Below are 72089 nucleotides of genomic sequence, written 5' to 3'. Positions count from 1 at the left end.
ATCCACCTGAAGCAGCAGCCTCCAGTGTCTATCTTGAGAGCAAAGCGCGTTCTCGTTCATTTCTGAAGCGAGACAGCAAAACGAATCACTGCACATTTAAAAACAAGTTGTCCTCTCCGACTCTTGACTGGAGCATAAAACCAGATCATGACAGGTGAAAATGTGGACGATACAGCGAATGCACCCTCTGAGAAATGCTCAGGGCTCAGATTTGTCAGAGCGCGCTTTAGCTCGGTGATGGATTGTGAGTGAAAGAGCTGAGCTTTCGTTTGGCTTTCGGGAGGAGCTGCCAGCTTCAGCACTTCTATAAGCTCTTAAAAAATGAGCTGCTTTATGGTAATTGCTGCAAAAGTGTTGGGGGGGGGGGTGATAAATAACACAAGTGAATTGTTGCAAGTGTTTTGGCCATGGCTGGTATTTACTCTGCATGTACTGACTTGTGAAACGGCTCTTAAGTGAGTTGTGGCTGTAGTAATGAGCACGACAGATGATTTTCCGCCGTCACTTTTTACATTTGTGTCTTATGCAGACCTAATTATAGTGAGTTTTAAATTTAGATAATTATTGCTCTTTTTATCTAACCTCTAAGTGGCAAAGGACACACGCGGAACAGTCATTTTCACAGCAAGCGGTTTTATTTCTGCTGATTAAAAGAGAGAGCAGAGGAATCAGGTGCAAATTTGCATACAAAGAGACAAAACTGAGAATGTTCCTTTAGATGTTTTTGTTTCAAAAAGATTTTCTTCATCTTTCTCACTGGCTTTATTCCAATGTGAATCAATAAAACAGCTACCCGCAGAGAAAATAGTTGGATAAAAATTCTATTAAAAAATCAACTAACTTCTGCTCTCACTTAGATCTGTGCAATAATGTTCTTGACCTAGAAGAGGCGACATTTTTAAGTTGAGCAGTTTTGACTTGCATGACTTAGTTTTGTTAAGTTATGCTGTTTTTTGTTCGTGTTAATCAGTGACGCACTAACCAGTCATCCAGAAACTGGAATCAGATCATTTTCCTTTCAAGTCTCTGATCGGAGCATCAAGCTCTATTGTCCCTAGTGATATTCATGTCATCTGAATAGAGGAAATCTAGAAGTGGCTGGAATGTTGATATCAGCCAGGAAAAGTCTGATCAGTGCATCTGTTTGTTCTTCTGGACTTCTACTGTATTGCAGAGTTTTGAGGGGACCTGACCTGTACAGAGAGTTGGTCAACATCGACCTGGTCAGAGCCAAGAAGACGGGAAGTCCAAAAGTCTCCTGTTTTGTATACTATTAGCTACCTGTTCTTGTAAGAATTTCTTTTACCATCAATAAGTGCTCCATTTTCCTGGACGTCGCCTGAAAGCTGACCACAATTTCTCAGAGAATTGGAAAGTTTACTCTCCATCCGTCCACGTTCTGAAATTTGAAGCTTTTTGTTGTCACTCTTGCTTTGTGACCCGCTACTCTGTTGGGTAGATAATACACAAAATCGTCACCAAATTGTTGCAGGATTCTTGGGAGAAGGTGCTCTTGATCACTCTCTTTGTTTTCTGATAGCATTCAAATTGTCCAAATGTCAAGGAAGAGAGGGTTTGACGGGGAAAGATCCTTTGCTGTAATCTTCTGTTGTCTGTCCTTACAATTTCTGCAAAATGTCAGCCTGAACCTCATTCTGCAATTGGAAGATGTCCAAATTGATCCTTATTTTGGACATCTTCTGATACGTGACATGGAACTTTCTTCAGCTGTTTTACAGGTTAAATGTTCCTCATTACTATTTGACAACCGTGTAAGGGCATTTTCTTTGTACATTGTCCCTGTTCTGGCTATATCTCAATCCAACTGAACACCTTTGAGATATGATGGAATAGAAAATCATGGACGTGTAGATGACAAATCTGCATCGACCGTGTCATCGAATCATGCACTATGAACAAAGACCTCAAAAGAATGTCTTAAACCCCTTGTTTGCTTTTAGTCTACAAAGACTCAAATGCAGTTCTGAAAACCCAGAAGTAGCAAAGTGTACCTATTAAGATGGTCTGTGACTCTTTTGTCCTTGCAATGCTTTTGTTTTTGGTTAAATAGGAAGTCACTTTTGGCTGCTCTATCAACTGTCTCCACACAAGACAACATAAATCCTTCTTTGACCCTGGGACAGAAACAAAAGAAGCATTGCTTCTGGCGCTCTCTGTCTGGACACTAAGATCAATCAAAAGTCAGACAGACTCACCTTCATGTGGAATTCTAATCGACAGTGACTCAGGGAATTTGAGGAGCGCTTACAGTACAAAGTGCTGCAGCTTTATACTGAAGAATTGGGCAGTGAGTCACATTGCTTCTGCATGTTCTTATTTTTTCTGCTGCGTGGATTTAAAGTACAATGCAACTCTTTTGCAGAAGGTTATGGAATAACCATGTTAAATATTTTTTTCATCATTTAAAAGAATCTCATTTCATCCCCTCTGGATTGAGGAGCCACGTGAACCGAGGCTGTAACTGAGGCTGCTTTGAGGCAAAATGTGCAGCAGGAGCTCCACATACTGGATTCATTTTGAGAAAAGAAAACTCAGCCTGGGTGAGATTAGAGGGCTCAAAACCTGCACAGAGAACCCAGGGTGCAAGAGAGAAATAAATGCTCAGTGGGTTGATTTTAGACACACTTTGTAACACTGACCTGTTATTGCTTATTCATAGGATTAACAAATCATTTTAATTTCAGCATCAGCAATTTACTTTTGCCTCCTGCGATATAATTTTAATTATTTGTGTTTTGTGAAAGCAAAGCAGTAGTTCTTGACCAACAGCCAGTGACTCCAAACTCTGCTGTTTCTCTGTGCCAGTTGTAAATTTCCTAATTGCCATTGAAGTCTAGCTGCAAAGGTTCCAATACGTAAAAAATGAAAATAAAAAAAAAACATGCTGATTTTGGCCTAGACTAAAAATGACTTCAATAATTAATAGATTAAAATAATTTTTGAAAAGCTTATTTATTTCAGTAACTTGATTCACTAAATGAAGTACATTTTAGATTAACCATGCACAGACCTGATGTTTTCAAGCCTTTGTTTCTTTTATTATGATCATTTTTAGCTTGCAGGTGGTAAAAACACATTTAAGATTAAAGTATTACACCAGACCAATAAAAACATCTGAAGAGAAGGCTTTTCCCTGATTTTATACACATCAGCATAAAACCAAACATATTCACGGACGAAGCCAGTCCAGTACAATATGTGCCACTGATTTCATAAGAAACAAAGCGCCGAAAACGGGAAATTAATTGGTTATAATTGCAACTACTATTACGGTTTTGGCAGCCATGTTGGATTTTGAAGTCAGTGCGGTTGAGGAATCTCCATCTCTAAAGGTTATGGTACATTCTGGCTGGTTGTTGTTGTTTCCTGATGTTTTACACTCTTCCAACTACGAATACACCAAAGATCTTCAAAGATGTATAAATTACATTTTTTTTTAATTCTTAATCTGAACTTGAATCGTTGGTCTTTGAGCTCAGTCAGAACTGATTTCACACTCACAGCCATGCAACATAAATCAGACGCTATCAGAAATCTCATGCAGTCTGACTGCTTCAGAAGCCGCCTCATCCTCCCCCTCTCTCTTAGCTGTATTGTTGAGTTGATATCTCTGATAGCTGTGATGCAATTCTGCCGCAACAACAAGCCATACGGCCTCAGTTAAATTTTACTTAACACAACTGTAGTGATTTGGGTTTTCTGTGTGTTTATTTAGGCTTCTGTGTTCTGCAGAGTCTCCGTGTTGTCCCGTCTACCCCTTGATTGAGTGCAGCTGCTCCTCGTTCCCCCTGATTGTGTCCCTGTGTATTTAATCCCACCTGTGTTCCTTGTAGGGTCCTCGTTTTGTCACGTCTTGTCTGCCGTTTGATTTAGTTATACCAGTTGCTGCCAGGTCGGAGCATTTTTTGTGTCTGCTCATCTGTGCTGCCTGGAATTTGGATTTCATCACCATTAAAATCATCATTTCTTCATTTCAACCTGGGTCCACAGCATCCTCCTCACCACCTCTCACTGCACTTTATGACAACATGGCATGACTCCGAATTTAATAACGCCATGCTTGCACGGTCTGGCATGTTAAAGATCTTTGTGGTTTTCGTAGTCGTTCAGTGTGTGCTGGGCATAATGTGCTCTCAGTTTGATTCTTAAGTTTTGAGCAACTTACAGAGCACTGTTAAGTCTGCTGGCAATGGATGGTATGTAAACCATAGGCATGACCTGGTCATCCACCTAAACTTACCAGTGGGGAAACATGAGAATTATACGGAGGAGGAGCCAATTGGCCCATGGTAGCTCAGGAATAGCTGCAGAGATTTACTGACTGAACCACCATCAGTCAGTTCCTGTAACCTATGTGGAGGTAAAGCAAGAAAAAAGCCAGTCAATAGAAAAGGACAAAATCTTCTGTTTACTGCTTGTTGTAATCCAAGTAGAGGAAATAGCAGACATATGTAAAGAAATAAATTTGAGCAAATTTAGAATAAAATAAATGTTTTGACTTAACCACAAACTGCTTAGTGTGTTTGAAAACTAACTGCAGATCACCCCAGAAACACTGTCCCCACTGTGAAACAAGGTCATGGCAGCATCAGACTGTGGGCATGCTTTTCTTTCGCAGGAACAGTAAAGCTGGTCAGAGTGGATAGAGCAAAACACAGAGCAGTTTTGGAAGAAAACCTGTCTGAGGCTGCAAATGGACCCGAGACTGGGGCTGAAATTTACCTTCCAGCAGGACAAGAACCACAAACAGAGCTATGATAGCCATTTGGATAAAGACATATTCTGTTCATCCACCTAAGTAGACCTTAATCTGAATTTTTTTTTTTCACATCCAGTCTAAATGAGCTTCAGCTATTTTGATGGGAAGTCTCGGTATTCAAAGCTGGAAGCGGTATAGAAAAACTAGGGGCTTTAATTGCAGCAAAAGAAAGTTGTGCAAGCCATTTTAGAGTGCTAAATACTAATGCACACCAGACTTCTCACATCCTTATTTGCAAAACATGTCATAGCAAGTAATTATCTTCCTTCTACTCCATATTAGTGCACTGTTTTCACCAAACATCCCAGTAAAACACACTGAACTCTAGGACCTTGATGTAAATGAATTGAAGGGGAATAGCAAAGGCGTCCTGTGGTGGAGAATTATTGTTTGACTTTTTCCCTTTACTCACTGGTATTATTTTCCTGCTGTCACAGATGATAAGTACAATATTTTAATAGAAGTTGTTAGCATTCAGACTGGCTCTCTGTTGTTTTCTGCAGCAGCACCGTTTCCAGCTAATGAATTTACTTCACTTGTGTCTAGTCCTAAATAAGCAGTGGCAACACCCTTGGGTTAAAACCAAATTGCTGGGGAGATATAGCTGTATAACTACGAAGTTTATTCTGAATCCCTCTATCAGCTCCTCTTCTTCTTCAATCTCTGTCTGCACAGAGCTGTCAGTCTGTTTATTTCCCCTTTATCGTGCCTGGGGTTAAAATCAGATGCACGGAGCAACACATTAAAGTGGCACATCTACCCTGCTTCCCCAGAAGTTAAAATGAAAAACACTTTTGGAATACAAATAAGCACAGATCAAATAAATGGCGCAGGTTTGAGGACCTTATCTTAGTCAGTCAGTCGGTTTGGAGTTGGCACGGTTTACAAAAGCCCAGAGAAACCCCGAGACAGCCCTTTGGCTACATGGCAAACAGGTATGTCTCGCCCGCACACATCACATTAAAGATGCCTCCATTTAAAAAATTTTTTATTTTGATAGCATATAAAAAGACCCTGTCATTTTCCACCTGTTTTTAAAAACATGTTTTCTCATTTCTCTCCTGCTGAAATGCTTGTTGTTAGCATTCAGATTGGTTCTCTGTTGCTAACAACAACAGGAGAACAAATCTGTTCTCGGTTTTGCTGTCAGATTCTTATGACAGGGGGGGTAAGTCAGCTAATCCCTTCTTTCCTGCAGCTGTTGCCCAGAAACAATTGCTGGTATTAGAAGAAGGACCGGTGTTCAAAGCTTCACTTTTCATAATATGAAGCTATTAAAGACTCAGAGTATTAAAGTCACACAAAACACCCCCAGAGAGGTCATATATGGAGCACAGTTTTTTTTTTTTTTTAATCAGACTGCTTCATCAGCAGTATAGTGATTCACAGTGTTTGTGCAGAAGAACCTTAAGGCTATAAGTTCAATAAATATATCCTCCATTTGAGCGTGTTTTGTTGATTCGGTCTCATGACTTTCTACTTTTGCCTCAAAAATAGATTAAATTTACAGTGTTAAAAAAGTCACTGTAGAATTTATAGTAACTTACTAGCAGCACGGTTGTCAGTGTAATTTTTACAATAAAAAAAAATTAGGGTACCCTTATAAAATAGAAGCAACAGTAGCTCAATATAACAACATAAAATATATTTCCGTACACAAACACAAAACTGCAATACAACGTTTTTCTAAAAAGTACTTACCCGGAAAAAGTCATTGTTGGCCCGCCCTCCAGCCTGTGAGCGTTCGCCTCCAGCCGGTAAATATCCCACAATGCAACTGTACATTAAAAATTTACAGTACAGCTGTAAATTTCCGCACGTGATCCAGCGGTCCAATCACGTCTCATATACTTTCCACACGCATTTCAGATCACAGTAAAGAGTCGTATTTTCAAAACCACCTCACTGTAATTTTAAGATGTAGTTTTTAAAGCCATTTGTAACAGTGTATTAAATTGTCAGGTTATCTTTGCATTGTTTCAGCAATAGAACCGTTGAATGTACACACTGAATTTTTATGAGTTAAACATTTGCTTAAGAAATTAAGTTTATAGACAATACTTTAAATTAACATTTCTGTCAGATGCTTACATGTCACATTATTCTAATTACATCTCCATCTCAGCTCGTAGACATTAAGTTCACATTAAAACTAAAATGTCATAAATATCTCAATCTCCTGCAACTCAATGGCTTGTGGGACAGCCTAAAAATCTCGTTTGCTGATTTATTTCCCATAATGCAGAGAGTGTTGCTCTTCTCTGCTTTTAATTGGTCTGCATGTTTTGCCCAATTTGGTGAAAATTATCCACTGTAGTCAGTCCTTACATGATTATTAAAGAAATAAATGAGCCTGTGTGAGCCTTTGACAGATTAATAATGACAAACTTGTGGTGGAAAAATAAAACTAATTAAACTGTTGAAACTGCAGCTTGAAGAATCTTCCCGCTCAAACAAATCCACTAACACCTCATTATGCAAACCAATAGCTTAATCTGCTTGAGTTATTTCGACAGTGTATTATAAGGGCTCTAACTAATTCAGACACAAGCTGCTATTTTAAAGATGCATTTAAAAATATATATTCCAGCATTCTTTGATCTTTGAATTGTCATTGCATCTGTCATTTAAATGTTTTAGTTTGGTCTAAAACTTTTTTTTTATTTCTGAAACGGTACAAGTCTCACAATTTATTTGTGAAGCCCTTTGGTTAATTCCTGCATGTTGCTTTTTCCTCAGTATTGCCTTATCGTAGCTTTTGTTTAAATTTGACTTGGTTGCACTCAGTGAAGTCCAAAGCAGAAATCTAACGAATGAATAATGAAAGATGGGGCTTTCAGTAAGACGTGAGATAATATTTAACTTACACGTGGATTCAGTATCTGAAGAGGCGATTCCAGGAAGGAACATTAGTTTGGTGCTGAGTTATCGTGGATTTTTGCAAGAGAAGGCCAGAGAATTTTCGAAAGAGCAGAGACATGAGAGACGATCTGGGTTTCTGAGACTCAGAGAAACCATAACCTGAGTAAAAAAAAAACAAATATCATGGACCTCAGGAGGGGTTTGAGCTCGATTACTGCGAACAAAACCAGACAATCTGGCAAAGAAGTGCAGCCCATGCTGATCCTCTTTTGACTTGATGAGCAGTTAAGCTGCAGTGGGCGGCAGTGCAGCAGAAAGCTGGCTCTGCCCTCCGAGGACGAGCAGCAGAAGCAGCAGAATCACAAAAGGGAGGGAAAGATCATGATGAGATCAACCTTCCAACCCCCTGGGGGTTAGGGGGAAGGGGAGGTTTCTGAAAAGCTGTAATGATCAACTAAAACCTTCCTCAAAACTTCAGTAATGTATGAAATGCAATATAAAAATCCTGAGGCGAGAGGCTCACCTTTCATCTCGGTTCAAAGGTAAAAGCATGAATATGATTGAGAAACAAACGCCTGCTGTGATCATGGCAATCTCCTCAAAATTCAGTCAATATCATAAAAAAAATCAATGCCATTATGGCTCTAGATGAAAAAGTATTTTATATGCAGAGAATAAAGGCAGGAGGAAATTTATGTCCGGTCTACTGAATAGATTAAGTTCATTGAAGAAGCGAAAGGTTTGAGTCGGCGGTGCCGCTAAAAGACAGGCGGGGAATGCAAAAGTGAGATGAGTCATCTTCTGGAGACCACAAACACATGCAAAGTATCATAATGTAACTGATATTTGTGGTGATATTTAACAGGGGAGGGGGCAGAGCTATTAATAGGTCAATAGCTTTAAACCTCGTTACCACAGTGGAGTTCCCATATGATCAAATTCAGATTTTTATGCAATAGGTTTGTCCGTGCCTTATTATGCCAAAGGAGCTTCTGTATATGTAGCGCAAAAGTATCTTTAGAAAAATGTATTGAAGGCATATTATTTGGTTAATGGGCTCCTGAGTGATATGTGCTCAAATAGCTCAAAGAATAGACTTTAAAATACTGTTGTTAGTTTATAAATCACTGAACGGCTCAGCACCACAATGCATCAAAGATCTGCTGTTGTTGTATCAACCTTCCAAACCTCTCAGGTCTTCTGGTTCTGGTTCTGCTCTGCATCCCCAGAACCAGAACCAAACGAGGAGAAGCAGCTTTCAGCATCTATGCACCACAAATTTGGAACAAACTTCCAGAAAACTGTAAAACAGCTGAAACACTGACTTCTTTTAAATCTCCACTAAAAACCCATCTGTTTAGGATTGTATTTGAAACATAATCGATTACAAATTTATTGATGGAACTTGACTTAATGTCGTGTTTTGATTGTTGATTCTATGTTGCATTGTGTTTCTGTGTTTGATATGATGTGAAGCACTTTGAAATGCCTTGCTGCTGAAATCTGCTATACAAATAAAATTTGATTGATTGATTGATTGATGTGTCTGAGAGGTTTCAGGTATGTTGCTTGAAGTGTGTGCAGTAAACAAAATAATGCATGAATTGCTTTAAAAATGACTGCTGGAGGATATTAGATATTACTCCTCATAATTACTTACATTTTAATTAAGTATATTGGTTTGCATAATTTTTAGTAGTTGTTAATCTGAACATAATTAGCTAGTTTTTGGGTAACAGAGCCATATTTGTATGAACAGTAACCAGTATGTTAACTTAGGAAAAAACTTAGGCAGTATCATAAGAAATGTGATTTGCCAAATTTCTGTACTGCAGCTAAAAATTAAGATTTAATTAGTCTGGCTAAAGTCAAACTTTAATATTTCAGTCACATTTTATGACATAATCCCAAACCAGTTCTTGTTTAGCAGAAATGCCAAACCAGAGGAACAAAATTGAGTTAAAATGTAGCTATTAAAATTCATCTACTTAATAGCTTTGGGAAAATATAAAAGAAAAAAAAAACATGATTTGGACTATTCGTTATTCCGCTGTAATTTAGCTGCTAAATTTAAACAATCTGTAATCAGAATTGTAGATTTACACACACAGTTGAAATTAAAATAGTTTTTTTATTGTATTTTTGCATAATAATTTCCACTGGTATGCCTACGTTTGGACAGGTCAAACATGACTGGGTGTAGACGATGGATGGGTGAAAGTAACACTCCTGAACATTTCACACGGCGTTCCTTCACTGCAGCATAAAATACTGCACTGCTCCGATATAGTCATGTAGTGCTGTGCTTCTTTTTTTGTTGTTTTGATATAGAACAAAGAACAACTCAGCTGATAACAAGTAATGTCCATGAGAGTCTAAAGTTTAATTTAGAAAAAGACTAAACAAAAATGCAAACAGGGAAAATAAATCCGCCCAGCGAAAGATTTGCTTTGCTTCCAGGCAGAATCTATGCCAGGGGTGGGCAACTCCAGGCCTCGAGGGCGGGTCTCCTGCAACTTTTATATGCATCTCTACTTCAACACACCTGAGTCAAATAATGAGGTCATTAGCAGGACTCTGGAGAACTTGACTGCACTTAGGAGGTGATTCAGTTATTGGATTCAAGTGTGTTGGACCAGGGAGACATCTAAGATTTGCAGGACACCGGCCCTCGAGGACCAGGATTGCCCACCCCTGATCTATGCCATAGAGTACGTCTGCCCTGCAAGGAAAGGGTGAAGAGTCAGAAATAATCTGCTGTTTTTATACTGTTACTTTTACAACAGTGGCAGTTTCAAAACGCCAAGGGCACTTGAAATGGCTGCCAGGAGGATAAAAATCTTGAAAACAGTTTCATTATGGATATTGTTACGAGTCCCTTTGTAAGTGGCAGTTACAACTTTCAACATTATGGGTCCATAACAGGAGTCTTCAACTCCAGTCCTCGAGGGCCGGTGTCCTGTAACTTTTAGATGTGGCTCTGCTTCGACACACCTGAGTCAGATAATGAGGTCATTAGCAGCACTCTGGAAAACTTGACTTGCTGAGGAGGTAATTCAGCCACTTGATTCAGGTGTGTTTCCTGGTCTATAATAACCTCTGCCTGAGAGCTACAGTTGTCTGATGTGTTGTGTCATTGAATTAGATTTTGTTTTTACAGTCCAAGGACTGTTTCCGCTTCACACACACGCATATATTTTTCCAGTTGGAGGCAGTTTTTTTTTATGTGTGTTGCTTTATGAGATTGGTTGGGAAATTTATTAGTTTTTTGATATTTCAACACATAGAAGCTGATGTGAGGATATTTTTGGTCGCGCAAAATTATTGATGGAATTATTGACTAAACTGGGCAAAGAGATTTCTGAAGATGCATTTTCTGTCTGACAGGTTAAGACACTAATTAATTTTTTTTGCCATTGTTGACAAGATATGATATGGGACGTACTTTGCCGTTTTCTTACATTGATTTTAATTCCAATGATAAAATACAATTTTTGACAAATGTAACTTAATTATTGGCATTTATGAGCAGTGTCCTCTGTCTGTGTTGATTGTTTTTTCATAAATTGACAACTGCTATAAACTCTTAATTTCACCTGTTTTATGTAATGATTTCATTTTTGTCAAATTCTTAATAAATATTAACCACTTTGTAATAAACTGAATTATCTTTTTTTTTCTGGTGAGGCAGCACAGCAGAGCAATGGCTTACCAACAGTAAAGGAATCCTGGGTCCAAATCCCAAATTTGGATTTTCTCCATGTTCATCTGGGGAGTTTCTCCTGCTACTCTGCTTTTCTGTATCACTCAAATAGCCTGTCTAGAAAACAGTTTTTTTGTTTGTTTGTTTTGGTTTTTGTAGCTGTCACTTGATGGATGGCTGACCTTCCCAACTGTTTTTAATGAATAAAGTCTTAATTGAAATAAAAATAGCTGAAAGTGATGTATGTTTGTAATATAAAAACATAAGATTCATTGGGTTACAAGCAAAATATGCTGTCACCAAATCAAATCTGGCTAACTGGGGCTGAAAGGTCAACACATTAAGGAGGGGAAAAAAGCAACTTCCCTTATTAAGCCCTTATAACACTGCTTTACAGTTTGACTGATGATTACGTCGTTCTGTGTGTCTAAAATCTTCCAATAGGAGCCAAAACTGACACATTTGCGTCGAAGAGACCGTGGAACTATTATGTCATATGCTGGTTTGCCATACTACCAGCCGTCGATTTTAATTGGTCGATAGAATTCTCACAAGTTCTCGTCCCACATCGCGATACTGAATATTCTTCCCAGTGAGAAGCAGCCCTTCAACTGTTTTCAGTCGCTGTTGTGGCTGCGAAGAAGAGTGGTCAGGCTGTGTGTTTGGTTCACCGTGATTCACCCCGAGGCTTAGCGGGACCGCTTCAAATTGACCGACTAACTGAACCAGCCCCCAGGGGCATCTGTGAAGAAACTCCAGGTCTGTACCAGCGCAGTTAATCCCGCAGGTAAGATTGCCGTCGTTATGTCCTGTTGGCTCCCTCTCTCCTCTTCTCCTACAGTCACTCTCGTGCATGCAGTTTAACATCATCAAACCATCATTTAACTTGTCTCCTGCTTTTCCTCCGCTCCGTCGTTACTCACACCATTTTAGTTACGCCGCGTTGAGCAGTTTTACCTCAAACTCCGAGTCCTAAATCACTCAGCGTGGCTTTCGGAGAACCTGAGTGCGGATGCAGGAACTTCACAGCTCTCTGGCGACTCTTGTCTCCGGGATGAAATATCCCCGTTAGCTTGTATGCTAACGATACATCTGCTTAGATTAAAGTAGCCTGGCTGCCTCGGCTCTAGCTAGCTGGCTGGGTCGCCTGGCAGCTCCGCACAGTAATATCAGTTTCCCAGTGTTGAACAGGCGGTGATGAGGTGGCATCTTAACTTTTACCCCTGGTTTGGCTAACGGTCCGCGGTCTACAGGAAGGTCTCTGTGTACTAACAGCTCGGTGTTGAGTTTATTCCACCTAGAAACCATTGAAACAGAATATAGCTACTTTGGTTGATGTTACTCTTCAGTATCTCAGTCCATCGCCGTTCACCTCCTGAAATATCCCCCCGCCCACAACGCGCTACAGTAGATCTGCTTTTATTTCCCCCTGGTGTGGTTTAAATCTGTGCAGCTATTAGGAACTTACAAATAAAGACGCTGATTTTTACTTGATATTTTAGTGTTCATTTCTCGTCCGCACATGTTTTACACCAGATTTCAAATCAAATTTTACCGAGGAGACAGTATTTCTATGAAAACTTAATGACATTGTTTTGATTCTGAGCTTTGAAGGCGGTTCTCATGACTTTTTCATGTAATTGTTTTCTCCAACCTCATGTTCAAAGGTCTGTAATTTGTAGATAAGGTCAAAAGTCTGTAAAGTTGCTTAAAATTTACCAGCAGAAGGAATTACACTTTATGGGTACAATTTTTTGTGACCATAAACTGATCCAATTTTTCAAAGGTTGAAATGAATTTTTCTTAATTTTATGAAAACTTATAAATTAAACAGCAAATATTTCATATCTTTTTTATATCTTAAGCAATCAAGTTGTCTTTAAGGTAAGATAAATTAAAAAGCTAGATGTCAATATACATTAATGTTACAGATACCCAGAGGCTAATGTAATGCTTATGCATCATAACAATCTAACTATTTATGTCTGTTTAAAAAAAGAAATTCTAAAGTGAACACCTCCAAAAATGATTTTTAAAGTCAACAGTTTCAATACTTTTGAGAAAAGAAATTACCGTCCAGTTATAATATTTTTTGTAGTAATAAAAGTATGGCATCTGTTTCAAATGAGGGTAACAATCCCTTTTTATAAAAGAAGATCTCTACAAATACAAACTTAAAAACAAAACTCAATCTGCTTGAGATTGTTGTTTTTTTTTTTAGCATTAAGACATCTGCTGAGGTCTTAGATCAATGTTTATTTTATTTTCCTCTCACTTTCAAAAATACTTTCAGATACTGTAGATATGCTATTAATTTGTTTGCCTTGTGATCCAAAATAGTTGCATTGGAGCAAAGCTTGTTTTGAGTTTTTCGCCTGTTTCATAAACTAAAAAGTTTGCTTTGAAGGTAGTAATTATTAATGACTGTTGGTGCAGCGCTGGGCTCAGGTCTCTCCCGCATGGCTGCCGGTTGAACCTCTGCTGACGGTGCCATGAAAACAGGCGGTAGGGTGGGTCCAGGCTCACTTGCAGTTCAGTTTGGATCGGAGTCTTTGAGAATATCTACTGCATAAGCTTTTGTTTTAGCCTTACCATGTGAGTACATTCTTTCCAGACACTCCTGTCTTTACTCACAGCCCAAAAATATGCACATTAGGTTTATCGGTGTCCATAAATTACACTTCTGTGTGATTGTGTGAATTTATAGTTCTTTGTCCTGCTTTTTTTTATGTTGCCCTAAGATGGATTTACATCTCTTACCCCACTGTCTGCTGGAAACGGGCACTAGCCACTACAGATACAGATTTTAAAGCTGATATTTTGGGCAAAAAATAAAAAAATTTTAAGGTGATTTTCTTTATGGTGTGCTTTTTTTTGACAGCTGATAACTTTTATTATTCAAGACTTGGCACACACTCTGTCTCAGATTGTTTAGCCAAAAGGAAAACTGCATTTAAAATTTCAAAAGTGAAGGAAAATAAAACAGGCTTATGTCAAATGAAAGTTTGTTTTATGAAATTTAAGAAAAAGGAGATAAATAAAAACTGTGGAAGAGCACAGAAAAAATTTGGCAACAGTTGCAGACAACATAAGCAGATCTGCTTTGCCAGATCAGTAAAAGTTTCTAATCCTTTACAGTCTGATATCATAATTTCATGGTTTGACTCTGGTGAAAGTCCAGTTTGCTTTCAAATTTATACAACCCAGAGTTTTTCACTACACCGGTTTTGCAGAGTGAGCTAGCTCGACTGTTTGGCAATTCAGTTTTTTGAGGGCTCTGATGTGAGAAGTGTTGCAACGTGCTCAGTAGTATGCCATGCATCAACTAAATTTGTGATAAAATACGGTTTGAAAAGTTGTTTAGTGTGTTTTAATAAGAGAAAGTTTGATTATGTGATGTAAAAGTCACATTTCTATAGCAGCAGTAAGTATCACATTATTAATGGCCATAAAATTCTTAGAAATATTAAAAGATATAAACGGTGACGTTTTTTTTATTATCATATTCTCAACAAGTGCTTTACATATTTCATGCAATCACAAATTAGGGTCTCTAACACACAAAAGACCATTTTGAAATAAACATGTTAGAATTTTAAGAAAACCTTGAAAAAAATGAGGGCAAAATTCATTAGTTTAATAATTTAATCAGCACAATTACCCAGCAGTAATCAGGAGGGAAGTGGAGAAAGAAGCTGAAAATAACCGCTTAATTTTCAGATTTTCCTCCTTGTTTAATCTTTAATTAATTAATTTTTTTATGTGCGAACATCATGCGCACAGTTGAGGCATTGGCTGGCTAATGCGTGCTCAAAGTGCTGTTTGTCCTGCACCGACTCGGATGCTGCTGGACCTCGGACGGGCCTTGCGGCATCATGATCAGGAATCAAGCCATTATCAGCGGATCCTTAAAGCCCTGCGAGTTTGGAGGTGCAGCCACAGCAGATCAAACCTGACACTGTGTCGGGTTCATTTATCCAACTGCAGACCACTGCCGGGAGCCACTCACCACTGCTTATTGGTAGCACACCGCTCGCTTTGTTATTTCAAGGACACTCGCACACATTTATCTAGCCGTAATGACTTGCTTGCGTCAAAGTTGGTCAGCTCTTTTTACACTTGCATCGAGCCAGCAAACGGCAAGAGCTGGGTGCTCACTTTGCAGCTGTTAGGTTTTCTTAAAGTAACAATATTTTTTGGTTAATTTAATCTTTTCTTCTATTTTGCAGTGCAGAAATGTCATATTTAGAAATTTGGACTCCAAAGGGAAACAACCCGAGACAACTAAGTCTGTAGTCTATAGAATATAATTTAAGGACAATTATTTTTGCTGGAAGCTTTGATATTTAATTTTTAAAAAGAATTACTGGTCGTGGTTATTTTTATTTCGAGCTTCAAACGTTGAAATGTATTATTGTATTACCTTTCTTTAAAAGCAACTTTCCAAATTGAGACGCACTAGAAATTTCAAAAACCTCTGATAAAATGTCACAAACTACAAAATTGCCTAGAATCAGTGTAAAATACATTTTAAATTGTCAGTGTAAATAAAAAAAAATTTAAACTGTATTTAGCTTTAAAGAAATCAGCTTACTGTCACTGTTTATGCTGGATTTATTTACTTTATGAAACCAGTTTTTGGACTTTAAATAATTTTTGCAATATTGGATTAATATTGCAATATTGCAATGAATATTGGGGCTGCACAGTGGCGCAGTTGGTAGCACTGTTGCCTTGCAGCAAGAAGGTCCTGGGTTCGATTCCCGGCCGGGGTCTTTCTGCGTGGAGTTTGCATGTTCTCCCTGTGCATGCGTGGGTTCTCTCCGGGTCACCCTGATCTGAAAATGGAATATATGACTATTTAAGCTTGGAGAACATTTGGGAGTCCTTTAAATATATTTTTACTCTATTTAAATTCCAAAAATCTTTTGATTCTGCATTTATTACGCTGACAGTAACTATTTACAAACCCCAGGTGGAACCGTCCGTGAAAGCAGACAATGTATTAAATAAACAAATAGTTGTTGATTAGTTACAGTTATTAGAAACAGAAAGTTTTCATGTTTTGTAACAGCGTCCTGAGATTTGTTTAACAAGGAAACAAAACCTCAAGTGTGTGTTTGTGCTATTTCTGAGCAGTGGCAGATTGCAGTAACACTGACAGAAGCTGGCATCTTGCTAATTAGTCAGTGAGTTAATAAGAAATCCTTATAGAAGGCAGGATGCAGTATGTCGCACCACAAACTGAGTGTGTGTAGGTGAACTGCTTGGACCAGATTTTATTATGGTTGTGAGGAGAAGATGATTAATTGTTTGAAGCTTTGAAATCCATACAAGTACCTGGAAAAAGTAATCTAACCTTTCTCAGATATAGTACAGCAATCTGCTGTTTTGGGAAAAAGTGTGTGATTTTTCTTTTTATTTGTGTTTGATTCAAAACCCCATGAAGCACGATGTTACCCTCCTCCTGGACGTGGACATTAAAGACAAATACTAAAAGCTTAATTTTTGCCTTCCCTTTTGCATCAACCTTCTCTTTTGTATGTTCTGTCATACATTGTTTGAAAAATCTAAAAAATAATAATAAAGTTTTAGATTCATTCACTCACAGAAAAGACGCATGTCTAATTGAATACCTTCCACATTTTCACTATTTCTAAACCTCATTGTGAAGTTGGTTCTAAATCAACATTTTTTTGTTACATTCTTGTATTCATCCTTTCCGATGAATATTAAATCTGCCTGCTCTTTTTGCCAAGTTTCAGTCTTGTTGTACTTTGATTTGCTGTTGACGCATGTCATTCCTGAAGGTTTTTCAGGCACTTCTGAGTGCCTTTAATCAACACATTGTAGCACTCTGCATGGACAGTCAAGTGTCCTTGTAGCTGAAGCTCTCTTGAAACATTGAGAAGTGTGGTGGAGAAAACTGTCAGGGTGGTAACAATGTTTTGTACTTCCTCTCATTTTTTTGCTCTTATGTGCCATTAGTGGGATAAAATGTGAGCCAAGAGGCAATCGGATTGCTTCTTTATTCCTCTGCACTGTATGTCTCTCTCTCTCTCTCTCTCTCTGTGAGTACATCTGTCTTTGTTAGGTGTTCAGTTTGTACAGCTCAGTTGCCTTTAAAAGAAAATGTGTCCCCTTTTGTGTGCATCTCAGCAAGTATAGTCATATCCCAAATTTGGGGACCATTTTGAAGTTGCTGAAGCAGTTTTTTCCCTTTGCTAGACGACTGAGTCACTGCAAACTTTATTCGTGCCTGCACATGCTTGTAGCTTGAGGCTTGAAGTTCTCAGCCCAAGAATAAACATGTTTACTTTTATATTTTTGAATTCTGGTTCTGATATATTGGATGTATCTCTAAATTATTAACAGCAGTAAGTGATTTAGCGTTTTTTTCAATTAAGCGTTTTTCAAGTGCTTTCGTGGCTATAGAAACTCAGATTTGACCGTTGCTGCTTATCTGCTAGACCAGCTTTTGTTGTGGTCTTTTCAAAATGTTTTTGCTGTCGCAGAATAGCCAAAATATGAAGAATCTAAAAGCTTTCTTGTTATTGTATGCATGAAAATGCCCACCAGAGGCATAAAGAACACTATAAGTCTATGCTATTTGCATATATAGTAGTCCTGAAAGCTAAAATAAGTCTTCAGTTTGTAGCAACTTTATAAATGGCTTGTTAAAATGTTATGTTGAATGTTGTCCCTTATTCAATGGTAGGATTAACTTAAAAAATAGTACAGTGAAAGCCTCAGTCAATAAATTGTATTATGTCTAAAAGACTAGATAATAGGGCTGGATAATAAGTCAATAACAATATGTATTGCGGTAGACACGTGATCAATATCAATAGATGATACATCTGATAGAATATTCAATATATAGACTATTCACTAAACTCTGATCCAAAGCTGCATGGCATTCTGGGAGGTGTAGGCAGAGGAAAGGATTTAGCTGCTCAACCTCTCTTGGCTTGCTAAGCAAGGTTGATGGCATCAACAACTAACTCACTTGCTCTTTGGTTACCTAGCAACAACCTGGTGAGTAAATTGTGCAGCAGCCATTATGGGTCTCACCACTGTGCCTCATAACTGCTTTAAAAAAAAGAAAACAATGATGTGGAGGGAAAATGTGGATAAAAGGCATCCGACCGGTTTCAGTACTTTAAAGATTTAAACAAAAATATGAATCGATAATTATCAATATCGTCAATCATCAATGTTGATTGATATGAAATGCCTATATTGTGATAACACTAGTATTACTACCACTACTAGTACTCCTAATAATAACTTCATAAAGAACTTTCAAAGTTCTGAACAACTACAAGGAGATAAAAACCAAAATAAATCAATGCAGTTTAAAAACATTACCCACAAGTCTTTGTCTGATTGGCTAATCAGCCCCTCATGATGACTCCTTCCCTGGAAGCTCGGGTTAACCAAGTCCCGGTTCACGAAGAAAGACCCTTGGAATCCAATAAGAAGGTTTTGCTTGTCCGAGTATGGGTTCACCTTTTTTAAGTACTGCTCATGTTACTTTACATTGAGTTTTGTATCATTTGGTAACATTAAAAGCTTTTACTTTTGTATCTAAATCAGTTCAGAATTCAACATAGGAAACTATAAGAAAAGGAGTTTGGGATTAATGTTGAAGATTTCAGTCGGTTTTGTGATTGAGATACCAGCCACATTTCAGACATCAGTAAGACTTTCTATTATTTTATTTTCTTGTAAGGGTTGTTCTGGAGATTGAAAACAGATGGACCCAAGAGGTTTTGAAACTATGAACCCTCCCCTTTTCAGTAATATCAGTTCATTTAGTCATTACAGCTTGATATTTGGCTGTTAGCTATTTGATCAGTTTATACAACATTTAAAAAAATACAACTTTATTTTAAGAACCACCAGCAAAGTACAGTTATTACACTATTACTAAATGTTTTAGTTCTCTTCCTCAGTTAATCATTAGGGAGTACATGAGTTTGGATTATCTTAAAATTAATTTCTTAATTTCTTGATCTCAGGGAATGAACGGCAACCGGTGGTATAGTTTAGTAGATGAAATTCCTTATTTCTTGTTTTTTATGTCTTTGCATAAACTTTAAACTTCTGATCTAAAAATTCAATTATAATTGAGATAAATATGACTTGCTTATTTTTCTTAAACTCAATAGACTTGAGTTTTCTAACAGTAATGCAATTTGAAGCATCATAAGCATGCTGCAGAGTTGAACATATGTATCTGATCCAATATACTCCAATTAAAATTTAAAACAGTTAGATTCACATTTAACTTAATCACCTTCTGTCCAATTACATCAAGTTATGATGCAGTTCAAAACAATCCTGAGGTTGAAGCAGCAGCATCCTTCTGGGTTGGCCAACTTGAAATTGAGAGCCCAGGGAAGACAAAGATGGGAAGAAACATCTTCCAACTCCCCCACTATAGAAATAATGTTCACACAAATTAAAAAGAAAATTAATTAATGTTGTACTATTTTCTCTGGAAGAAAAAGGTCTGAGTACTTATTTTATTAATGTATTTGGACAAATCTTCTTCATTATAGCATATTTATCATCTTTTAGTCTCTGTATTTCAGTTCAATGCTTTTTTTGGAGTTGTTTGAGGCGGTTAGAGTTCATTTCTGTGGGATACTAATGTTGCTCTTGTCCTCTGACCCCCACAGTACAGCTAACACAGCCTGCTTCAAAAGCAAGCACACAAACGGCTTATGTTTGCATACTTTGGAGCCACATCCCTCCCCCAGGCACTCTCCACTAAACCCCTCTCCACTATTAAATACCAACCACCATTTACAACAAAGGAAGTGGCCTCAGTTGCTCTCAGGCATGCAGACACTAGCAATGGTACTGAATCATTATCCAATTTGCTCTTGGGTTTTCAGAGAAACAAGTATTTGTGAAAAATACATCTTAACACACATTTTGGATTACATATGTAGCTAAAGATTAGGAACTGGTAGCTCCCAACTGGATTGTGAAGAATTTGAAAAACTCTACAGGGAGTTGTTCTGCTTGGCTGGCTCACGATTATGTTTGGAGCACTTTTGACTTTGTCTTTTGTCCTAAACCAACATGAATCCTGGACTAACCACACATCTGATTCAGTAATGTTATGTAGGATTATTCTCTTTCAGAATTTAACCTGAAAAGAATTTGTCAACCTGTGTTACTTTAATAGCTGTGTATCAAGATGTGACTTTCATAATAAGTTTGTGTTAAGAGCATTTTTACTTATGAGAGGAATACTTAAATGCTTGGTTTTGTTTTTGTTGGGTTTTTTTTAAGGGCAGACTTTCTTCTATATTTTTTTAATAATCAGTTTGCAACAAAACTAATGTCAAAAACTGCTCAAGTTGAACTTTTAAGTTGTTTTTCTTGTGGTTTTTAATTCTACATTGAGATTTTTGTGTCTTTCATCTTGGCCTTATTTTCAAAATGGCTTCCATTATTACTCTGGCTTTTGCTTACTCGACTGTTAACACCTCAGTAAAATAGGGCTGGGAACATGGGCAGCATATATATGGAAGACATAAATGTACGTACGGGAGAGATTAGCCTGGCGGTGCTGTTAACTATAAAATGACTGCTTAACATCCAGGAGCCAGTATTATATTAGACCAAAATATCCTATTAAAACTGGTTATATTTAAGAAATCTGTCTTTTTCTCATCAAGGATTTTGAGAACATACTATTTTCTTGTATTTCCCTAATTTGCTGTTTGTGGTGTTGTTTAGCAACAGCCTTTGGGAAGAGAACAATGACGGTGCGAGGGTGTGAGGACTCTAAAGAATTAAGTAAACTCTGTCTCCATATTTGCTTCAGGTCCACACAAAGAGACATCTATTTATGCTCTTTGGATGTGGACTTTTCTATGAAATTGTAAAATGGAGCATGTTCCTGCAGTGCTATAAAAAAATATGTAAATTACTCTTGATTTTTCTGCTGTGCTCTGTGACTGGCAGTAAGAAATAATGGAGTGCCACCGCTTTTATACTGAATTTAATGGCATTATTTAGTTTGCAAATGATCAGATTCTTTCACCAAGGTGATTGCATAAAACATTTTTTTTAAAAAGTGTCAAAAAAAGAAAGTAAAAACATTATGACCCGTGACATTTGAAATAAATATGAACAATTAAAACTGGAATTCAAACCAGTTCAAACGCCTGAAGTACTGTCAAGCTTAAGTTGCCGCTATGTCCAATTAAACAACAATAGTTGTGTGCACATTAGGCAAGGCAACTTTATTTATATAGCACCTTCCAGCCAAAGACAATTCAAAGTGCACATTAGCGCGACAAAATACCAGAAAAATGTGATTGTGATATTATTACTGAATATTCGTATTAACATTGGTTACCATTAAACCACTTATTCATTGTTCTTTTCTTTCATCGCGTCTCGGACACTAAAACCATAAATTCAATGTGGGTGGGAAGAGTCCAACTAACAGGCCAAATATACACCCACTCTTTTTTTCCATTGGACCGTCTTTAGCTTTAAACCACACATTTGCTGTGGCATTATTGGCAACTTTGGAGATGTTGCAGCATTTCCTACCATTAGCTACTTGCATAGATTTTTTGTGAAGGTCTTGTAGAGATGGTTAGGCCTGTCACAATAACAAATTTTGCTGAGCGATTAATTGTCTCAAAAATTATTGCGATAAACGTTAATATTTGAAGACCATTTTAAACTGATGTAATGATAATGGCATAATAATCCAAGCGATATCCTGTCAAAAATAGATGCACGTTATTTTCAAAAGAACATTTAATATTGAAACTGATAAACAAAATAAACAAAACAACCAAAAACAAAACAAAAATTGACTCTCGGTCTCCGTTAACATATAATGCGCTTGAATAAAAACTAAACATAAAATCTAAATGGAAATAAATACTGCATTCAACCAAAAGAGTGTAGATTATGATGTCTGTATAATATATTGCCCTTCAATAATCATTAGATTCATATAGAGAAGACAAGCATATCCGAATACTTGATGCAATAGTTCACTCCTATCTTAAGCCCAGTTCACACTACACAATTTTTTGCCCCGATTTTCCCCCTTGCATCAATCTTAGAACGTTGGTCGTTGTCACCAACGTTCTAAGATTGTCACTTGCAATAATCGTAACCGATCATCCTGTGGTGTGTGTTGGGACTGATCGGGTCCAGTCGGTCCGCTCTGATCTAAGTCAGGCATATATGTTGGATTGTCTTGGCCAGTTTATCACTGCAGTGTATGGGGGTTTCCCCGACTGGGAGCAAAATCGCAGCCTGTTGAATGTGACAAGTAGCCAGTCAGAAAGCGCAGAATGCCAAACAGCTGACACGGCACTACCCAAAGTCCAGCGGACATCGGAGATGATATATGTGGAACAGCATTAATGTTTATTCAACATTTCGTGCAAAGAATATCCACAGAAATGATGAGAAGAGGAGTTGGAGCGAAATTGCTACCGCAGTTGAGAAACCCGGTAACTTTTCAGCTGTTCATCGTTAACGTGACATGGTTATAATGATTTCCATTCAGTCAGGACTTTATGCTGACACTAGCAACATGCATTGCAGGTAGATTCTAGTAAAGCATTGATTAATGCCTGGTTTTAAAACTAGTCATCTGGACTTGTAGCCATTATTTTGTGCCCATTGTTTTCAATGTAATTTTAAACATTAAAACGATAAATACTAATTAATCGATGAAGCTTAAACACACAAATGGTAAAGACGAAAAACAGAATAACTCACCTACACATCATAGTGCTGCAAATAAAGCCCCGTTCTCCACTCTTTTGTCCAACGCCTTTTGTTTTTGTTACATCTTTTATCACTTAAAATAAACTCACAAGCTATTCTTATCGCTTCTACATCATCAGCTGTGTTTATTCTAAATTCGTGTGATACAGTGGCTTTTACGGAATTGTCTGTCTGAAATCTGAATGTCGGCGAGAGAAATCGGTACGTGTGTGGTGTGTTGCTCTTGCCATGTAGCTGGACAACCCGATCGAACCCGTTACACCTACGGTTTTTTGTCTGCTTGTATGTCTCTCAGGTTTTGAAAATAGGCTGATGATTGGCCGACAACTCTAAAATCGTGTAGTGTGAACCGGGCATTACACTAAGGGAATGAGGAGGGGAGGGTCAGTGGAGAGCACTGGAGTTGAGCCTTTTTTCAGCCAGTATCATCAATAGAAAGAGAAAAAGGCAGAAAGAAACGATAAAACCGATAAATTAAAACGAGGTTGATAACTTTCATTTATTGTGCAATTAATTGATTTATTGTTTATCGCGACAGGCCTAGAGATGGTCACTGTGCAGTTTCCTCTCTAGTACATCTCTAAGGTTCACAGTGGGGTCTGGACTCTTTGGTGGCCACTCAATATTTCACAAGACACTTCAAGGCAGGATTAAGATACATGTCTGACGTTTCCATGAATGAAGACGGAATGAATGAATCAAAACAGCAAAGGTGGTTTGATGCCAGGCTACCTTTGTTATGCACCGGAGTTTCCAAGCAAGGTCGTCAAAGGCCTGCATGAGCTGACTTTCACAAGACAAAATGATGTAGTGATAATAAATGGTTTGTGCTACCAGCCAACAGCCCGATATATCCATAATGTTGACGTCAAAGATCACGACTGCTCCTGCTTTCTCAGGCTTGTTCTTTGAAAACTAACAGCTGTGCAGGACAACACCATAATCACTTATGACTTACAGCCAGGTGAAGGGAGCCCAGAAGTCATTTGTCTTTCTGTTTATGGCAGAAATGTTTTGTAAAAGATACTCCTATGTGTAAGTGATGTCTCATACTCTACTTTTGCAAAACATTTGAGCCTTGGGAATGTCATCTTGGAATATAGCCATGCTATCAGGTAAGATAAAAAAAAACTCTATTGATGGAATAACCTCCTTCGGGCATATAATCTTGCTGAACTTTGACATGACAAACTCGGCAACTTCTGATCATAGCACTGCCCCCACAGTGTTTTACAGGAGGCCCTAGGCAGGAACGTACATGACCTCATCTCTCCCAGTTCTAACCCTGATGTGCACATCATTCTTGGGCAGGGTGATGAATCTGAACTCATCAGACCTATTATTGCTAGACAGTCCAAACTTTGTGCTTGCTAACAGACTAAAGCCTTTTCCTCTGATTATCTTCACTGATTAGTGGTTTGCTTCAGGCTACACAGCTCAAATCCCATGAGTTCCCTTTGCACTGTGCATGTGGAAATGCTTTTATTTTTACCACTGAACGTAGTTGTGAGTTGTTGTTTTTATGTTTTGATTTCTCAAAATGTTTAAATGAATGCCGATCACAATCATCCGCATTTTTTCCACGAACATCATAGCTCCCCATCCCGTTTTTAATAATACGTTGGACAGTTGTTGACCTAATTTTCTTTCTGCAATTTCATAGATGTTTTCTTTGCTTGAGGCATGTGGGAATAATGTGACCTTTCTGAAATAGATTAACATCTTCTCCACACAACAGGATACGTCTTCTGATGTAGAAGCTTCTTGCATCAGTTAGACTATGAAATTTATTGCCCGCTGAAACACAATCAGCCATGCAGTTTTAATAAGTGGGAGTCTCCCACCTATTTTCTTTGCTAAATCCAGGACTTGTTCTTGGACTGGTGGTGTAATATGGTAGCTTTCAATTCAGATGCTCCAGTCAAGCTGCAGTATTTTCTGTAAAAGACACCACTAATGGGCCTGGAAAGGAATTCTGCTTGTTTCTGAGGTTGCAGTCAGTTTGAGCGTGTTATTTTATACTTGATTGGTCACAATCCAGTTTCACTGTATGTAACTATTGGTGTTTGTCAGCCAGCATGAGAAACAGTGAAGTAAACATCTTCAAACATTAATGACAGCTGAATATTTTATGTTAAAGCTGGGAAGAAGTCTTAAGCAGCGCTTCTCAAAAAGAAACCCAAGTGTCTTGTGTTGCTATTTTTAAGGCAAGAACAAAAAAGCTGAAGTAAATATTTAACCTTACAAAGAACGTTAGTGTTTATATATAAGTTCATTTTCAGCCAATTTGATAATTGAATCGCTTGGTGCAATAAAGTTGTGTAGCGTTCCCTCAGCTACTATTTCATATTCACACTCATAACCGCCATCCGCTATTACCACCCAGTGTTAACGAAGGCTTTCTTAGATAATTGTTTTAATAGCCGTCATTACAGCCCAGCACCGTTCAATATTGCAAACCTGGCAGTCTCAAGACGTCTCATCCCTCTTCCCTGAGCAAAATGATCCTTCTATGACCCTCGATTGCAGTTCCCCCATGACATTCACACTTGATTAGGCTTGCAAATGAAGTTTTCCTTATTTTAGGGCATGAGGTGTGACCTTGGCTCAAGAGTCCTGTTAAGTCTTATTGGATTTGCTGGACATACTAGACTCAAAAGATTTATTTATTTATTTATTTTTTCAGTTTCACAACTAAGCTGGGAAGATGTCCCAGTGGTGTTATCTGCAACTAATTCACTTGCTTCATCAGCTTTTTTTTCCCTCTTAAATAAAAATCTCTAACAGTCTACAGATAGTTGATTGCGCATCTTTCTTTGTGCCACGGGAATGTTCACTTTGTAAATAAATGGCTACCACAAAAACAACAGCAACCAAATTTAAAAAACTACCATCTGTGGATTTATCTTTAATCTCCTCCTTCTGTCAGCAACTAATTGTCGTACCGTAATTGTTAATTGTTGCTGACAAAGTAAGTTATTCTGCCTTAATTGTAATACCAAATTACACTTGTGATACTATAAAGGGTCAAAACACTTTAAAGGCATTTTGAGTCTCGTAAGGAATTAAACTAAGGATGATTTAAATCATGTTTGTACTTGACCAGCATTGTTGTTCTTACTTTAGTAAACATTGTACGCTCAGTTATTAATCAAGTTGTATTTATTTATTTTTTAGCTATAGTTTTCTTAAATATTTAATAGAAAACATACACTTTGTGTTTTCTTTGAACAGCATCTGTTGGCACAACAATTAGGCAAAGATATTATGAAACTTGATTAAAAAAATAACAATATTCCCATCTCACTTGTTCCTCATTATCCCATTATCCATTAAAGAGTAAATAAACATTTCAGAAACAATTACGTGACCAAAATATCCACTCTTCCATTCAGTAAGTCACAAGACCTCCATTTGCTTTAGTACATCAACTACATTTAATAGTGCCTGATTGCATCTCTGAAAACACAGTAGTGTAATTTATTAATATCATTAAATATTTTGATATTTATTGATGATTTCGCAATGTATTTTTGTTTTTGTTTCAGTGATTTGTCATGATGCCGTTCGATCCTGGAAGTTTCACTAGTCTTGCTCTTTGCGTGTTAAAGCAAACCTCACATATTTGACAAGTTGGGCAGGAAAGAAACTTGGCCTTCTCTAGTTGCAAACTTGAAAACTTGTTTCGCTCCAAGAAGAAATTCTCCAACAAAATTTTTCTTCTACTTGGATTTCACCCTTCAATGATGCATACGTCTTCTTCCTTTGACCCCTATCATCAGTATGACTTTCGATTCAGTAAGCTCCATCTCACTGAATCAACATATTGGTGCTAGTTCGTAGCTAGCAGTTCTAGGGTATAAACCCTGTTGCTTTGAGCAAACCTCTCTGTCTTTCTGTTCTTATTCTACAAACAAATGAGAAGCACATTTTTTTTGTAATTTCAGCAACCTCTACTAATGAGCTTCAGCTCAAGCTGGCAGGCCAAAGAGGATTTCAGCCCTGGCTTACTGGTCAGCTTATGTCTTCTCACTCATTATCTCACTCAATGTATTATTACCAGAAAATTAGAAAAGCATTTGCAGTAAGACAGTGCACTCATATTGCTTAGCAAGTTAACACTGCTAGTGTATGAAAGCAAAGATATTAAAACCTACTGGCCTTTTTGCTTGAGCTGTAAATTGTCTTTCTACAACAGCCTTTCTTTTTGGCTACTCTAGATTTTCTCTTGCAGAACATCCTGGTTATGTGGACTGCAGAACAATGGCACAAGGAAACTGTAAATTAATGCTTTCTGGTGACAACTTGAAATGTTGTATTTCTTTCAGCTTTTTAACGTAAGCAATTCTCAACTTTTGAATTGAGAGCTTTTGAGTTTGTGGTTTCATACAAAACTGTAAGTTTTCTTAAGTTGTGTTGGTTAAAAAAAATGTCTGAGTTTATCATTGTGGTTGCTGGTATTCATTTGAGAACTGCATTACCTTATCTTGGACTAGTTTTAGTTTTGGTTTCTTAAAGGCTGCTGGAGTATTTAGAGATGAATCTAGAAAAAATAATAGAGCTTAAGTTTATAAATGAAGACATACAGCTAAATTGTACCCAGTTATTGCTGAACAAATGGCAAGATGTTGCTTTTCTCACATCTTTATCTCTTTCTCTGTATAATCATCATTCACCTTTCACCTCAGTTTTGAAAGTCCTACATCGACTATTGTAGTAGGATGGACTTGTATCTAAATATATTTAGCTTTATTGAATGTGTTAACATTAATGTTTTGGCAAACAGAAAATAAAATTGATCTGTAAATTAATATGGCTGGTAGGATTTTTCAATAATGTAAAGTACAAATGGTTAGCAGTGTAAAGTCCAGTTTTCAAGTTCGGCCTGGGAGGATTTTATTGATTGATGATAATGTCTGGGTCTTTGTCGTTTTTCGGGGAATCAATAAGCATCCTTAAAATAACTGGCACGATGCCTGGAGTACGGCAACTTTTTCCCTCCCGGTTCAGAGCGAACGGCGGGGAAAAGCGCTGCAGGTGTATTTATACAGGTGAGAGGATAGACTGAACACTGCGGCCGGCTGCGCATTAGATGATTAACGTAAGTGTAGCTTTACGGACGAACCGGAAAATTTATTTCATATAATCCCAGTCTCTACAAATGGGTGGCGGAGCACATTGTGACGGCACGTAGCTGGTAGATGAGTTTCTGTGTGTGACGAAAGAAGATGTCAAATCTCGTCGCTAACATGAACACAAAAGCTATAAATGTCTGGGCAAGGTGAAGATGAATACAGAAATGAAAAGCTGGACTACAGACATTTTTTATAAGCGTATTTGTGAGCCTGTTTTTATTATTAAATTGAATATAACTTCAGATTCTTGTATAACTTTTCTTCAGGTTAACTTAGAAAGTGAGCTATTATTGTTACAGGTTTATTTTCTAAACTGCAGAAAAGCTCAAATGTGAGAATTTGGACTGATGTTGGTTTCTGATAGTAATACTGCTGTTAGATTTACCAATGTTTTATTTTATCTTTTTTATTATCCGATTACTCGATTAATTGTAAGAATAATCAATAGATTACTCGATTACTAAAATTTTCATTTACAACAGCCCTAGTTGGAATAATGAATTGGAATAAGTGGGTCAAATCTAGAAACACTGTTGCTGGATTAAAACGTCTACCAAGGTGTTTCTGAGTTTTTGTTGTCTTGATATTGATATTTTTCTTTTTTTTTGTGAGAGGCATTCCAAGTTACAATTCTGTCTTCAAGCAATTAAAAAGGTCTTGGTTTGCTAAGTTTCTACATGAAAAACTACAAGCGGTCACCTAAGATCCTTGAGAAGCGAAAACAATAACATTTTCTGCAGCAGCTTCATACACATGTATATTATATATAATTATAATTATAATTTGCAGTACTGTAAAATAAAAAACAGTATTTAACTGAGTTCTAGTTTCCCACTGAACTGTGCAATGCAGTTAAAAGTGTAATGGTGAGTGGGTTGTAATGGTGCATCCACCAAACAGACACAGTTGCTAGGAATAACCACATTCCTTAACATATCCATACCAGCTGCTCTGTCATTGTTGGATAGTCTATTATTGTGATGCAGCCAACTGGAAATCGTCATTGAAGTTGGGTTTGCAAATGTGTGTCTTTATGCATCAGACAACAAAATGATTTTATAAAAGAACTTATATGTTCATGCTTTCAAGATCTATATACGTTGTAATGTACTTGCCATTAAGACTGTTACCAGTTTGGCTCTAATCTAAATGTAATCATAGCCATGTTCTGCAGTGATCAGATAAAATGCAACTAATCCTGGCATTGATACATGCACACACACACTGATTTCCTCAGATACCCTCCTTCTGAAATGGTTTCAGTGGACATTTGGACAGTGACAGAGGTGTGAAAGCCAAGCCACATGGACATTCTGGGTTACAAACTCGGCTACAAATTGATAGACTTCTGAAGTCCGTCAAACTGGCAGCGGCTTTTTACAAATCTACAAAGCAGGAAGACGACATATTTCAGACGAGGACTTCAGAACCAGTCCATAGTACGGTGTTTTTATTGCCAAAGCATTTCATTGCTGCAGAAATAATGCATTTCATGTGAGGTGAAGTGGAGGAAATGAAGATGGCTTGCAATCTGCAGGAGGACAAACGGCAATTACATTCAGGAGAGATGGCCACAGATTGGCAGTACGGTGCTGCCCTGATGGGCGATATAATTTGTTTGAAGAGGCCAGGAAAAGTTGCAGAATAAAGTAGAGACAAGGTCAGTTTTGAAAGAGACAAAAATCACTTCAGGGCTCTTCCTCTCAACAGCTCTCTTCTCCTTGGCCTCACATGTTCAGCCTTGTTACCAAATGGCCTACAGACTCTTGACATTTTTCCTGAATTCTTTAGCTGGGTGTGTCAAAGTGCTTTACATGAAATCTCACTGTGGCCTTCTTCTTTTTCTAACCTTAGCTTTCTCAAAAATTGTGGGTGTTTTTCTTTTTTTCTCCCTGAAGACTAGACTTGAAGTGACCCTTTTGGAAAACAGCAGGTGTTGTAGAAGTGGGGGCAGGGTTTGTCAAGCTGAAGTGTGATTGGAGTAGGACATGCAAAATAAGGGTAAATTTAGCGGTCTCAACAAGAGTGCCGCTAATAAGTCAGCTTGTTTATGTAAGAGATGCTCGTAGAAACTAAAAAACAACAAAATACTATAACAAAACTCGCTTTATTTCCTCCATTCCTTTTTAACAAAAAGGCTGTTCAGGCCCTGACTTCTTGGCTCTGCTGAGACAGCTGTGCATACTACCCAAATTAATTCTTGGTTATTTTTGATGCAGTTACTGTGGCCGTATTTGAATGGCGATCACTTATCCAGATTTGTTTACCATTCTGTATATAGGATCATTTTATAAGACCAATTAATGTGACTCTGATCAAGCAAAAAAGTAAAATAGTTGTGTTCTTTCACACTTGATTTATTATTATTTTTTAAAAAGAAAAATACAATACAAGAATTCTCTGCTATTTGAAATTTATAACACGTCTAACTACCTTTTTATGTTTCATTGCTACTATGAATTTTTTTTTAGTTTAATGTTAGATCATTTTAAGCTTGTTTTCCAAAGGTTTCTTTTGCTAGTGTGAGTACACATAGTTGTGGAGCATGGGCAGCCCAAGGGGTTGAGTTATAAAACGATGAGGACTCATCCTTTGCTGTTGTGTACAATAACTAAGTATTCATTTGTCTACCGACCCATTAACATCCCCACTAGTCGTCATCATATTTACTCATGGGGATTCAAAGCTTTTCAGTGGCAATGTAACATCCAGGGAGAATTACGTGCCTAATTTAGTCGACCTGCTTCCTTACTTCTGTTTCCAGGTCAGGGACGGAAGTACACAAATCAGGACGTTTTCAAAACGTTTGCATCTTTACATTACAACGTTAAACCACAGTTTAAATCTCAGGCTACTTCCTTTAAGAATGCTCTGATGAGTTATGGGGAGCGATGTAGGTTTGGACTCTTATTAATAATTTTCAGGTTTTTTTTCTTTTTTCAAATATTTTCACATTGTGAATAACTACATTTAGCAACAGAAATAAATTAGTTAAAGGCCTAGGGATCTTTAATTGCCTCATTAAGCTTGTAAGATGTTTCAAACTGCAGCTATATAGGCACTAATGATAAAGTTGTGTATGTTTATGTAGTTGTTGAAATATAGGTCAGACAACAATTTGGTTGTTTTTACAACTTCTGATTTTTTATTTGAAATTTATGTCACTCAATGGGTCACCTCTGGCAGGCAATAAAAAGTTACTGAACTGACTGTCTAATAGTGGAACAATGTCTTACTAAACAAATGCTTAGTTCAGAAAACAGGTAGTAATTTTGTGCGCGCAATGTTCATTTAAAAAAGTCATTTGGGTATTTATTTAGCATTTCTTTAGTAAATGGATAGTATTTTCCACTACTTTTGTGAAGCCAAGACTTATGCGAGTTCGTTTCAAACACCGAAGCCCTTCGTTTAAATCAGTAAGTATGTTTACATGTACTGATACTTATTGATTTAAATATAGCAATACAACTAAGAGTTAATATGAACATTATAAATATGAGTGCTTAAAAAGGGACAATGTAAATGTTATATGTGCTGCTAAAGCTGAAACTTCATTTATTGACAAAACTGATTGTGATTACCCTACAATCTACTGACATCTTTTCTTACTCAACCTTTAAACAATGTGCCCATATTTATTGCTGAGATCTGAGGTCTCAGGTATACAGAATAAATAAACACTTAATGCGGCCATTAAGGTCAGTTCAGGTCCATCCAGCTGGCCAAATGTATCATCTATATGCAAATTGTGAACAAAAGATGGCTGAATTATAGGATCCTCATAACAATTGTGTACAAGAAGTCATTTGTGATTGCAATACTGCATACACTGATATTAAAATGTAGATTGAATTCAATATATTGTGCAACTCTAATCATAACAATTGTGTTTATACAAACATGCAAACTATGCCAGGCAAAAAAATTATTAAAATATTGTATTTGCTACTTTGATTAATGTTTGCATTTGATAACTTTTACAACTCTTGCATTTAATTACATGCTGAACTAGCTCTAATTACTAAATTAAAAGTGTGGAATAAAAGCAAAGCTAATAAATACATTTAAAAAGATGCACAACTGTGGTATGTTTATTTAACAAATTTTCACTAGAAATATTAAACAATATCCAATAAAATATAAATAACATGAGAGTCACTTCCCACTTGCTTTTGTGTCTGAGAGCCGCTCTGAACTTGTTAGCAGCACAGACACTGCGGCATGAGCGGCACAAAAAAAAGAAAAAGAAGAAGAAGAGGGCTGTGCCCCAGCTGTCTTTCACATGAAGACAAGACTTGCATCTTCAGAACCTTGTTAGTTCTGTAAAAAGGCTACAGACTGCTAAGGAATATTAAGCAGCTGAATCTGTTCAAAATAAAAAGGATTTTGGAAGAGAGTGGGAAGCCTCTAAAAGGCTTTGATGGTATATATCGCTCAATCTTCAGCAGATATGATGGAATGAAAAAATAAAGGCAGTTGAACAAAGAAGCTCTAGGGACAGGGGAGAGGTAAGGGGTTATTCTTCTCCCCTCTGTTCTGCATATGCATATATCATTATCTGTCAATCAAAGAGGCTTCCTCCTGAAATGCCATAAATTCTGACTGAAAAGCAATCCAGCCGGCCAGAAATAGAAACAACTAGTGAGAAGTAGAGCATCAATGTTTAGGGGCTGTTTCTCCCCCCAACTCGGGCACACTCCGTTACTCACTACTAGTTAGTCTTAACCTATTTTCTCATTCGGTGACTTATTGCATGATTGTAAGTGCCAGCTTCTGCCTACAAGCTTGAAAGAGTCCAGCACAGAAAGTACCACATAGTGTTGACAGACACCATGGGTATTTGCTCAGCTTCCAAATCTTTCCTTCCTATTTACTTTGAACTTAGTTTTCTCATGCAGCTTGTGGCTCTTAGTCTAAAACTTATCCTCCCTAGAACACTTTGGCTTCCAAGTTTCTTTTTTTTTTTTTTGGTTCTTGTTGTATATCAACTCCACCTGCTGCTCCAGGGCATGCTTGGTCTTGTGACTTACTCCTCTGTCACTTTGATCTGAGAGGTTGTAACGACTTTTTGCAAAAACATAGGTTTAATATTCACTCAAAGGGACTCTGTCTCAAAAGGCCATTGGTGATCTGTTTAAAGTAAAATAGATTTTCCTTCAATTCACAAATCTAAAGTTGTCAGCATAGGAGAAGAGAACAATTGATGTGTATTTAGCTGCAGCATTCAAATGTAGCATCAGATCCACCCCTCAAAGGAAGCAACCGAACCCCTCAATGCAAGCAAAGCACTTCTAAGTACAATCAGATTTACTATCTATATTCCTAAATGCTTGTGACAACCACACTGTTTCTCACAGCATGTGACCCAGACCCACTGAAACACTCTTTGTTTTGCTTAATCCACTGTGAAAATTGCCCTAATGTTTTGAGAGCTGGAGGAGGTTGCATGGGAATGGTGCTGTGGGAGGATATTCCAAGGACAACAAATTGGTTTGGGACATCAAGTTTGTAGCTTTTAAATTGTGGTACACATGAAGCAATGACTGGGTACTAAATATCAAGATGTTTAGTACTGAAAATGTCTTCAGTTTGCTTTCAAGTTAAAGAATGTACTTTCCCCCCCCATTTTACTGCCAATTATAAGAGGAAGTCTGTCATTAATATAACATTCAGGATAACCTAAATTACTTGGAAGGCATACAAGTGAATTTAACATAAAAGCCAAATTTATTTCAGTGATTTCCGTTTTTCTGAAAAACGGAAAATTCAGTTTCTCAAAAAGCTGGAGTACAACAGAAGAGCCAATAAATAAATTTAACAAAAGTGCCTAAAAAATGGGCCTTCTAAAGTTAAGTATTAATTAGCATATTGCTGTGTACAATATATACACTCCATACTTGTTCATGAGTCCTTTTGCATGAAACGCCTCGTTACTATGGCATGGCATGGAGGCGATCTGCCTGTTGTTTGGGAAGCCGGGGTTACTTAAATAGTGACCCCTAGCTCATCTGCATTGCTGACTCCAGTGTCTTTCGTATTCCTCTTGACAATAGTCCATTGATTCTTTATGGGGGTCATGGAAATTTGCTGGACAATCAAGTTCTTTAAAGCGTAGGGTGTAGGTTCCTTTAGGCTGTATGGACCGATGCCAAGTTCTGCTGGAAAATGAAAGCAGCATCTCGTTAAAGCTTGTCTGATGAGGCAGCATGAAGTTCTCTAAAGTTTACTCCTGGACAGCTTCAGTAGATTTGGACTTGATGAAACACAATGGACCAACAGCGGAAGATGAATTGGCTCCTCAAAGCAACTCAGACAAACGTCGCTCTGACTATGCGTTCACACTAGCCTGTTTAGTCCACTTTAATAAAATTCTAGTTTTATTAAATAGTTTGATTAGAACTCTATTTTTGTAACTCTATTAGGCTCTATTTTAGTCAAACTAAATTTGATTAAAATTTTATAGACATATATTTTGTGAATAAAGTCTGGTTTGTTTGGGGAAGTGTGAATGTACAATCGAAATCTGATGCGAACCAAAAAAGCAGATTAAAAGCTTGGGTCTCGGTTGGTTGAAGTGAACTCTGGCAAGGTTTGAATTCCTATGTGCATGCAAGTGGATCGGAGATTACTCCAAACCAGGAAGCGGAGTATAGCGCAGGGCATTCTGTGTCAATAAAACCAAAACAAACACAGGAGTCAAACACTAGATGGGGAAAAATGGTTCATGGTTTTTCTACAAAGGCAAAGAGAAATCCTTCAACAGACTTCAAAGGAGTCTGATGCCACTCCTTTTTTGTGTGCATTTTGTGAAGAAGGAAGTTGCCCTAATGTCTTCGGTTATTTTTGTGTCGTTTCCTTCAGTAGTTCTTGGTTTTCAATTAGTTTTGATTGTTTGACAAAATGCAGAGTGAAAGCGAGCCACACCATTTAAAAATGTAACAAATGTTGCAGTTTTGGTCCCCAATCGAACAGAGTTTACCAGACTATTGGGTGTGAAAACACCCTGAATCTCAAGAAACTTGAGAAAGAGAGACATCACCCAGTTTAAAATTTTGAATATGTTTACTATTGTGTGTAAATGACATAAAAGCTTTATGTAACCATAAAATATTGAAATATGTTTTCAATATTTATCATTAACTTCAGAGACATAAAAAACGTGTCTTTATCAGTTTAGTTAGTTTAACTTTAGTTTGGAGAAGTGATTTTCATTTAATCAGGTTGCTCCGGCTCCACATCTCGGATCTCTGCTCATTTCGCTCTACGCTCGGCACGCTCCGAGTTCTCTGATAATTCTCCGGGCATCGGATGGCTGCTGATGGCTGGCTCCGTTGTGGTATCAGTGGTGTGATCATTAAATGTTTTGCCAGCCACTCACTCCTCAGAGAAAATGAATGCATTATGAATGGCCAACAGATGGGTCTTCGGCCCTCGTTTTCTTGCCCTGACTACTAGTTGTGATAGATGTAGGCCTGTCACGATAGCAAATTTTGCTGAACGATTAATTGTCTCAAAAATTATTGCGATAAACGATAATATTGTTTGAAGACCTTTTTACACTGAAATTGATGTAATAACGCATGCGATTTCTTGCCAAAGTTAGATACACTTTATTTTCAAAAGAACACTAAACACTGTAACTGGTAAACAAAATAAACAAAACAACCAAAAACAAAAATAAAATGGATTCTCAGTCTCATTAATAAAAAATGTACTGGAATAAAAACTAAACAACATAAAGCCAAAGTGTAAATAAATACTGCATTCAACCAAAAGATCATGAAGTCTGTATATTATGTTGCCCTTCAGTAATAATTAGATTTAAATAGAGAAGATGGGCACATCGACTACCTGAAGCAATAGTTCACACTACACGATTTTTTGCCCCTATTTTTCCCCTTAAGACAATCTTCGATCGTTGGTCTTTCTAAGATTGTGTGGTGTGTTATGGTAGATCGTCGTTGCCGCTCCGATCTAAACCAGGGATTTTCTCTGACTGGGATCTTAACGCAGCCTGTTGAATGTGACAGGCAGCCAATCAGAAAGCGTGGATTCTCCTCCTTGTTTTCTGAGGGGAAATTACGTCGGGGAATCCCAAACAGCTGACACGGAGCAACCCGAAGTCCAGCGGACATTGGAGATGATATGTGGAAACAACATTAATGTTTATTCAACATGCAAAGAATATAGAAATGACAAGGGTAACTTTTCAGCTGTTCTTCGTTAACGTGACGTAAATAGGTTCTGATGATTTTCATTCAGTCAGGACTTTACGCTGACACTAGCCACATGCATTGCAGGTAGATTGTAGTAAAGCGTTGATTAATGCCTGGTTTTAAAATTAGTTCACTGGACTTGCAGCCATTATTTTGTGCCCATTGTTGGACACCACATGGCAGGACCGAACCCGATCGAACCGTTATACCTAGGATTTCTGTCGGCTAATGTGTGATCTGTCAGGTTTTGAAAATGGGCCGACAATCGGCCGACAACTCTAAGATCGTGTAGTGTGCGCTGGGCATTACACTAAGGATATGAGGAAGGGGGGGTCAGTGGAGAGCATCGGAGTTGAGCCTTTTTTCATTCAGTGTCATTAACAGAAAGAGGAAAAGGCCGGAAGAGACGATAATGCCGATAATTAAAATGACGTCGGTAGTTTTAATTTATCGTACAATTAATTGATTTATCGTTTATCGCGACAGGCCTAGATAGATGCCTGCATGTGTCAGGGGGCAGCAGATGTGGAGCAACTATAATAATTAATGAGAGAATATCCGTCCCAGTCAAACTGCTGGAAGACACATCCTGAGGCTAATGTTTAAAACGTTTTCACTGGAGAGAGCCGTAAAGTTGGTCTCGATGATTCATGTGTGAGGTGTCCACCTCTTCCTTCAGATAGATCAGTAGCATTGGACAGTATGTAAAGGTGATGATGTGCATCAGCCCAGTGCTAATTGATATGCTAAGGCAACCTTGAAGAGAGGCTAAGCTATTTGACCTTCACTTCCTTTGATGACACATTGAAAGATGATTTTAAAAACGTATTCCTTGAAAAACGTCATGAAAATCACCTCTAACATCGAGTTTAAAATGATTCTTACACCGTCTTCAGCATAGTGACGAATGCATCTTCTGTGCTGTATGATGTGTATCTTTCTCTTCATTGGGTCTGTGATACTCTCTATGTTTACAGCATTGTCTGAAAGATAAAATGCATAGAAGGGAAAAAAAGGGTAGTAATATGTTAACTTCATTCATCATGTAGTTTTAAAAGGTCTTTCTTAATTCAGTATTATTTACAGGAAATTGGTTACCACACTTTGTAATCCATCACTGGAGCTCTTGATCACCGTGCACATCATGTCATTGCAAGTGTATTAATCATTTCACTCAGTTATTACACAAGTGACCTTCACTGTGTGACAGCGACTCTCCTTGAATCTTGATGAGTTTAGGAAGGTTGTGGGTTTCGTCCGCTGTCTTTAGTTTTCTGGCACTGGTGAGATCTGCTAGTTATCTCTCTCCATGTGTTTCAGTCTGAAAATTAGCTTCTTTAAAGAGAGCAAGGAATGAACTTGAATTGAGAGAATCAGTTCTACGGAACTATTTAAACCCTGGCTTTACTGTCATCACTATAATAAGCGACGTTTTGATGGTCACTTTTTTTGTTGTTTTTGGACGGGATTAGGGTCATTATACCCTAAGCAAAGCTGCTTCCACAATTAAATATACTGCAAACAATAAAAGTCATGTGAATACTATATAAAAAAAAACGCATATTGCTCAATAAAAACAGATGTTGCACATTCCCGCATACATTACAGCAAGTAAACAAAGCCACAAATTAGACCACATCATCAGAAGCATGATAAAACACTATATGCCTACTTAATTTTACAATCTGATTGATGTAGGGACAAATTAAATTTTAAATCCGTTAAGTCTGCAAGCAGGGATGATTTAAAGAGAAAAGAACGGTAAAAACTATTTTTATATTAAAACACTGCAGAATGTTTTGTAGCATTTAGTGTGTTCTTTTTATTGCATTATGCCTGGCTCGGTTTTGACGGGACTGAACATGACTTCTCCCAAAAGTGATGTAGGGATGTAGGCAAATTAGTGCACAAAAAATTCCCCAAGAACGCAAAAGAAAGTTTGATGCTTAAAAATCTCAGCAGGAGGCCCTGCGTCTCCCTCCGCTTTCAAACGGCATATGCTCATGCCTTGAAATGACACCAGAAGAGCTGCAGGATAAGCCTCAGGAAGAGCGAACTGCACTTGGCAGACATTTACTTTCTTTTTCTTTACAAATGTACCTTCTTCCTGCAGCATACCTGCCTCAGAGAGCATTAGTGCTGTTACACGGTAGCCAGGGATTATTGATTAACATTGCTGCTGACATTTCTAGTTCCTGTATACTCCGGCTGGATGGTGATGCTCTCTTTTCAGCCTTCACACACTGACTGGCATTGTTTTTATGTCTCTTCAGACTAAAGTTTTGTTGAAGAAAATCAACTGTTTTTAATTTTAGGTTATCCTCTGTACTGCATAGCATGTACAGGTTTCCACCCAAAATCCAACATTCGTTTTTATCATTCCTACATATTTTGAAAAGACGTTTTCCACAGGAAAGACTGTTTGTTTTGTGTTTTACCTGCTTGTATAATTAATACAACTACGGAGTGTGTTGTCTCATCTTGGCACAATCACTACATGGGGGAAAAATACACAAGGTGTTAGATTTAAAAAGGCTTCAGATCTGTTTTTCTCTTCAAATATTGTCAAAAATTGCAATGGACCATGTAGTGACAGAAGGGTGTCCAGCTGGTTTCTTTGCTCCAACATCTAATTAAAGTACTTTGTAAATGACCACATTTTATGAAATGATCAATATGCTTTCTTTGATCTAGCAATTTAGCACCATCTTTAATTTAATAACATGTTTCCACTGGGGATGGAAATGACTCGGTTACATAAATTACAGAGGAAACCATCCATGTCACACTCTGCACATACACACTGATGGATTGGCTGTACATTAATGACTCTGCTATTGAAAAGCCTACAAATTAATCATGGCAGCAATTAAAAATATGCGTTTGCGTTCGGGTATTAATTTATAGTGCATCAGTGTCCAAATCCAAAAGTCCAATATTACAGCTGATAATTACATTTGTGTATTAACTGAATTGAAAAGCTGCTTAGGATCAATGTTCCAAAAGAATCTGTATTGATTTCTTTTAAGTACAAACAGCCGGCCTAAATCATGACGCTCTCTGACAGGGTTGGGCAATTAATTTTCACAAATGGTCACATAAGCACTTATAACTAATCCAGGGCCAAGCCATTGACTAAACACCATTTTTGTTCGACTACATGTGTGATAGTAACTTGTTAATAGAATCTGTTACCGTCTGATGACGGTAAACCTTGCAGTTGAACAATAAAATGTGACCCCATACTGATAGCTTAGGTTTCTTGTTTACTTTTCATGGATAATACTTGGGAAAAAAATTGTCAGAAATGATCAAGGTGATATTTTTCGCAGCTTAGTCAAATGATTTAAATTTGAGGTGTAATTACTGCAAACATTTCTAGATCTATTTCTCTCAAGCTGAGTGTACTACTTGAACTTTTGTTTGGTTCAGATCTTTTTTAACACTTTATAAATGTTTGTTTTCCAATTAATCTTGTCACTGAATCCAAGGTATACACTTTTCTAAAAGCTATAAACAGCTTCTACTTTTGCTTTGTCTACTGTTTTGATATAGAGGAAAGCAACAGAATATTGCATAACGGCTTATACCTAATTAATACAGTAAAAATCTTGTTAAATCGTAATTAGTCATGCATTATTAGACATATTTTTTAGACGGAAACCTTTTCTTTCATAAAATGTTTTCCGTTGTATTTAAATATGGAAAAAAATTTAGTTTGTAACCTCAACAACAGCTGACACATTTTGGTCATTTCTTTGCCCAAGAAAACATGGTTCCAATAGTTTTGGAAGAATTCCTTAAATTTTTAGCCCATGGTGCTTTAGCCTTCCGTGCTGGTGGGAAATGTGGTAGATTAGCTGATATAGGATTTAAAAAATTTTTTTTTTACCGACACCCTTGCTTCTCATGTATGATTCACATTTGAACGCTGTCCATTTTCAAGCATCATAATAATGGAGTTCATATTTCCTCCCGTCATGTGTAGGTGCTGAAGCAGCTGCAGGCGGTAAAAAGCAGAAGATCGAGCGGAGTGCAGACTGTGGTGAAGGTGGACGGGATGACGACCCAGCTGTTTGTTTCTTTGTGAAAGATCTGAGGAGGTCAGTCACCATTCAGTTGTCTTTGTCACAAATCAGGGTTTCTGTTGCCTTCAAGCTCAAAAAAGTACACAGAGATAATCTTGTTTGTTAGACGTCTTTGAAGCATGCCTCTTGACTATGACCTTCTTCTGACATTGACCCTATCTACTCCTCGGCATGCAAATATCATCTTGACTTCATTATCCAAATTATGTCTAGCATCTTCTAACTGCATATGAACTATGAAAGTGACCCAGTCTTTTACATGGGTTCATTACCTTTTATACACAGATAATTGTCTCACTGGAGAAGCCTGAAACACTTCCTACCTTTTATGCAGTCAAACATAATTTCACACCACAGATGATTTCTGAAGGACTGTTTATGGTTGGTCTATTGCACATATCTTCAATATAGCTGTTTAGTTTTCAATAATGTTTTGTTTTATCCCTTTATTTTAGCTCTGAGGAGACCAGTGTGACCACTTGACATGATAAAACATCTAATTTTACAGATGTTTCTATTTGATAATATGAACAATAAAATGGTTATTGTTTGCAGCTGAAATTAAACTACCAAATTTTCCCTCTGCTACTTCTGATTTGTGACTTTCTTCATTGTTTGACTTGTTTATATCCTGTATGGGGTGGATATACACAGAGAGGACATGGACAGTAAAAAGAAGCAATGTTTAGTATAAAGAAAAATTCACCTAAAACAACCAAACACACTCAAAATAGACTATTTCAAGACCAAACTTATGGTCTATGTTGGACATTGAGTTATGATATTTTTGACAACTTAAAAGTTTTTTTGATCAGTTTTGATCTTGTAAGTGGACTCATGAGAACAGTCGCTCTCAAAATCTGTGTGATTTGATCTTGTTTGTTTCAACAGTTCAAGTCGAGGCTCCTATTTACAGTAAATGTATCTGTGAGTACTAAATCTTACCTCTACGTTAGAGAGCATTTACATCCCTGCTTTCTCAACATTTTCCACGCTCGCTTTGTGCTGGTAGGACAAGCACTTTGCTTGACCTCCCTCTCAAGCAATCCTGTGATTTTTCTTTTATAACCCCTTCGTTTGAGTCATGGCTGTCTTAATCCCCCTGCAGACTTCAGCTATAAGCTTTGTGGTAATGCCTTGCCTAATCCTCTTCAGTAAAACACACTCACGCATTAAGCTCAAAGCAGTTTGCTCATTTACTGGCTGCTTCTGAACAAAGCATGATTGTTTGCGGTACAGATTTGCGTCTCTGTGACTGCTTCTTAAAGGTCCTATTAATTTTGCATCTTCCTGCCCTTTTAAGTAATTTGCAATAAAGATAAGTTCACATAATTTACAGGTTCGAACAAGATGTTTGTGTGTGTTTCTTTTTTTTTTTCTTGTTTAAGTTTTGCTATGATTGTATGCGGCACCTTCTAAAGCACCGAACAATCTTTTTTATTTCTTATTTTTTTGGTATTCATTTCTTTTTATTCACCTGTGGTAATTGCTAATGGCAGGGCTGGTTAGTAACTAGTTACATTTACTCAGTTACATTTTTTACTTGAGTAAGTTTACTTGCTGCTTGAGTAAAAGTTTTGAATACTCTGACCACCTCTGGTTATTGGACAGCCACTAATGTAGTTATTAATTAGCTTTGAGTCTGTCAGAGACAGGAATCTTTTAAGGTAACCAAATGTTCTGCTTACTATGTAAATATTAGACCCTGAATATTCCAACTTATTATGATTCTAATGATCCTGTATTTTTCCCCATCTCTTAGCAAAACATATTGAAGATGTAAGCTCATTATAAATTCTGTTGAATGACAAGTCTCAATTGTTTCTTCTTCCTCCAGTTTTATACTTGTCTTCTGAGTCTTGGCAAACAATAGAGGCACTATTGTTGTTTTTATAATTAAGCATTTAATATGCTTGCTTGTCACTCTCACTAAATAAACACCAAGCCTGCAGCTCTTTTGAAAAAAAAAATGGAGCAGTCCTTTTGAGTTACCGTACTTTTTAATTTTATTTTTTTTTTATCAAATTGCAGACTCACACACATAACAGAGAGCCCAAAATAAAGCAACAAAATCACAAGCAGGTAAAATAGCTTTGACATGTGGTGTATGGAAAGCAATGCCCATGAAATCTTGGTGCCATAACTGCACCTTTTTTGATAACATGGCAGCTAACCTTTTTTTTTTTTTTCTCCGAACAAGAGTCATGCGTATCTCGCAGAATAAAACGACAGATAGCTAGGAATACCTAGCTAGTTTGCTACAGATTAAGTAGTAGAATATGTGTACAAGAGCAAAAAACAACTTCAGCTCATCACTCGTCAAATCGAATGCTTAATTTCCCCTTGCCAGAGCAGAACGGAAAGATTGTTTGTCTGTCTCTCAGTAGGGGAATTCCAGAACAGAGCCCAATTGAAACAAATACCCAATGATAATTACAAATGTCAATCTTAAAGGATAGAAACTGGATAAACCAGGCAGTAAAGAATAAATCTAAATTTCTTCTTAAAGCTGCAGTAGGCAACTTTTATAAAAATTGTTTTTTATGTATTTAACATTGTCACTGTGTTGGGACTGCGTGAGACTGATGATCTGAAATGAAATCAAGCTCCTCTGCCTTTGTGGTCCTACTCCCATCTGCAAAAATGCACAGCTCAATCAGAAGCAACCACTCAGAGATAGGAGGAGGGTCTTAGCGCTGTCAATCATCCTGATGTGTGCACTGCTCACACTCTTCCCTTAGCTCTCTGCTATGCTACAGCTCCTTCTAGCATCACAGCAGGATACTATGGTAACTAGCAGCCTGCTGTGGATGCTAGTTACCATAGCCACTGATGTCAGATGATGAGCCAATTTTCCTGTAATCGTAAAGTGTTTTTCTGCCATTAACACAGATGCAGCGTATACATAAGCGTCATTGATGGCGCTAAGACCCTCCTCCTGGCTCTGATTGGTTGTTTATGACTGAGCAGTGTATGGACCTGGCAGAACCACAAGAAAGAGGCAGAGGATTATATGTCTCGTGTTATTTTGTCACAATAAAGTGGAAATAAAGGAAACAGAATTTTTGATGTAGTTTTGTGATGAAGTTACAAGCTGCCTTGGATATACCCTTAAGGATTCACGGTATTCTAATCAGACCGTGAAACTAAACAGAAACCCGTAATACCTACTTATTCACACGCGCAATCTTTAAATGAGCTGAAATGCCTCTCAGCTGCTGAATAAGCTCATTACTTACTGGGTGTCACAGATTGGTACCTTACTTCTCCAGTGGAGGAGCGCACTGAAATGCCTGGAAAATTTGCTAAAGAGACAAAACCCCTAAACTTTCATCTGCTCCAATTCCAGCCCAAGAGTACTTCACAAGCACTTGACAATTTAATGCTGACTGCACATGAGTTTAGGGGGGGGGGGAAAGGAAAAAACTCATAGCACACAACTTTAAGATCATTGCCTTCTTCACATTTCACTTTGTGACAGTCGATGCCTCTAACAACACACCTGCATTGTCTCCAACCCACACTCCTATACAAATGATAAAATGCACGTCTAAGATAAATGACGCTAGCGCCTAAACCAGCACGCAGCAGAAAGTGCTTCAGTACATTCTCATTAACCCATAGCGTGCCAATCATTGAGATCGTAATTACAAGTCTGTGGTTTCACAGCTCATTTCACCCTGGAGTTTCTCCATCCTATCCTCATCCATCTCCGTCAGCTGCCTTCACCCTAAATGTCTAATCTCAGGGGCTGCCTGCTAGTGTGCTGTGGATTATAGGATGTAACCAGAGTTTATAGCAAAGCCTCCATAAAGTTTGTTTGCCCAGAGTATGGAAGAAAATATACGTTATATAGTTTCAAGGATCACTCTATTTAACATGGTTTGCTGGAAGAGAGACATTTTGACTTGAGATTAAATGAGGAGCTGGCACTGTTCATAATTCACTTTGCATAGCATTAATGGCTTTTAAATACAGTGTAAATGGATTTTAAAATTTCTGTTTGTTTAGCTAAGTTGCTGTTGCCTTTGCTCTATTTAAATGAAGAGGGTTCTCTGGCGTCTTGTTCATTACACAGTCAGAGCTGCTTACTAAATTATAGATTTCATTTAGTCAGATCTCCACTCTGTCCCAGCTCCCTAAACAAAACTTACTAGATTACTGCTACAATATAATGTATTTGGTGTTTAAAGTCATAAATCAGTAACTAGTTTGACATATACTAGCTTTTGACTACATTTTTAAGACTTACAGGTTCCTTATTTAGTATAAGTAATCTGTAGTTGTTGTATGGCAACTTTACTTAGTCTTGTTTAGATTACCTGAACTTTGCTGGATGATCATCTCCATATAGGGGCTCGTTAATATTGAAGGCGTGCTGCATCAGGCCATTTAGAGATCCTTTATGTAAACACAGTAACAAACATATGTTCACAATCATTTTAACGTGTCTGATGTTCTGCGATAACAGCAAAGATCTAAAGGTAAAGGTGTTTGCTAAAGTTATTGCTGACAAGTTCACACTGCAGTAGAAACAGCAAAGTTAGGTATTCTTGGCAGACTGAAAAATATTTTTGGTTTACTTTGAGTTCTGGGGTTCATTCCTAAACTATGAAACATCCAAGGCCACACATTGTTTTCATAAGTCATTGTAGAGGGGTGGGATACTATTTTTGTTACATCTTTAAGCTGTAAAGCATATACAAGTTTCTCTCAAAAACAAGCAAAATGGTCCCATATATGTTAATGAAGTTCATATCATAATGTGTCGTTACACACACCCACACACACACACAGAGTGACAACATTGAAAACTTTCTTGTCATTTGGGGATTTTGACTTAGAGCTCTCAGTTTCATAAAATTAGATTTTTATATAACATCCATTAGAAAAGTATATATAAAACAGAATTGTCATGCTTCTGAAAAGCATGTTTACTTGCATGCACTCAATACTGGTAGCTCCTTTTGCATGAATTCTTGCATCAGTGTGGTGTGTCATGGAGGCGATCAGCTTGTGGTTCTGCTGGGGGATAGTAAAAGGCCCTTTTGGTTTTGATATCAGATCATCTGGAGTATTCAGTCTGTTGTATCAGGTCAGGGAGGTTTGCTGGCCAGTCAAGAACAGGGACACCATGGACAGGAAAAGGTATGAAAAACTGTTTCAGGGATGCAAGATTATCTATTAATAAGTTAATCTAAAATTGATTGTGCTCATTGATCGACTAACGATTAAGTGATAGTCATTTTCTTAAAAGCCAACATTTTCTTTTGTATCAAACATGTGGACAGTCTTTCCATAACACGATGGGCTACATTTATTATCATATACTCCATCCTCAGTCCACTCCTCCAGCTCCCTCAAATTTTATTCATAAATATAAAGCTTATTGAAGCTCAATGTGCCATGTGGAGAAAAGTAGTGTACTTACCAAATGGTGCAGAGCTCTTCACAAAGGACGTTAATATCATCTGATCAGTTGGTCAAGGGAAAAGTGACATTAGCCTTTTTTTATTCCTGTCTGAAAACATGCATTTCTTGAAAATCTGTGGCAGGAATTAATTTTCATCAACTGGATTTACATCAAATAATATTGTTAATGTTGACAAAGGGGCTCAGAAAGCACATTTGTCCCCTGCAGGGAGCTTTGGGGATTGAACAGAGCAGCACTGAATGGAGGGCCACAGATCAGGCTGACAGGGTTAACTGAGTGGTCAGCAGAATCATTACACTGTAATCCTGTTGCTTTTTTTTGTTCAAAGAGCACTCTGGACATTTCAAACAGACCTCCTGTCAACAAGAGAAAAATGTAATCAAGGCAATGTTATCCTATGTAAACTTTTCTTTCTTTTTTGTTATAATATTTTTACTTGGGGGGGTAATTTCAAGTGAAAACAATCACATAAGCGTGTTCTTGAGTGGTGTTTGCTTTACTAACAACCTGGAACTTGGCAATGTAGTTTTCCTAATTGATCAACTTGAACTGAGGCAAATTTCCCCTATGCTGACATCAAGTGCAGCCCCTTAGTAAAGTGAATTTTCTGTACTTCTTTTCCAGTTTTTCCTAATATAATCTGAAAAGCTGCTTTGATTTTTGAGTGGGAGGTTTTTTTGCGTTAATCCTGTCCAGCACTGGTGGGGGCGGGAGAGGGGGGTTATCCTCCAAAAGGATTGCCTCTCATCTTCTGGCCAGCTTTGTGCAGTTTTTTAAATGTATAAATTTGATCTGACATTATCATCAGAGGTATAAAACCAGCTGAGCTTGTCTGATAATTGCTGAATTGCACAAAGATCTCAATTATACCAACAAACCTTCATTTTAAAACTTTCCAAACCTAAAAAACAAATGTCAGTGATGGGAACTTTCTAAACTTTTTCTGATTGTTCATTAGCGTTGATATGCCCTACAAGCTAAAACAAATGAGTAAAGATTAGTAAAATCGTGGCAGTGTATTCATTAGAAATTATTTTGCCCGTGGTACAGGATGTTCTGTAAATGGCTAAATTTGTTTGATCTGTATTCTAAGGGATCTCTGACTTCCTCCCCAAAGTGACAATAATGCACCACTGCTGTCCTTTCTGCAGAGCAAGGACAGTCATTTATTTTCTAGTTTTGAAGACAAACACAAATCATTCGGAGCCTTTCAGGAAAGTGCCTAGACTCTTGTTTTTCGGATGAGAACATCCTCCCAATAGATGCACATAAATCTGGGTCAAAATACATCGGGGACAATGCAGCACTCTATGTAACAAGCTGCAGAAATGCTGTTTGCTTTGTAATTAACTACTGCTTAGCAGCAAATATGATTTACAAATGACTCAATTTGTGCAAATGGAATGTAGAGGACAGTAATCGAGTAACATTTCATTACATGTATTATGTAAGAGAAAATGATAGTACTCTTCTTAAGTTGTTTATTTGGGAAATAATTTTCCTTTAGGCATGGATTAAGTAACAGCAATACTAGATATAGCTTTGTTTTTTTTAACAAATTATTCAGATCCAGACTGATCAGTTTGAGTCACAGATGAATGTGTGGGGTAAGGTGCCAAATTACAGAGGCCGGTAATGTTCTCAGAGATGACACCATTTGTTAATTTAGTGTGCCAGTCATGTTTTGGTCAATTATCCCAAATACAAAGGGAATTTACCTTCCAAATAATAAAATTATTCTGTTTCAATAGCTGAAGCACAGATTGGTACAGTAAAACCAATAACATCTCATCTGTATCTTTCACTGCATCACTGCAAATGTCTAATCCGTTATGTCTTGGACACACTCTCTGTTTTATTTGATGGAAAATTGAATTGCAAGGAGAAACTTCAACTACACAAATCACAATGTATAGTTTCTCCTTACAATGTATCCCAGTTTCTCTGCAACGGCTGCACGGCATTATTAAATCATGCAATTGTGATATTAAATATTGCACTGGCTATATTAGTTACAATAAATCTATGATTTATTCTCTTTCCTGTTTTTCCTCTGTCATTACCATGTATCCAACTCTCTCTAGAAGCTTTAGTATTTTTGAAACAGCCATCTCTGAACATCTACCCTAGAAAAACTCTATTAAAAAAATCTTTTTTTTGATATGCTAAACCAAAATTCATGAAACTTGGAACTGTCCACAAAACAATATTGAAATCTAAACAATCCTTTCCTCTATCGACTACATCCCAATTTAAGGGAAGATACAAAACAGCAAAGCAGATGAAGGCTGACAATTCTCCCAAAACAATTGCAGCTCATATTTTCTTAAAACAAGGTTTCCTCTTTTTGTGTGGACTGAAGGTACAAATGGACCGAAAAAATATGTTTTGCAAAATATCCGGGCGTAGTGTGGACAGAACATTAATGGTGAGGCTCTGAAGAAAGCTTTTGACTATTAAAAATCACTTCTTTAATCAGATTCCAAATGATAAAAACAAGAAGCCTTTCTGACAGTAAAATGACAATTTAACCTTTGGAAGCTGCCTAAGCATAATAACCAGCAATTTAGATGCTGTCGGTCTGTGATGTTGGTCAGACTAAATGTTTGGAATCCATAACATATTCAAATGAAGCAGCCTCTAAATGTCCTTCTGTTGTGGTGTTGCGGTAAACAGTCTTTTATGCGAAGCAAGAACTTCCCAGACACATTAGACCTTTAAATTTACAGTGCACCTTTAACGGTCTTGCTTTTAGAAACAGGTTAAGGAAATAGTTTCCTGCTCATCATCTGCTTTAAAAAGGTCTGGTTGATCTCTTGACAACACCGGCTCACACCAGTATCTCAACCCACACATCTCTAGCTCGATTCACTCCTTTTATCTGTTAGTGACCCTGCACAGGTTCATCCATCTACTCAGTCAAGTTTCTCTTTCGTTTAATCTTTCCAAAAAGAACCTCTGGGATCTCCGACTTTAGGTGTTTCTTCATAGTCCTGTAGCTGCAGTCCTCACCTTGAATTTGTCTCTGAGCTCTTGACACCAACAACTTTCTGACAAATGCTCGGCAGTTCTTCAGCCTGATTGGCCAGGTGGCTGGTGAGCTGCTGGATTCTTTGTTAAATACAACTACAGAGTTTTATACCTCATTGGGTTATCTAAAAAGAGCAATATTGATTTTGCAATTTAATAAATTTTTGAAGAATTTGAAGATGTGGTTTCTAAGGTAAAATCAGAATACATACTTTTTTTTTGTCATTTTAATAATGCATTGCCACAAATAGCAGGAGTTTAAGTTGAGCTGTCTCTTTCCCCTTACTTTTTCATTTACAAAAGAAAACATCTAATTTGCATCTCTGAAACAGGACATTGTTTTTGATTTGTGTCCACAAAGAGATGGGCGATGGGATACTTTTTATGCTTCTGTACCTAATCCTGTGTATTTCAAACTGGGAGTGTGAGCTCAACACCAGCAGCAGAGAGCTATAAAAAGAGACTATCATTTATAGAGAGTTGCTTGTCAAGACCAGTCCTACTTATCTTTCAGGGTGTAGACTGTGTGTTTGTGGTTTTCTTTGGTTGTTTTTTTTAACTTGCATTTTTCTACTAGTGTTGGAGCTCCAATCAGTTTTGCGTTTCATTACTACACTGAGCTGTAGCGTCCCCAAATGTCAATAATACATGTTTCAGTAATTGATCAGGAAGAGATGCGAAGTGTTTGTTCAGGGCAGCAGAATGTGCAATTATAATTTGATATGACTTCTGCATTATGCTTTGTTGAATTTGTACTCTGACAGTGTTTGCTATTCAAAGCACTGTGTGCACCTCCCTTGTTGATTGGAGCCACTTCATAAATTAACATTGTTCCAGGTACCTCTTGCACAGTGATTTGACTTTGCATTGTAAAAGTAGATTACTATTGCAAAAATTATTGTACATTAATCACACCCACTTTCAGCAGTGTCCCATTTAAGATGAGGCAGTGAAATGAACTTGGATAGTAATGATTTCCCCCTCTCCCTCCTCGGTCATCACTTTAACAGTAAATTCTGTGGGCAGTAAGCTGTAATTAGTGTGGAGGAGGAAGCTAAAGGTTGTGCATTGATTTCTTGTTTGCTTGGTGAAAATGTCAAAGAGAAACATGAATCCTGATTCACAATAGGGTCTGAAACATGTCTGCTTGGTGTGCTGCAATTAGAGCTCTTTCAATACCAAATATTAACACGCTGATTAATTACAATTTTCCATCGTGTGGTGTATTTCTTTGGGAATGGATGTCCAATGCGGAATGTAAATGATAACATGGTGGTGGTGGTGACATTAAAGCAGGCTTATTTAAAAATAAAAATAAAGTCTCAAGAATTGTTTAAGAAATGTAAACGTAAAACGTGAGTGACGGCATAAACCTTTTTAGAAAGGGTAATTGGGTTTAGACTCAGTTTGATCTGCAGATAGAATATTGACTGACCAGGTCAGTCCTATAGTTTAATGGCAGCAACATTAAAATAACGAACAAAACCATCACTTAGCATCTGAGTCCAGATTCTAGAAATTTGCATTACAGTCTTAACCATAAAAATAAACTCTCTAAGGGGAGCAGCTTTTTAGTTTAAGAGCAGTGTTGTCCCTACTTGCTGTAAATTATGCTACATTTTGGATTGGATGTAATTAGTTTGATTCAGAAAATATTTCGATCAACTCCTCTAAACTAACACATTGTTTTCAATCGCTATAACTGCTAAAAATGGTTTCAAATACAGCGTTCTGCATTACAATGTGTGCATCTCTATTATCTATAGTTTTCCATATTTATTATGTGTATTTTTAAAGCTCTTATGATTTGCTAGCTGACTCATAAAGAAATACTCCATGTTTTAATCTGAAAATCCCAATTAATGAGCTTTAAATGTTCTGGTTGATAAATCTTGACACCCCCTCCTCCTCGCACCTTTCTCATCATGGTTTGACCTTTTGTAGCTCCAGCTGAAAGAAAGCAGGAATGTGGAAAACTCAGCTTTAAAATGTACATTAGTCTTAGTAAATTGTTACTTACTGTCAGGAACAACAGTGGTTGAAACACAAAAGATGCGCATGAAAAGCTGTCACAGATGTCAGCTTCCTTAGTGTTTTTGTCAAAGTTAATGAGAGGCTTTCAGACTCTGTAAATCAAAGCACAAACCAGAACTTCTTTTTTGCGACAGAGGATCGTCAGAACCACATGGCAATTTTTTGTTTTTGTTCAGAATGCACAATTTTACTCGCAGTACATGTGGTCTAATTTAGTCCTTGTGTGTTCCTGACACACATGTAGTGCAGATTTTCCCCAAACACTTTTACAAAATACCACAACAGTTTAAAGTGCCATTAAAAAGTATTTGCTCTCTTACAGATTTCTTCTGCTTTTGAAACTAATTTTTTTCAGATCATACAAATTCTAAAATCAGACAAAAATCAACTTTATTTAATGCAGCGGGGAATCAAACCGGCAACCCACCATTGAAAGATGAAAACATCTCAAAAACCAAAAAGACTTCGAGGTCAGTGTTCGTGATCCAGCAATAAGAAACTGGAGAATAATCGCATTTATGAGTTCCACTGATTTAAAAAAGAACAAAGACTCATTTTACATTAGCCAAGAAACATCTGGATGAAACCAAGACATTTTTTGGAAGTACCTCTCGTTTGTGTCAGATACACAGCTGCCATTTTAACCAACTCCTCAACTGTATACTGTATTCATGCATACAGCACCAGTCAGATGTTGGATACATCTATTGGTCTGATTGTTGTACTTACTTTGAGCTTTTATATTGATGTTGAGATGTAAATAATTTCAATAATTTGATAGTTGCAAAATGTATGTTTCGTCCATCTTTTTGCAATGAGGTAAAACGGAAGGCTGTCTTTTATCAAACAGCTGAACTTCTGATTTTTCACAATATGTCACAAGTCACAAATGCTTTTGACACTTTATTTGTGTTTGTTTTATGTGGGCAGGTTGTGACCATGCGCTGCCTGGCTGCACGGGTGAACTACAAGACGCTCATAGTTATATGCGCCCTCTTCACACTCATAACGGTGCTGCTATGGAACCGCTGCTCCAGTGACATCTCCATCCGTTTCCTTCCCCGGGCCGCCTTTGTGGTTCCAAGTGCAAAGATCAGCAGCAGCCAGCAGCAACCTCCGCAACCCCCCGAGCCTCCACCTGTTGTTGGCGTTGTTGGTGGGATCAAATATGAAGAAATTGACTGCCTCATCAACGATGAGTCCACTATCAAAGGCAGACGAGAGGGAGGAGAGATCTACCTGCCCTTCAGTTGGGTGGAAAAATACTTTGAAGTGTACGGCAAAGTGGTGCAATATGATGGCTATGATCGCTTCGAGTTCCAGCACAGCTACTCCAAGGTCTACGCCCAGCGTGAGCCCTACCACCCCGAAGGAGTCTTCATGTCCTTTGAGGGATACAATGTGGAAGTTCGCGATCGTGTTAAATGCATCAGTGGAGTTGAGGGTAAGGAGATTTTAATTACATGGTCCACATCAACATTTTTAAAGTTTGTGAACGACCTTAAACTACCTTAAATTTGTGTTTGTCTTTTTGAATACCTGTAAAGGTAAAATAGTTGCCCTGTTTTCCACAGGAAATGTCAGGTAACTGTGTTAATATCAAGAGTCTGTTCTTATTGAAAAAGTGACCCACAAATTTAAGTAACTACCAAATGGAAACGGTTTAAATTCCATTAAAAATGTTTGCTTTTCTTATCTAGACTATGTCAGGGTTTATCTTCTGACAGACACCTGGGTATACAAGTCTGAGAGTCCACTCTCAGTTTCTTATCAGAGTTGTGTGTGGTTTTTTTCTTTTTTTGGTTCCTTTTAAAATAATTGCCAGGAAGGATCAATAGCTCATTTTAAAAGGCTATTAGTTGAAACCACATGGTCATCAATATAGTTCTGCTTCTTGCTTGCATGAAGAAGTGGCCCTCTACACTTAACTGAAATTGCAAAATAGATATTCATTATTTTTCTTTTATCACGAAATGGCTACAGCTACCAATAAGGCATACCATTGCACCATCGACTCATATATCTTACAATTTTGTGACTTAATGTTTGCATTGTTTTTTGTGTGTGTAAATTTCAGACTTTTGTGACATACCGAGATATTTTCAGTGTTCGTAAAAGAAAAGCAACATCAGCGAATGGGTTTTAATTTTGCAGAAAAAGCATTATTCATTTTGCTGGGTTTTACTTTGGCTAATTAAAGAACACAGTTAACACTGAAAAAGTAAGAACCTTTTTATAAGGGTTTGCAAACAGTGATAATATTAAACAATGGCAGACTTCAATCAGGCCATATTACACCATGTCCTGCCAACATGTTTTTTTTTAACTACATAAAGGTTATAAACATGCTTATAAATATGTCCTTTATGGACACAAACACTGGTTGAAAAACTAGGACCGCGTGTTTACCTCCGACCAACAGTGTATAATGAAACAGCCAGAAATTGTAGAAGTCGTTAAGTCAGTTTCTTAGACTTTTATTATTTTTTATAATTTACATGATTGAATTATGTGAATGATCTATAGATTAATATTTGTTTCATTCACAATTTGCATTATTGCATTATAACTTTTTCAATATTTGTACAGAATTAGAAGTAGGAAAATTAGAATCTTGAAACAGAATAAAAGATACTAGTTGCTACATAAGAGAAGATACAAGTCGAGACTTTCATACCATATAAGATGCTGCAATGTTCATTTCATACATTTGTTAGTTTTTGCTAACATATTTTCTAGCATGTTAGCTCATCTGGACGCACTAGCTAGCTTCGGCAGAGATAATGTTGCTAGAAACAAGCTGCCTCCTAAAGCTCAAAGAGTTTAGTGCCTAACTCAACATCAAAAGCATTCATGTGGGCATGATTGACAGCGCTAAGACCCTCCTCCTGGCTAGTTTGGGAGCACCAGGAGAAAGCAGAGGAGCTTTTTTTTTTTTTTTTAAATCACAGATTGCCTGTCTCATACCATACTGTCACAACATAGTAACAGTTTCAGCAAATATGTAAAATAATATTTTTATAAAAGTTGCATACTGCAGCTTTAAGTAAAGTTTTAGCTTTAAATATAAGAGCATTAAATCTTATATTTGAGTCATGTGTTTGTACTTTTTCATTAAAGAATGCTTTGAATAATTTGGTCTGCAGATCTCGCATGTCACAACTTCCTACATTTATGTCTGAGCTGTACCAAATGCACAGGTACAATTTATACAACCCTTCCTGTGCTGCAGGAAGATGAACACTCGCTGTGAACATGTGTGTATATTGTGGAAATGGGTCATAAAAGAATTAAAGCAAACCTCTGGACTCAACATTGATTCTTGTTTGCTATTCCCCTAATATTTCTACCATTCGAAATAGATGAGCCACATTTACATTTCTGTACAACCACTTTAAAAGATCTATTAATATTGCGCAAGGCCACCCCGCTATTTAACATTCACATGTGCAAACATACACACTTCTTCTTAACTTAGTTTAATTCCAGAGGTGGAAGCAGCAGTCTATTAATTAACTTGTCATAGAGGTACCACAGGGTTTAATGAAGGTCATGGGAGTATTTTCCTCCCAGTGTGCATCACAGCCTACTGAAAAGTTATTTAACGAAACCCTCAGCCAGATGCGTTAATTGTTGTAATGACCAGTCAGCATCTGGCACTGAATATTCTCCCAGATGGTACAGTTATTTCAAGCTTAAGCAACCAATTAGAAGAAAATTATATCACATAAATGTAAGTGTAAGAAAAAATGTTTTAGAATGTTGTTGCATTACTTGTTGAATGGCCTAGTCTCACTGGTTTCTATTCCATATAAAACCAGCGAGTGAAATAGACTGATTGATATTGCGTACAACACAGAGAGCCTCATTTGGACACGCTCATGTCTCCCTTCGAAATTTATCGCAAATGCAAGCGAGGATTCATGGACTAATAAGAGATGTTTTCTTCATCTCTCATTAGTCAGACAAAACAGACTGTTTTGTCTGCAGTCTTTGAAACTCTGTATAACTTGTTTACTGATAAGCCATAAAAATGAATGCAGGTGTATATAAGAAAATTCACCTGGTGACCATCTCTTCTAACAAAAGTGTCATTTGGATACCATCACTTTCTTTATAAAGTGACATTTTAAGACCCAATAAAGGATTGTCACTTTAGAAATGTCACTGAAAGTATGGCCGCTTACCGCACAAGAAATGCACTTAATTCTTGGTCTGGGCTTCTTTCGCATTAATTATTGCATCGGTCCGATGTGGTACGGAGGTAATTAGGCTGTGGCTCTGCTGTGGTGCTAAGGTGACATGGTTCCTCAAATAATCACAGACCGCAGAAACTGCACACATCACAAGAAGTGGATTCTGGGCTTCTTTAGACTCATGTGAAAATGAAATGCATTTATTTTTCATATGGATTACTGAGCAAAACCTCTAAGCTTTTATTCATTGCTCAGATAAAATCCCCGCTACTTGTACCCCATTTTGTTCCACACTGTTTTCGTCCACTCAACTTTCTATTAATGTGTTTGGATACAGCACTCGAAGGCTGTTTCCTGGACTACTATTGAGACAGCAGTCCTCATCGTAATGTTGTGGGCTCTGACGGACTACTTCTGCTTCATTGTTCTCTGTCATGTTTTAATGTTTTGAGAACGTGCATTTTTGCATAACTGGTGAGCATGACTTTGTTTTTTGGTTTTTTTTTTTAAATAAGTTAACTTTTTAATGATTTTCAAATTTATCGAGATGCACCTGTAAATTGTCTGGATTAGCATCCTGAAAAATAGTATTCAGATTTCCAGGAAAGTCGCAAAAATGTGTGCACACTTTTAACAGTCAATTTCACACGGATTACTTCTCTTCAGTGCAGCTTCATGCTGCTGTGTTAGGATTTGACTGCCATTTGACTTAAGTTGCTGAGGGAAGACTGGTGCAAGACAGGCGGAGAGGAAAGTCTGCCATGGGGATGGAACTAAGAGCAATGTGAATCTGCATGCATATGTGTTCATGCTCTTTCCTGTCAACATCAAGCACACAAATAAATACTCAGTCAGGTTTGAGATAATCTCACTACTGATGCGCTCCAACGGTCCCCGATGTGCATTTGTGTGTCTAAGCGAAAGCTTAAAATCTATTTACTCCAAGTAACCAAGATCACAAATGAAAACGCATAGATGTGGCATTCAGATGAATTATAATTATATCATTTTCATCATAATATAAAAGATACAGATGAGTTAGCAGCTAGGAATGACAACTGAGTGCTGAATAAAAAAAGCACCGCTCCACCTGATCTGATGAGATGCAGCTCACATAACAAAGTGATAGAAATGTCTGTGTCATTGTGACTGCTGAAAGGTGGTGGGGGGGGGAATCCCTCTCTTGCACATAATTGGTGATTTGGATTGGAGGACATGTAAATGGAGGTCTGCAACAAAAACATCGCAGAGAGTAGCAGAAAATGGTGTGGAGTCATCTGCTGCTGCTATTAAATGCTGCTGACTGTCTGGAGTTAGGAATTGATTCTGCACAACCTCTCACACTAATGTTTCACCCCATAGTCCATAAAATGATTTACTGTAAACTGGATATAATTTGCAGCTAGTTGTCATGGTTTTGTGTTTTTTGTGTTTTTTCTTAATCTGGTCAAGCATCATCTAAACAGAATGTTCCCAAGTTTATTTGATTGGTTTATGAGATTTTGTCACCATTAACCTGAAAACCAGAGGAAGTAATTTTTTTAATGTGAACATGAACATTGTTTGTTTTTATTTTTTTCAAGAGATGCTTGTAAAATGTGGTTTCTTTCAAAATGTGCCACAAAGGAAACTGAAGGAGGAACACCAATGTTTGTGTTTGTCATGAAGGGGGTAAAACATTTCCATCCCAAATTGAAGTTTATGACCCTCTTCTTAAATGGATGGGCTTCGGTGGCACATGCATCCAGCTTGTCACAAGGTCTCAAAGTGAGCTATACGTTCATCAGTAATTCTCCTGGCTGAGCTATTTCTGTTGGCTGGGGACAGCCTGCAGCGAAATGCAGCAGATTAGCTGAAATTTCCCAGCATTTTTTGATAGTTTGCTCTCACTGGTGTTGTTTATTTCATAGCTTTTTTTTTTTCTGTCTTGCTATTTAGTGAGACCTTTTTCTTGTTCAAATTTTGACGATGTAGTATCGGGTTAGATTTCTTTTTTTTCCCCTGCTTGTGTAAGTTGAATCTAAATTGAGAAATATTTGGAGTGAAATGTATATTTAAAATTGAGCCTTTTCTCTTCCGCTCAGGCGTGCCTCTCTCCACCCAATGGGGCCCTCAGGGTTACTTCTATGCCATCCAGATCGCCCAGTACGGTTTGAGCCATTACAGCAAAAACCTGACTGAGCGCGCTCCCCACGTCGAGGTCTACGACACAGCCGAGGAGAAGGACAGCAGGGTCAGCACCGCGTCCTGGAGTGTGCCGAAAGGTTGCAGCCTGAGTCGTGTCCATGACAAGACCAGATCTACCTCCGTGCGTTCGTTCAGCGCTGCAGGTATGTCTCCGCTCATGTTTGGCCAGATGACCTCAGGGCAAGCTGCTTATCTCTTGTTTAAGTGTGGCTGCAGCCGGCTCGATGTGTGACTGCACCCTCAGGGACAGGATGATGCTCTGCAGCGAGTCACAGCCACAGTGGGAGGACTCTGCCTGTTGTGGTTGGCAGAAGACATGCTGCATAATGACAATCCTAGAAACTTGAATGATTTAATAATCAGCAGGCTCAGTGTTGGATCTTTAATTATGCACTTTTCGCTTAATCAGTGGGAAATTTCCACCTGGTGGGACAGAGAGGAATACCTCTGGTTAATGTTGTTCAGTCAGAACATGAATATATGAATATAAGTGGCTGGTAATAAGACTCCAGGGGGCAGATAAGTACATTTCTGCCATCATATGAAAACAATGCTGTATTTTACATTTTATTTAACATTAAAAGATATGAATCGGTGTGATCATCACAAAATTTTAGCAATATACAAATTTAAATATTTAAGCAAATTTGCTTAATCTATAGCCCACAAAGATTGTTGTTCCACAATAAACTGGACTGGGACTAATGATTATTTTAGTAATTGATTAAGCTTTTGATTATTCTCATGATTAATCACTTAATTGTTTAAAAAAACGATACATTCTACAAATTTTTTATTGAACCACTTAAGCCTTTTTTGTACAATATTAGGAATACATTAAAAGGTGAAAATTAATGTATAATTAAATTTCTTTTTTAAATAAAATATTTAATTGGCTAAAATGCAATAACACAGCATAAGTCTGAACCAAGTGAAGCTAAAACTGGGCCACTTGGGGAGTTTTGGCTTAAAAACCTATTTATAGATGAAGGTGTTGTATCTTAAATGCTATATTTAAGCATTTAAGATACAACACCTTCATAGCTTTTTTTTGGATACTACACCAGTTAATAATTCAATTACCTATTTTGAGTCTGTATACACCAGTTAATAATTAATCGATTTCTAAATTGGCAATTATTTGGATAATCGATTAGTTCAATTAATTGTTTCAGCCCTTCAGCAAACAAAACCATGAAGGAACCTTTACGGATCATTCTTGTCTTACACATTATGCGAGTTGAACCGATAAGATGACAGACTGTGTGAGCTTTCAGAAGGATCAGCTGGGAATGTGAAACCAAAGATGTGTGTCTGAGATTTTTCCATATCTTTTCTAGCTCTGTGTTGCAATAATATTTTCATCTACATCTAAAACCTACTTATACCATGCCAATACCCAATCCATATTCCCTCCGTACTTATAGAAAGCATTGTATTAATGTTGACAATAGTTAAGTAGATAGAAAAAAACGACATTTAAATTGTTGACTCCTGTTGTATTACAACAGTATTTGGCAAACAGTTGGCATCTTTGTCTTTAAAAATACTTGGGTGTTTTTTGTTATGAAGACAACGTTTTGTGCTCCAAATGCCTCTTTCAGGCAGACAGTGGTTATAAATAAAGCCTTTGACTATTCTTGCTTGAGCTTTAAAAATTCTTCCAGACCAATGAATATTAAAAAGTATATAACCGTGTGTCTCCTTAAGTACAGCAGTAATAGGTCTTCAGATGAAGCGAAGTTTCATTTCTTGTAATAAAACTGACTGGGGCGTAGCACCATCCTTGGTGCCGTTTCAGTGTGTTTCAACCCTGAGGAATCTAATTTAATTCAGCTGCTTTTCTTCATATCAGGGCTCATATGGAACTGAGGACACTGGGCACTAAGCCTCTGGCAGAATCTACTTTCATTTGTTGTGTGCAGTCTTCTCACACATTCAAACATTGATTTACAAAGCTGTGGTGGGAAAAATGCAGAGCAACTTCAATGCTGAAAAAAGCTCGGCTTTTAGGAGCTTGCACCAGACTGATTGAGATTTACACTAAAATACCGCAGTTACAAATATAGGCTGATTATCCAAGTATTGCTGCTGCTTTAAAAAAGGTTAGTTTACATTTTTACTTAATGTCAGTATTGTTAAGCGGATTTAGGTAATGTTACTTTCGTTATTGGTTCTGTTTTCTTTCAAAATTGGATCATAAAAACTTACACTGTCCTGATCCAATATTGATTTCATATATCAGCCGAAGAACAAGTATCGGTTTACATCGGCCTGCATCTAAAATCTTTCGTATAAGACTCCAGCATTTAGTCCGTCCCAGCATTTCTATTCAGCAGCTGTTATATCCCCCATGTAGACTCATTGGTTGATAATAAATGGCTTCATTGCTCTCATGCCTGTTGTTGTTGACTATTGTTCTTTGAGTACTATCACTTGATCAAGCCTTTTTTAACATTACACTCTTCAAAATAAGTAATAAAAGTATGTATGATATTGTATTGGGTCAATATCGGTTTCGGCCAATAGTCAAAGCTGCTGTAACAGAATCACATCTGAAGTGACCAAACTGTGTTGGGACAGCCCTCATAAAAAACCTTAGCTGAACATTTTTGGAATAATTGTAGCAATATTTTTTAGTAACAGATATTTTCTAAAACAGAAATTTAAGCTCTTGAAAAAAACTTTAGGAAACGTTTTTTTCCTCAATAGTTGTCTCACATTACTTTGACAATAGGTAACAGCTAAAAAAGATAAGCACCCTTACTCTTGTTGCACCCTCCATTACATTTTAATTATCAAAACACTACAGATTAGAAACAAATCCATTAATCCTGATTAGTCAGTGGTAATTATTTAAAGCAGTAGCTATTGAACATCTCATGAAACTGTTAAAAATCCTGGACACCATTTTAGTGTAACATTATGAAATATCAATATTTTGTGCTCTTAATTGTTCCTTTTAGACTAAAAGCTAGTCATGTTTGGCTCTAACACAATTTGCAAATCCTTTCAAGCTTCTTTTAACTTCTCATGGTTTAAATCTAAATAGAAATTTTGCCTCCAGTCACAGACTATTCAGTTGTTGTGCTGTCAAACAGAAGACATACAATGTCTCTTGGTGGGCTTGCCATCAATAAATGGGACTTGACTTTGTATTTACCATTGAGATTCGGCATGTAGCTTAGGTTTACAGCTGTATCAGGACCAAAGCCATGACACAGATGACAGAGTTATTTCTGGAAGTGGGAGAAAGTCAAAATCTTTTGCCCAGAGCTGACTGTGAGCGGGCTTTATTCTCCTCTTATCTCATGCTGATATTTCCAGGACACACACACACACACACACATTCTCTCCTTGTCTCCCTTTCTCTGTTGAGCTGCTGTCTCTATTATACTCCCTCCCTTCTCCTTATTCCCCAGTTTTCAGCTGCTCATCATCACCACTTTTCTTTTCATTTCACCACTCTGCACCCCCTGTCCCCATCTCTCCTCTCTCAGGTCAAGTCGTCCTCATGGCATTCTTTCCTCAAGATCATCATGCTTTCATCACTTCCCCTCCCCCTCTTCTTCTGCCCTTTTCTTCATTAATCTTCTCTGTCTACCCCAGATTTCTGTCAGTCTTCCACTGCTGTTTACTCATTTCCACCCACTTACCATCCCTCTGCACTCTTGCGCTTCCTCGACATTGCCGTCATAGTTTCCTGATCCGTTCTAATGCCCCTTTCTGCTCCCTCGTCAAAACTTTTTCGTTTTCTTCCTCTGCTGTCAGTTTCTCTTTCTGTCCCTCCACCTCCCTCTCTTTCCAATTTGAGTCTTTTTTTCCCCCCCCTCCTCGCTGTATCTAGGACACGGGTGTTGAACAATCTCTCAAAGTCTCTGACAAGTGGATCAATTGTCTGTCCCCTGATAATAACCTGCCATCTACCATCCACACATTCCTTCACGAAGGCTTTCTACCATTGAGCACCTTTATTTTCTCAGTCCCAGTATGGTTGCGTGATGCTTCAGAATCACATTTTGTACCGATCCTGATAAGATGTACACATGCAATTGCAGAAAAACTGCTTTTGCCTGGGTGTCCATGGTGCTGTGCAGACATTGCATGACTGTTCACCTCTTTCCGAAATGTGTGAAAATCTGCTCTAGGCCAAAAAAGTCCCAGAAAGCAGCTGCAGCATCCAGGTCTTTAGAGTAACACAGTGTGTGTATTGGTTAAATACAGCAATATGCTGCTAATTAACCAGCGGCTTTAGCTAATGTGGCCCAGTTTTTCGGTGGTATGTAGCTGCACACACTCAACACCACTCCAGCCCCACAGTCTGAAATCATCCCTGGTTTATGCATGATGGTATTTCAAGGTTTGTGCAAAGGAAAACCTGCTTCCTCTATCTTACAGCCTCACATCGGAAAATGATTAAAATGTAACTGCTTATTAGAGGGGTTGTGTGTTCTAACATGAATACAATTTTTGCATAATAAAAGGTTCAAGGGCTGCACAGTGGCGCAGTTGGTAGCACTGTTGCCTTGAAGCAAGAAGGTCCTGGGTTCGATTCCCGGCCTGGTGTCTGTCTGCACGGAGCATGCGTGGGTACTCTGGCTTCCTCCCACAGTCCAAAAACATGACTGTCAGGCAAATTGATCTCTCTAAATTCTCCCTAGATGTGTGCATGGTTGTTTGTCTTGTCTGCCTCTGTGTTGCGACAGACTGGCCCCCACCTATCGCCCGAAACGTTCGCTGGAGATAGGCACCAGCACCCCTCCCGACCCTGCCAGGTACAAGGGTGTACAGAAAATGGATGGATGGAAAAAGTTTGTTTTTTTGTCATCGGCTGTAGAGCTTGAGATTTGTCGTTTTTGCCCTTTCTATTTTACATGATAGGAATGATAATGGGCAACCTCATTTATTTTTTAACTTGACTGGTTTTATATATAAATATATATTATATATGTTTTATTTTTTTGGCCTTTTTAACAATACATTAAACATTCAATATTGTAATAAAATGAACAAGGAAGCCTTTTCAGAACATTATTTCTTAATCGGTAAGGATCTGAAACAGAAGCACATTTGCCTTGTTAAAGTGCTTAAGAGATCCAGCTGCCTTCCATTTGAAGCACTTAGGATTTACCGCGTCCTAAATATTTAGCTTTCAATTTCTTAGTCTAGAAAATAAGTTACCGTCTTCTCAGCCTTAAGAACAGGATATGGGTCACTCTTTCTCCAAAATGCTTGCTGTACTTTGCCAAGTGTCTTAAATTGGTGCACGAAAGTCTGCATTTGAGTAAGCCATAATGTTTCGGGCTTACTGTGAAATGAAAAGATGGATATTTTATGTGTGTCCAAATTCAGCGTCTGCATCCTTCAAAGAAGTGGTTCCCGATCCTTTTGTGTTGTATTTTAAGAATATTTTAATTTGTGGGAAATGTTTTTAGCATAATGGGGTAGAGGCGTAATTTTTTATGATGTTTGTGGTATTGCAGTGATAAACTTGACAATAAATGGTCTTTGAGGCAGTTTCTGGCAATAGTTAAAAGGCCTGCCACTGTGTACCAATAGATCGTCAGAGCCCCAAAAACTATACTGTTATTAGAATAGTCTACTTCTGCACACCATTTACAGTTGGAGCACTAAATGGCATGCAATACTTGCATTTAATCGTGTTTATTGCAGAGCTCATGAAGCCAATCCCAATTATATTCTTACATGTTCCTTCAGAATATATTTCAGTTCTTATCAGGATTTTAAAAAGCCTCCATTAAGCATGATCATCACCAAGTTTTTCTCTGTTCCTGTGATTCTCAGTACAAGCCATTCCTGCTCTGCCTCACTTGGTGGATGCTTGATTGTGAGACGGCAGCAGTAGGAACTGTTGGCAGTATCTTTTCCGCAGCTCTGACAGCGCTGTAGGAGAGTGAACAGTTTACAATGAAGATGACATCAAAAGCTGTAATACTGGGTTACATGCGTGCGGCGAGTCCCCTGTGCATCATTAGGCAATCTGAATCCAGCACAGGAATAGAGCAAGCTGCCTCTACCAATAAACATTGCATCACTGTGGGAAAAATAAAGACCATAAAGGGGAGAAACAGAGTTAGATTTGTGTTCATTTGCCAAAATGGAAAAAGATCTCTGGTGACTGGGCCCAGATCTTGGCCCTAAATAGGAACACATGAGGGGATTTAATCCATAGCTCCACTGACAAAAGCTCTCCATTTGATTTAGATCACTATAGTCCTTTCTTTTTCACTTGAGATGACAGAAAAACTGTTAAGGGCCTGACTTACTTAGCAGAATTGAGAGGGGGGAATTGAGGGGTATTGCTCAAGAAATGGTCAGCAGGGTCTCTCCAACAGCTTGGATCCAGAGTTTCCATGGCAGCTGTCACTCACTGATGGGAGGTGGTGTTCCCCATCACTTCAATTACTGCTTGGGATTAAGTTCAGAGATGCTCCACAAATCCAGGACAAACAATTTATGCAACAGAGAACCCCCGGCTTGCTGAAGGCACAGTGGGATGTTTGCTTCCAGCTGGATTCAGTGATGCAGCGCTCAGAACGAGTCAAAAACACTGCAGGCTCTTCTTTCCAGGTAGACATGCTGTGTTTGCACTAGCAGCTGTAAATAATCCATCCTGTCAGTCCGGAAATGAACTTTGGTAGAAAGTAATGGTGCAGTGGTTTTTATGCACTTCTGCTTTTAGGCTCCCATCCCCCATTCTTTTTTTTTTTGTTTTTATGTAAAAAAAAAAACTAGCAGATTACACTCAATCATTTACTGTACCTCCCACCAATGATCAGAGGGCAAGAGGCAGAGGTATTATAGAGGTCACCAGTCCATTACGGTCAAATTGCAACCAATTTGAAATGTATGTGTAGTATTGTTAAACATACTCTTTACAACTCGGGGTGCAACAAAAATTTGGCCGACCAATAATCCAGCCACCTGAGTTTTCTTAATGTTTTGAGATCTGCAATCGTCCATAAGAAACCGATCTTTTCCACCAATCTTATCTACCTCTGCAAAGGTCTGAAAATCAACCGCTGTCCTCTTTTGCTCTGCTGTGAGAGCGCTGACTGACCCGCCAACCAGGTCATGTCTGTATTCAGTTTTGTCACAATATTTTCTGACTTTTCAGATCCAATCAGTATCTGCCAAAAGCAGAATTTGGCTACTTTAAAGACCATTGATCGGCTAGAAAACTGCAATCGGTGCACTCCTAGTTGAGAGAAAACTAAATAACTAAGGGTTTTAAGGCTATTATCTGTAGAAAACCGGAAATACCTCCTTGGAAATAATGGATTAAATCATATGCAGACTGAAATGTAAAAAACAAAATAGACAAAAAACACCCATCCTTTTTGGATGTACTCTCTGAGGACGGTGAAAATCTGGTGTGGATAAAACATGCAGAGATTGTGAATGAATAATCACACGCACGTTTCGCTTTCGCCCCGTCATTTGTCACATGTTCCTGTGCTGTGATGTGCACTGCAGGTCCTAACTGTGCATATGTTTTCAAGCGCTCATCTCTCTTGCTCACCAACGTGCCCGAGCTCCATTTGCACTGATATATTTCCAGCAGCGTGTCATTTCTGTTTCCCGGCTGATTGCTAAACAGCCGCAGAGCCGAGCGGTGGAGGTGGAATCTCGTCTGTATTCCCTGCCCATCCTTTATTGATGGCAGAGTAATCACAGGGCCAGAGTACAAATCCACTTACCCTCTGCTTTGCCTTAAGTAATGGATTTATGAGTGCATTAAAGAGCCGTAGTTATCCAGAGGCCCCTGCCAGACTGTCTCTCTGCTCATTCTCTCCCTGATCGACTGTCTTTGTGTCTCAGTCGGACTCATCTGCTTCTGCTTTCCCAGCTCCTGTCATGTGAGATCTCTCTGTCTTCTGATTCCCAATTGTCTGCTCCTTGTTGCCTCATTTTCACTCTCTCTGGAGTTTGGCTGGCTTTGGGAGCATTTGTGCGACCCATCATTGCATTACCCTTTTTTTCTCCTTGACTTGTATCCTCATCTTTTATCCTCTGGGAAGCCCTGATTAGAAAAAAAAAATCTTTTTCATTTTCTCCTTGAAGACTAAGGGAGCCTGGCCGACAGAGAGAGCTGACTCTTGAAGAAGTTGGTGCTTTGGGGGCTCGAGGCAAAGTTGGCACCAACTTAACTGCCTGAACTAAACCGACATTAAAGCAACTCTCTCGGTGCAGAGCTGGAGGAGAAGGGCGAAAAGCTGAACTTTCTAACTCTGAGCTTTGCGGGGAAGAAATGCAGGAAAGCAGATGAAAAAGTTGCAGCACCAGATCACTTTCTTTCCAATGTTTTCCTCTGCTTCTTGTCGCTACAAGGCCCCTTTTTCCTCACATACTCCTAATTAATCTCAGTGTGACACATCTGCAGTGCGCATCCCATGAGAGGTTTGTCTGGGTGTGTGTGCACTCTGCATGTCTCCCATTTATCTGTCACGCATACAGCAGGGCACTTCACACGACTGATAACAATACAAGATGCTTGCTGGTAAGAGAAAAAGGTTTTGACCATGAATTATTTCAAAGCTTGCAGAATTTTTTTTATTTTTGGAACATTTGGAAGTGGGAAAGTATTTTCTGCACTAGAAGAAAGCTCATATAAATAAACCAAGAAAGGAGAGTGCATTAAAAGATGCAGATAAAAAGGATCCTAGTCAGTCTGCTGGAAAAGGTCATCCAAAATTCGTCAGAAGCCATTTTATACAAGTCAAGTGAGGTTGGAGCCTTTTTTTTTCTTTTTTCTTTTGACCCAGTACACCGCTGTAAAATCTCAGCTAATTCTGTTCATCTTTCACACCTTCCCTCCATTACTTCCCACCAACCCCTCACAGACTCCTCAGAGGGCGTATCCCTGCAGCTGGGCAACTCGAAAGACTTCATCCTCAGCTTGGACTTAAGGTTCTCCTCCAATGGCAGTGTGTCGGTGGTCCTAGAAACCACAGAGAAGGGGCCTCCCTTCACCATCCATTACGTTACCAACACGCAGCTCATCGCCTTCAAAGAGCGCGACGTCACCTACGGCATCGGGCCTCGATCCTCCTGGAGCACGTTGACCAGAGACCTGCTGACTGACCTCAGGAAGGGAGTCGGGTTGTCGAACACAAAGGCTGTCAAAGCCACAAAGGTTGGTTCAAATCCGAACTCGCAATATGGAAACTTTATTTAAAGGGTTAGTCTTTACAGTATCGGTAATCTTTTTTATTTATTTTTTTCAAAAAAGCCTTTTGAATATATTTTTCATTCTTTACAAACCACAAAATTAAAGTAAATAAAGTTTATAATGTTTGCATAAAATTCTATATAACCGCTTTTCTTGGAGACCAAAAAATTCCTGGTGTTTAATTAACTTTTTGAATTAGTTACAAATTTGTCAGACATTAATTGACATTAGACATCTCTCTCTATAATATTTAGTTATCATTTTAGGGAAAAAAAACAATTGACAAGTGGTATCATTGCTAATATAAAAGTGACTTTATTGATGAGTCCTGTGACTGATTTGACTTTGATAATTTGTTACTTTAGTTGAGTTAATGCAAGATGTCTGCACATCCTGAAAAAGCATTAAATTCATGTATTTAAAATTAAGGCTGTAAAGTGACTCATGTTCATTAAATAAAATGTTGCCCTTAAAAACGCTAATTATAAGTCTTAAATTTTATCTTGGTACAACCACATTATCTCCTATATTCTAGGTAGATTCAGGACTTTCAGGACTTTTCAATCATCAAAGTCATCAAATGTTTCAGTCGCGCGCTGAAATGTTCACTGCGACAGAACTGTGCTCTGTCTCAAGACAGTTAATGGTACCGGTAACAAGTTGCTAATAGTTGCTAGCTAGCTAACTTTTTTGAGTCTATCATAGGTAAGCGTAAAACTATCTGCAATTGACTGGACAATGTTCATCTTTGCCACTAGCTCTGTTGCCAGCACATATGAAGCTGCATGCTTTCTGTGCAAGAAATGCTTGACACTATAGGGGTTAATGCTGTAGCAGGTTATATGCCATGTGAGAATCACAAAGCTGCTACCAACAGCCACAAAAAGACTCCAGAAGGTTAAATTTTGTTCCCCTGAAACTAAAAAATACATATCTTTTGCACATTTCTGTCTTAAATTTTGTAATAGTGGTTTTAAAAAGTCTTGAAAAAAATTGGGGAAACCTAACATTGATGTTATTTGTGGGTGTGATTGTTACAAAAGTTTTAAAATAAAGTCACTAATTTAGACCCTGATTCTTTCTAATCTTGTCTGCGTTTCTCCCCAGATCATGCCCAGACGGGTGGTGCGGCTAGTCCTGCATGGACATGGCTTTGTTGATAACGTCACCATCTCCACCACTGCCCACATGGCCGCCTTCTTCGCCGCCAGCGACTGGCTGGTGCGCAACCAGGACGAGCGAGGGGGATGGCCCATCATGGTCACCCGAAAACTGGGCGAGGGCTTCCGGCCCCTAGAGCCCGGCTGGTACTCGGCCATGGCCCAGGGCCAGGCTATGTCCACCTTGGTGAGAGCCTACCTCCTCACCAAGACCCAGGCTTACCTCAACGCTGCTCTCAAGGCGGTGGGACCGTACAAGGTGCCTTCAGCGCAGCACGGGGTCAAAGCGGTGTTCATGAACAAGTACGACTGGTATGAGGAATACCCCACAACGCCCAGCTCGTTTGTGCTCAACGGCTTCATCTACTCCCTGCTGGGACTTTATGACGTTGCTGACACGGCGGGAGAGATCCTGGGCAGAGAGGCGGGGCAGCTGTTCAGCCGTGGCATGGAGTCCCTCAAGGCCATGCTGCCCCTCTTCGACACGGGGTCCGGGAGCATCTACGACCTGCGTCACTTCATGCTGGGCACGGCGCCCAACCTGGCCCGATGGGACTATCATACCACACACATTAACCAGCTGCAGCTGCTGGCATCCATAGAAAACGCTCCCATCTTCAGGGATGTGGTGAAGCGCTGGAAGAACTACTTAAAAGGGATTCGTGCCAAGCACAACTAGTCGAACTCAGCAGATTTTACCACTGAGTTTAGAAGAGAATCAATGTTTAGGCTGTAAGAGCAAAGCAGAAGATTTTATAGAGAAATGTGTGTGTGATGGTGTGCGGGGGTGCGTGTGCATGCGTGAGTCACTCCTGGTTAACGGCCTGAAAGATGAGTTGTGATACTTTAACTTTGTGCGCACTGTTGCTGGTTTGACATTTGCTGCTACGTTGACTGTAGCTCAAAGTTTGCGTCCCTGGAGCTAGTGTTTGTAATTATACACAGGCCTAGCTTCAGCGTGTGAGTGTTTGCATTCATAAAGAATGATTGTGTGTTTTGTTAAAAAAAACAAAAAAATCTACATAGAAAAAAAAATACACATTGGAATATTTTTGACTTTCTTTAATGCATCAAGATTTCTCTTATACGTTTTCTACTTTTAATCAGATTTCAGAGGTTTACTGAAGTAAGCTGTGAAAATCAGAGGGCGTATAAATGTTGCCAAGAGAAGTTAATATTATCAAAAGATAGTTTAACAGTTTATATTTTTCCAGTGCGTGCTCATTGATCATTTTAGTTACATTTCACAGATATAATGACAATGAAGGATTATCTCAGTTTTTTTTTCTCCTTTCTCATTTTTTCATCTGTTAGTTTGTCTAAAAATATTCAATAGATGTCTAGCAAGCTGTTTGAAGTCAGCTCTGAAGGATAAGTAATGGAGGTAGCAGAAGTGTATCTGAGATAAACCCATCAAGCTTTAATCTTTAACAGTTGTGAACGCTGTTGCTACCAACAAACTCCTCTTAGCTGCTTTGCTGTGTTTTTAATAGGACACTAAAACAGGAAACCAGGCCAGGCAAAAGAAAAACCTCTGCTTCTCTTTGGGTTCACTTTGGAAAGTTAACGTGTCGTCTGTGAGACCTCTTCTGAACCGGCATGAGCGCCACGGTGATTGCAGCTAATCACAGATCAGGAAAAGAAAAATTAGCAAAAGAAACATTGGCCGTCCTTTGCAGCATCCTCCACATTTATTGGCACCCCGACTAAAAATGCTTTAAACACCTTCCTAAATTCATCTCATCTTCTATGTGCATAATCCCAGTCTAGACTACTCATTTCAGTTTAATGGACTCAAGCTCAAGGATTTATTGAAGACAGCATTCTGACCATCTTCCCCTTGTGTGTCCTTGTTTATTAGCAGCTTCAGTACTTTTAAACCATAGAAATTTACCAGTTTTATACGCGTCTTACTTGAATGGCGTGCTCTTTTCTTTCCTATTTTGAAGACTGGCAAAGAGAAATGTCTATTCCTGTACACTGATCAATACACCTGAAGTACACATGAAAAAAGTCAGTTAAATTTTTCTTCCTTTTTTAGAGACTCCAATCATTAATATGATTTTCAAAACTTCAGTGTGTGATTACAGTATTGCAATAAAAAATTGATTTATTTTATTCATTTTCTTTTTACTTAGGGGTGCCTACAAACATGGAGAGTTAAGTTTATGACTCAGGAAAAGAACAGATCAAAGCTAACCTTTCTTAAAGACGTGTTGGCAACACGACTGCGACTAGAAATAGTTGTTGCCTCACTTATCAATGCTTTTGTTTGCCGAGTTCTAAAAAATAAATTCACTAGATCACTCCTAATTTAGCGGTCTAACAATTAAACCATTGTTGTTCATTTTCCTTGCGAACGTTTCCATCTTAAAAGCCTTTCTTCTGTCGCACTCTAGCCCTGATTATTCCCAGAAACAAGTGTGGGCGGTGTCGACGCACGTGGAGGTAGACGGATGTGGGCAGCGGGGCCGCAGCTGTCACGTCGGTTCAAAGCGTTTAGATCCAGACAATGCCAGCAACAGCTGGAGATAAATTCTCAAACACGGATGCTGCCGGTCCCCGCAGACTCCTGTTGCTCCCTCTCACCTCTTCTAAGAGCGTGAACCCAACCGTTTTTAATCCGAGCCACGCAGAGGACGCTCACAACTCACCCGGCTAATAGGGTGGAGAGGCCGCTCGCGGTTCCAGTCGCTGGCTGCGGATGAGTCAGTGCCCTCTCCAAACAAAGTGGAGCTCCTCCTCGGCATCGATGGAGCTCTGATCGATCTGCTTTATAGATTAACACCGGGAGATTCGGGGTGATTCATCCTTTCGGGGGAGCTGGTGGGGATTTTCATTTAGAAAAATTGTGTAATCGGAGATCAGATCGTATTCCCACACAGTCGGCTTTCAAGTTTTAATGCGCGCTAAGCGGACAAAATCGAAGGACCCAGTGATTTATTTTGATGCAGTGTTGGATTGAGTTAATCCTTTTATAGCCGAGACATCTCATTCTGTTTGGTTGATCCTGGAAATGGAACCTTTTACTCACTCTGTGTTTTTGCGTGTTTCTTCTTTATTGCAAAGTTTATTACTTTCTTTAAAAACCAAGAAGCATGTGAGCCATCTTTTCTCCATTTTGCTCCTAGACAGTATTCACCTAATTGACACAGGAGCAAAAATCCATCTTCGAAAAAGGAACATTCATAACTGGAAATTTTGTGTTTTGATACAAATTTCTATGTTATTTTATACCAAAGTCACTTAGTGGGTAAGTTTATTTGTATATATTTGTGCAAACTGACTTCCATTCAGCATTTGGCGTTAGGTTTCCGCAGACACATTTTGGAGAAACACTGCCTTTCGATTTTAGGTGTAGACTGAGCGGATTATAAGCATGTTAAGCTTGCTTATAAGAAAAAGGAGATTTGTGCAGCCAGTGGTTAGTTTAGTCTGCTTCTGATTTAGAGGGAAACGAACAGAGAGCTGCAAGCGTCTTCTTTTCCAGGATCTGTCGGGTTCAGAAGCTGCGGGTTAAGTTCGTTTTGGTTAATAAAAGCACAACTGCAGGTTATCGTCAACTGATTAGTTGCATTTCTTCTTGAGTTTTTTTTTTTTCTTGTTTTAGGATAATGTGCAACAGCTTTGCTAAGCTGCTGTTGTTGTTCACTGTGTAAAAATGGGTATGGGAACTTGTTTTCTTCTCACTTCAGTAGAATCTCTGATTTAACAGAAATCTTCAACAAAACGACCTTTTGAGGTCAGTGTGATTTATGCAATAAGATGTTTACTGGGACTGGTGACTCCACCACAGACCCAGAGTGGTTGTTTAGAGTTTGCAATCTAAGCACAATGTGCAAATGCTCCCATTTTTTTAGTCCAAGTAAGAGGTGTTTATATACAGAGTAAATCTTTGTGCTTTAAAACTTTGCTTTCTAAAAGTGTAAAAAAAATAAAATAAAATAAAATCATTTTTCTTAAACTTTTGTGTTTCTTCATATCTCTGACTGGAACTCGTCTGTTTAGCTAATTGTTACTATTGAGGGTTTTTGTGTCAGTACTTAGTTCAGCAGCAAGATCCGCAAATAGTTTAGAAACTATTTCTAATACTTTAAGCCAGATTTCAGCTTAATTTTCTCTAAAATATGAATAAATAAAATCAGTATTCCTGGAATTTTTGTTGGGGGAATTAAAAGCACAGAGTATTTCACCACTTTGCAGAGAATACTGATAACTTTTTTTTTTTTAATCCAGAAATAAAATAAATTTCCTCATTTAATGTCAGATTTACTCATACAATGC

General features: G+C 38.1%; 1 protein-coding gene across 4 annotated transcripts; it reads left to right on the top strand.

The window, feature by feature from the left end:
• The first annotated feature begins 11927 nt into the window (after nucleotides 1-11927).
• On the top strand, nucleotides 11928-71769 carry glceb (glucuronic acid epimerase b). Of its 4 annotated transcripts, XM_028014455.1 has the most exons (7): nucleotides 11928-12132; nucleotides 28960-28961; nucleotides 40472-40586; nucleotides 52000-52513; nucleotides 57350-57595; nucleotides 66317-66609; nucleotides 67753-71769. In XM_028014455.1, exons 4-7 carry the CDS (start codon nucleotides 52009-52011, stop codon nucleotides 68482-68484), a joined length of 1776 nt encoding a protein of 591 aa, XP_027870256.1. In that variant the 5' UTR covers nucleotides 11928-12132; nucleotides 28960-28961; nucleotides 40472-40586; nucleotides 52000-52008; the 3' UTR covers nucleotides 68485-71769. The 4 variants fall into 4 exon arrangements, with proteins under 4 accessions (XP_027870256.1, XP_027870257.1, XP_027870255.1 ...); XM_028014456.1 differs by lacking the exon at nucleotides 28960-28961 and having other exon boundaries at nucleotides 40472-40583; XM_028014454.1 differs by lacking the exon at nucleotides 28960-28961.
• The last annotated feature ends 320 nt before the right edge of the window (nucleotides 71770-72089 follow it).

Source organism: Xiphophorus couchianus, chromosome 4, assembly GCF_001444195.1.
Source record: "Xiphophorus couchianus chromosome 4, X_couchianus-1.0, whole genome shotgun sequence".
Lineage (NCBI taxonomy): Eukaryota > Metazoa > Chordata > Actinopteri > Cyprinodontiformes > Poeciliidae > Xiphophorus > Xiphophorus couchianus.
This window is presented reverse-complemented; position numbering and strand designations above follow the sequence as displayed.

What these genes read in the sequence shown, in the direction of transcription:
- glceb (XM_028014456.1), top strand. Translation starts at nt 52,009, where the DNA reads ATGCGCTGCCTGGCTGCACGGGTGAACTACAAGACGCTCATAGTTATA. An exon ending in ATGCATCAGTGGAGTTGAGG is followed by an intron (nt 52,514 to 57,349) that starts GTAAGGAGATTT and finishes TCTTCCGCTCAG; the next exon opens with GCGTGCCTCTCTCCACCCAA. An exon ending in AGGCTGTCAAAGCCACAAAG is followed by an intron (nt 66,610 to 67,752) that starts GTTGGTTCAAAT and finishes GTTTCTCCCCAG; the next exon opens with ATCATGCCCAGACGGGTGGT.